General features: G+C 37.7%; 4 protein-coding genes across 11 annotated transcripts in view; 3 read left to right on the forward strand and 1 right to left on the reverse strand.

Annotated features, from left to right (window-relative positions):
- The first annotated feature begins 5,253 nt into the window (after window positions 1–5,253).
- Window positions 5,254–20,323, forward strand: slc25a23b (solute carrier family 25 member 23b). Of its 2 annotated transcripts, none has more exons than XM_056453778.1 (10): window positions 5,254–5,998; window positions 8,061–8,184; window positions 9,745–9,832; window positions 10,002–10,113; window positions 10,220–10,378; window positions 10,474–10,620; window positions 11,832–11,945; window positions 14,533–14,700; window positions 16,925–17,075; window positions 17,206–20,323. In XM_056453778.1, the coding sequence occupies exons 1-10, from the start codon at window positions 5,798–5,800 to the stop codon at window positions 17,385–17,387; spliced, it is 1,446 nt and encodes a 481-aa protein (XP_056309753.1). In that variant the 5' UTR covers window positions 5,254–5,797; the 3' UTR covers window positions 17,388–20,323. The 2 variants fall into 2 exon arrangements, with proteins under 2 accessions (XP_056309753.1, XP_056309755.1); XM_056453780.1 differs by lacking the exon at window positions 5,254–5,998 and adding an exon at window positions 6,143–6,229.
- Window positions 20,324–20,676: 353 nt separating this feature from the next.
- Window positions 20,677–32,195, forward strand: znf207a (zinc finger protein 207, a). Of its 2 annotated transcripts, XM_056453781.1 has the most exons (11): window positions 20,677–20,782; window positions 23,080–23,206; window positions 23,388–23,526; window positions 23,627–23,803; window positions 25,618–25,693; window positions 25,808–25,878; window positions 25,958–26,103; window positions 26,612–26,692; window positions 30,047–30,265; window positions 30,557–30,713; window positions 31,482–32,195. In XM_056453781.1, the coding sequence occupies exons 1-11, from the start codon at window positions 20,742–20,744 to the stop codon at window positions 31,640–31,642; spliced, it is 1,395 nt and encodes a 464-aa protein (XP_056309756.1). In that variant the 5' UTR covers window positions 20,677–20,741; the 3' UTR covers window positions 31,643–32,195. The 2 variants fall into 2 exon arrangements, with proteins under 2 accessions (XP_056309756.1, XP_056309757.1); XM_056453782.1 differs by lacking the exon at window positions 26,612–26,692.
- Window positions 32,196–36,863: 4,668 nt separating this feature from the next.
- LOC130219233 (V-set and immunoglobulin domain-containing protein 1-like) lies at window positions 36,864–41,139 on the forward strand. Its single transcript, XM_056451553.1, has 4 exons — window positions 36,864–36,917; window positions 37,531–37,866; window positions 40,076–40,179; window positions 40,282–41,139. The coding sequence occupies exons 1-4, from the start codon at window positions 36,872–36,874 to the stop codon at window positions 40,396–40,398; spliced, it is 603 nt and encodes a 200-aa protein (XP_056307528.1). The 5' UTR covers window positions 36,864–36,871; the 3' UTR covers window positions 40,399–41,139.
- Window positions 41,140–44,477: 3,338 nt separating this feature from the next.
- Window positions 44,478–71,734, reverse strand: part of tnrc6c1 (trinucleotide repeat containing adaptor 6C1) — an 80,850-nt gene continuing 53,593 nt past the window's right edge. For 2 of the 6 annotated variants that reach the window (XM_056453783.1, XM_056453787.1), the window contains 19 exons: window positions 61,981–64,353; window positions 60,738–60,932; window positions 60,303–60,466; window positions 60,117–60,194; window positions 59,864–59,921; window positions 59,639–59,787; window positions 59,389–59,520; window positions 59,079–59,222; window positions 58,866–58,985; window positions 58,637–58,720; window positions 57,046–57,292; window positions 56,462–56,626; window positions 56,159–56,347; window positions 55,616–55,765; window positions 55,272–55,373; window positions 54,559–54,774; window positions 51,479–51,552; window positions 51,245–51,384; window positions 44,478–51,159 (listed from right to left, as the gene is read on the reverse strand). In XM_056453783.1, the coding sequence (XP_056309758.1) occupies window positions 50,781–51,159; window positions 51,245–51,384; window positions 51,479–51,552; window positions 54,559–54,774; window positions 55,272–55,373; window positions 55,616–55,765; window positions 56,159–56,347; window positions 56,462–56,626; window positions 57,046–57,292; window positions 58,637–58,720; window positions 58,866–58,985; window positions 59,079–59,222; window positions 59,389–59,520; window positions 59,639–59,787; window positions 59,864–59,921; window positions 60,117–60,194; window positions 60,303–60,466; window positions 60,738–60,932; window positions 61,981–64,353 (5,159 nt within the window). In that variant the 3' untranslated portion in view covers window positions 44,478–50,780. Of the gene's footprint in view, window positions 51,160–51,244; window positions 51,385–51,478; window positions 51,553–54,558; window positions 54,775–55,271; window positions 55,374–55,615; window positions 55,766–56,158; window positions 56,348–56,461; window positions 56,627–57,045; window positions 57,293–58,636; window positions 58,721–58,865; window positions 58,986–59,078; window positions 59,223–59,388; window positions 59,521–59,638; window positions 59,788–59,863; window positions 59,922–60,116; window positions 60,195–60,302; window positions 60,467–60,737; window positions 60,933–61,980; window positions 64,354–65,790; window positions 65,947–71,734 lie in introns of those variants that run through there. The other 4 variants (XM_056453788.1, XM_056453784.1, XM_056453786.1 and 1 more) reach the window with 4 other exon arrangements.

Below are 71,734 nucleotides of genomic sequence, written 5' to 3' on the forward strand. Positions count from 1 at the left end.
GGGATCTGTTAAAACATACGCAATACGCAACATACGACATACGCAAATAACAAACTGGCCAGTTCGTTTAACATTCCTCCTTCAGAATTTGTCCTTTGGAATAATTCACACATAATATTCAAACATAATAATAATAACCCAACAGAAGATTCATCTCGGTCTTAAAGCATTCTTTGATTGGTTAATTTCACAATTTATGATAGCAAGTCAAACATGGGATAAATGAGCTCATTTAGAGGAACAATTCTGAACCTTTGTCAGAGCGAGGTGGGTCTTTTGAACCCCCCTGGCTACGGGCCTGTAAAGTAACTACAATTGAGGAATAATATCGGCATGTCTATAACTTGAGGTTGCACTTTGATTGAGTTGTTGGATCCCCCTTGTGGACTTTTAAGTAATAGCGCAGACTATTTTTCATGTGTAAAATTTACTGATTGTGGATCATTATCTCTTTAGTTTGTTTTTAATCAATATGTCTAATATAGAGGCATTATGATGTAGATAAGAGGCATGCAAAGCTGCCATTATTGTCATTTCAACCTGTTTTGAATGTGGCCGGGGATTGTACATGAATTGTGGCAGTCACACATTTTTGAACAAACAGCTTCAGGTTTTATCTGCCTTAACTTTCAGATCATTTTAAGCACCATTTAACGTGCTATTATTTTCATTTATTTTTCAAACCATTGGGTGGCTGTAGAAGTATCATTTGGTCAGAACTTTTAGAACAGTAAAAATGTTTTAGTTTTTTGTAGAAACAGTGTAAAATAAGTGTTTTATTGAGCAGCAAATCTGAATATTAGAAGAATTTCTGAAAGATTGTGTGACTGGAGTAAAGATGCTAAAATTCAGCTTTGAAATCATTCATTCATTCATTTATTTTCGTTTTGGCTTAGTCTCTTTATTAATCAGGAGTCGCTACAGCAGAATGAATCACTAACTTATCCAGCATGCGTTTAACACAGCGGATGCCCTTTCAGCCACAACCCAGCACTGGGAAACACTCATACACTATTGCATTCACACACACACTACGGCCAGTTTAATTCAATTCACCTATAGCGCATGTCTTTGGACTGTGGGGGAAACCAGAGCACCCAGAGAAAACCCCCACCAACATGGGGAGAACATGCAAACTCCAACTGAGCCAGCTAAGGGTCGAACAGGCGACTTTCTTGCTGTGAGGCGACAGCGCTACCCATTGCGCCATCGTGTCTCCTCAGCTTTGAAATCACATAAACAAAATTACAAATTAAAATATATTTAAATAGAAATCAGTCATTTAATATGGTTGAGCAGAAAAGACTTCTTTAACAAACAAACAACAACAACAAAATCATTATAAATCTTACTCACTCACTATCCTTCTGCTTATAGTGCTCACATTAAAAACCTTACAGATCGTAAAACTTTAGTGTGTTTCTAGTGTATATGTAGTATCTCATTTGTTTTGATTTTAGGTATTATGAGAATGTTGTCTGGGTCCTTGAAATGAAGGGTTTTACTAAAATCCACTGAACTCAGAAGAGGGGAATCCACCCTATTACTGAATCCTCACACTAGCACTACACTTTTTATTGCAGAGATTCTTTACTGACCTCAGATAAAGAAACTTTAGGATCCGTGGAACCTTTAAATTGTATAATATAAGGTTGTTTGACAAAAGGTTGTTTATCAAAACCCTTCACAAGAAAATTAATGGTTCTTTAAAGAAAGATTCCTTTGGGGACCTAAACCTGCTTCCTGTGTTGTTGTTGTGAAAATCCACTTTTGGAACGCTAACAAAATGAGACACACTTCTGACTATTCAAGCATTCAGACATTACTCTCAGCTTCATTAAACTGTTAAACATTAACATAATTACATGTAAAAAATATCAATTATGTAAATGAATTGCCCATTCTAGGAAATGTGTCAAATATTATCCCTGTACTATATTAGTAAACATTAACTACAATCTTGTGTTTGCTAAGCAGGGATTGAGCTGGAAGCAAGTTCATTATAGCTGTATTGATAAGATTCATAAATTGACTATGAATGATTAACACACACTCATGAATAGTGATCTGCTCAGTGTTTGTTCAGTCTGTGTGTGTGTGTATGTGTGTCTGCTCACAGGTGGTGATTTTCAGTACCAGTGGAGGTTGCCCTGGATACATGCTAAAAGAACAGACTAAATAATCTTTGCATACTAGTCTGCGAAGCACTATGAGACTCTAAATTTAATTTCCCTGGTTTATTGAAGTGTGGAGCGTTATGTCCGGTCAATAATAGCCTATAGTGCGGCTTAGATGGCAGTGATAGTGCAACTATGACAAATCAAAAAAATGAGAGGAGTTTGAAGTCCTTCAGAAGGTTTTGTGTGGGAGTCGGGAGTGTGATTGTGAAAAATTGTTTTTCAGAAACCTCTGTGTGGGCTGTGCCAGAAATGACCGTCTGAGCTTCTGGGATTGCTCTTGAAATTTACCTTTGTACTTTCACCACAATAAACTAGAGATTTGCAAATGAGAGCTTTGTATGGCTCAGAAACCTGTGGCACAAAAACACCCCCTCCCTTTTGTTTAGGACTAAAGCACTGCTGCTTGTGACAGATTCACAGCTCCTGCCAACCATTTGAACTTCACTTCTGCTGCATGATGTTTTTAACCAGTAGGCTGTATTTAGGAGTTGTCTATTGTTGTCTAGAGGCTTTAACTATAACGCAAATTAAGAGAGCTACAGTACAAACAGCGCTATTGACTGTTTGCCATTCCCACAGCTCTCTTAATTAGGGCAAGATTTAAGACCCCTTTCTCCATTATGTGTCAATGGCAATTTGAACTAGTGTAAAGCTAAATATTTGTTCACTCTTCACTTTATTATATCTGCTGAACTGCTTGTTCAGACAATCTGCTGAAGCATCAGGATGGGCAAGAAAAGTGATTTTCAAGAGTTCACACTTAGCTGATGATTGACAATAAAGTGCGTTTGACAAGCTGTCCCAGGAGAGAGAGAGCCCTGAGCTCAGAGTACCCTCCTGTTTGAGTGAGAGGGGAGTTTGGGCTCAGGTAGGTCTTGAGAACTCCCTTGCTTGTTATGATAAATGAGTTAGGAATTGCTTTGAGAGATCGCTGACTGAGAGTTTGTCTACGATTAGTCAGTTTACTTATGCTGCATGTCTTTGGATGGTGGGAAGAAACTGAGGAAAACCCACGCAAGCTTGAACATGCAGACTCCCCACAGAAATGCATACTGGCCTGGTAAGGATTTGAACCAGTGACATTCTTGATGTGAGGCAACAGTGCTAACCACTGGGTCGCCTTATCTGGAAAAATGAGGAGGAGTTTGGGTTGAAGAGGGGATTCTTCAAGACGAAGATGACTGAGGTGAGAAACTGGTTATTTATAGTGATTTAGGACTCATCTGATTGGCACATCATGTTAGCTGATGCAGGACCAGCCACGATCAATCATAAGCACATGCTCCTCTGGAACTAAGTGCCTAAGTGACTTTAAACATGGACTGATTGTTACAAACATGTTCTTAGTTTTTCAAGAAAAATGCTGATCTACTGGGACTTCTATGCAAAGCCATCCATGCATAAATGCTTGTCCTGAAGCAGATGAGCTGCAGCTGAAATCACACTGGAGAAACTCCTGTCAGCTATAAGAACAACAAACTGACACTACAACTGGCACAAGCTCACAAAAACTGGACAACAGAAGGTTGGAAAAAAAGTTTTCTGGTCTGATGCGTCTACGCCCCTGCTGCAACATTTGGATGTCGGAGTCAGAATTTTGCATAAAGAACATAAAAGCAAGGCTCCAGCTTTGCATCAAGGTTTAGGCTGCTGCTGGTGGTTTAATTGTGCCAGGAATATTTCCTTCACTCACTTTGGGAGCCTTAGTACCAATTCAACATTGTTGCTGACCATGTCCATCCCATTATGGCTACATTATGCCCATGGTTACCAGTAGGATAATATGCTGTACTCAAATAAACTGTTTACCCAGCAAGCATTTTTTTTTTTTTAAATGATGTCTAATAGACGTCTAAACATAGTTATCTTGGCTAAAACAAAGCTGAATTTGAGCTGTCAGTGAAAATCTAACAGACGTCCAAGAATAGGCCAAAACTAGACTAGTCATCAAATAAACAGAAATGAATGACGACACATATAAAGTCTGTCTAATCTGTCTATTTGACGACTAGTCTAGTTTTGGCCTATTCTTAGATGTCTATTAGATTTTCACTGACAGCCCAAATTTAGCCTTGTTTTAGCCGAGCCGTCTACATTTAGATGTCTATTAGACGTCTATTAAACAAAATTGTTTGCTGGATTTCTTGAACATGTAAAAGGGTATATTATAATCTATGCATTCCACAGTAACCACATGTCAATCCAGTACAGCACCTTTGGGATGTGCTGGAATAGGAAATACACATCACAACAAGTGCAGCCAACAAATCAGCCCAACTTTGTGACTATTATGGCAAAATCTCAAAGTAATGCTCTTCTGTGATATTTGCAATTCTGCGTCCAACCTATTAGAATAGTGCATCTATATGTTTGAGTTTGACCTTAAAATCTACACAAGCCGTCTTTATCGTCATAACAAAATCCTTCACTGGGTTCCTTCTAATCTTGCAAGTGTTGAGTCAGTAGTTTCCATTCATCTCTCCATCAATACAGAGTGTGCGTCACCTGCATACTAAGCTCGCTCTATTCTGCAAACTGTCTGTGCATGTAGACTGTTAGAAATCCATCGAAGAGCTGTTATAATAATTCATTTTATGGTAAATAATGCAATAGCGTTTTTGAGTGATTTGTCATTTATCTCGCCATGAGAATTATAAACATTATGGGAATTGTTCTGATGGATGGGATCAGTAACACATGAGCGGTTTAAAAGTGTTTACAGAACAAGCCACAAAACTAGGAAAATACAAATGAATAATCAGAGCGCGTTATTGATCTCTTCAAACAGGTTACTATAGCAACACGCTAAAGCGCTTTCTTTTACCATCAGCAGTGCAAAATGAAGCTTATTTTATTACCATATACTTTATGATTTTATTAGAGCTCCGTTGGCTACATCAGAAATATATTTCAACGTCTTCTTTACCGTTTTCTCTGCGATCTTAAAAAAGTTGAATTTGCTATACACCAGACAGGTGGAATCCAGTGAATAATCTGCACATTGCGTAGGCAATCAATGACATACATCGCTCCTGGAGGCGCTCGGGACACTCAGCCCTTCCACTATTTACGCCTGTGCATCAGCAGCAGCGGCGTTAATTCTGCACATCACGGAGAAGAGCGATAAAATTAGCAAAAACGAGTTGTCGCTGCGCCGATCTCTCCGTCGCGCCGCGATGCTGTAACCGGTGCGGACATGCTCTTGCTCTTGATGAATCCGAGCCCAGAACAGGACGTTCGCGAGTTTAGATGGACGTGGGTTTGAGAGAACGATGAAACAGATACGGGGATTATTTTTATTCTAGCCAGAGGGGCAGAAGGTTTAATACTTTCTCGGATTAACTCTGCCGTAATCGGAGCAGGCTGCAGTGGAGCAACACGGTACTGATACAGTGCGCCCGTTCCAACACCGCGTCCTTTTGGAATGACACTGACGGGACCCTGACAGGTGACTGAGGCTGTACATTACAGCTGATCTTTTAAAGTCCTCAAAGCAGTGTTTGCCGATGAAGCAGATGTGAATGAGTGGTCAGATGCAGTTGCTTTACCTCACGCGGCTCTGAGAGCTCTGCTTCTGGAGAACACATTTGCTCAATATTCACCGAGAACTGCTTCATATGGGCGAGGAGGGAACGCGGTTCCCTTCGTGTTGGACATGGGCTCGCTGTCAAGATAACGGCGTGTCGGATCCAGAGCGGGAGAAACGATGGGCCGAGCTGTTTGACCAGTTGGACCTAAATAAAGACGGGAGGATCGATGTGAATGAACTGCGCACCGGATTAACCCAATGGGGGATCGTTCGTGGTGAAGTGGACGAGGTGGGTCGTTCGTGACACCTTTACCTCTAAACCTGTTAATTTCTGGGAGCTGATCTGTAAATTGTGGTGAATTGCAAACATCCGAGACCTCGGCACTTTGCTTTTATAGGGACTTTGTGAACTTTATGTAAACTGCGTGTTTCCCCCGTTTATGTTTAGCAGAAGTGAAAGTTAACCGTTAGAAAAGACTCTTCGACCGAGGACAAATGATCCCGTGTAATTAATTCAAGAGTAAGACTTTCCACACTGCAATATTGACAAACCTTAAGACTAACTTCGTTTCTTGTGTAGGACAGACTGGGAAGTGTTTTATAGATTAACCCAGTGGTTTTTAAGCAGGGGATTGGAGAAGCAGGGGATTTTAATGTGCCCTCCTTAAATAATTTTGGTTTGATCTATCCCAATTTTTAGCTTTAAAATCAGAAATTGCATTTACACTACGTGGCATAAATAATATATTTTTATTTAATATGCAATATTTAGATTGGCAAAATATGTTTTCATAAATATAATTTTTTTTCATTTATATTTATTTATTTACTAGATGTTTTTTTATACAAAGCAAATTACTAATGAGGGATACAACAAGCAATTTATCATAAAAGACTTATAATCATGAGAATTGCCATGTTTCTGCCATGGTTAGTCTTTTTAGATACAGTATTTTTATCAACAGTACTCAATTATAACAAATCATAAATAAAACATGGATTCTTAAACCTAAAAACAATAAATTGAATTAAACTTCATTAATTAAATTAAATGAGGAACATGGCCATTTAAACAGCCTCAGGCCTTCAAGTCAATTTGTAAATCGGATAGTTTGTTAAATTTAGTCTACATCAACACTTATTGGTATCTAAGGAAATACATTAGTAAAATAAATTACTGCACAACATTTACAATGTTCTGTATGCTGTTCAGTAGTATTAATTTTTTGGGAGATCTAACAGAGAACTTTCATTAGATTCATTTACATGGTTTAGTACCTTAAAGAATAAGTTAAGTTTAAAGCACACAACACAAAACTACACTGGGCTACAGATGTTGAACAACATGGGTTACAACACTCACTATAGTGTCTTGACTTCACATATGGAGCAACTGCAGAAATAAATCTACACCAGCAGCAGCTTAGCTGCTTGAGTTCAGTGACTGTAGAGGACGTGCTCTAAGCACTGACAAAATGTTCAGTATACAAATGTTTTTTATCCACTATGGTCTGTATAGTTGTATTTCCTGACTGATTTACCCTAACCCTGACTGAAGCCATTTTTACAAGACTGAAATATTCATTCATTCATTCATTCATTCATTTTCTTTTCAGCTTAGTCCCTTTATTAATCTGGGGTTGCCACAGCGGAACAAACCGTCAACTTATCAAGCATATGCTTTACGCTGTGCATGCCCTTCCAGCTGCAACCCATCACTGGGAAACATCCATACACACTCATTCACACACACATACACTATGGACAATTTAGCCTACCCAATTCACGTATACCACATGTTTTTGGACTTGTGGGGAAAATTGGAGCACCCGGAGGAAACCCACACCAACACGGGGAGAACATGCAAACTCCACACAGAAACACCGACTGATGTTTTACTACCATTTACCTCATATTTCAAGTTGCCATGTTTAAATTTTCACTCATTAATATCCCTGTTCATGCGAAAATGACTTACAAAGGAGTTTCAGAGGAAACAGCTAAGGCTACAAATAAAGTAGATGAAATCATACGAGTGCCATTAAGAAATTAACTTGGAGACTCCAAGTTTTTTGGGGCAGAGCAACAATATGTGCCAGTAGTGTGTCTGTGCTGTTGGGTTTACTGTGTGACTGTGTTAGTCATGTGCTTTGATGCAAGAGGAGAGATTAGCTGTAGTTCACAATGTGTTGGTGATTGGAACCGGCTTTTCATAGGGATTTTGCCTCTGTAAGTCTAGAGCAGTGCCTCCTTTATCTCCTTTTGTTTTCTCCTCTTTCTGAAGTTCACATAGATAGCTTCATCAAACTTTCACATGGTTGCCCTTAAACTTGCACTCCTCCACCCCTCAGATTGTACGTGTGAGCGACACCAATCATGACGGCCAGCTGGACTTTGAGGAGTTTACGCAGTATCTGCGCACACACGAGAAGGAGCTCCGACTCATGTTCAGCAGCCTGGACCACAACAACGATGGTCGGCATTAACCTTTTACATTAAATTATAATTACCACACAGTATGTGAACTACAACCAGTGAATTGTAGTCACAATTCACAGTTATAATTCAGTGAAATTATTCCACTTTGCATGATTGATTTTAAAGTGTGTTAATAGCTTCTTATACTGTAAGTACATGTAGGTGTACGTACTGCAGAATATAAATAAGTGCAATTGTAAGCGTAAAACTTTTATTCAGCAAGGAAACATTAAATTGATCAAAAGGGACAGAACAAGGACTAGCTAATTGCATTAGCATGTGAGACTGGAATCTGGAGTGATGTGTGCTGATTTTATTATAAAGGTATACATTACATTTATATATTTTTTTAATTATGAAAGATCAAAACTGGAGAATAAACACTTTATTTATTTATTTATTTATTTATTTATTTATTTATTTATTCCCAGAAATAATTCAATATTCATTGTTCAATATTTTAAGGTGTTATACTTGTGGCTATACTAGGGCTGCATGATATTGGAAAAAAACTGACATTGCTGTATTTTATTTTTTACATTTTGTTTTACATTTTTACATGAGATACATATTGCAATAACATAAATAGCTCTATTTGAGAAGAAGTTATAGTTTGGCATTGCTTGGGATGATTTTGTAGGGCAGGTCATTTGCATAAATTGTAACAAACCAATCACAAGCATTGATAATAAAATAGAGCAAAGATACAAATGATATAAACAATTGAATCCAATTCAATTCAATTCATGTTTAGTTACATAGCGCTTTTACAACGTGAATTGTGTCAAAGCAGCTTAACATAGAAGTTCTTGTAAATTGAAACTGTCAGTCCAGTTTTGAGAGTTGAAGTTCAGTTTAGTTCAGTTCAGTGTAGTTCAATTTTCACTGCTGAAAGTTCAAATACTAAAAAGCAATTCCATCGATCCGCAGCTCCACAAGTCCCAATCCAAGCAATCCAGCAGTGACAGTGGCGAGGAAAAAAAAAACTTCACCAATTGATGAAGTGAAGGAAAAAACCTTGAGAGAAACCAGGCTCAACAGTGCTTTATGTTTTCTTGGGAGTCTAGCAGTATTCAGGTGCACAAATTGAATAATCAAATGTAAAATAACACTATATTTTTCAGCCTAAATATACACAATTACAATTAATCTTTCTTACAATCTTAAGTTACAATCAGTACAATTCCGTGTGCCTGAATGCTTTAAAGTGGCTTGACATGCTTACAAAGTCACATGCCTTAAAAACGTTTTGGTAACTTTATGGTTACACTTTGAAATCCAGGTCAACTATAATCCTGACTCCACATTGCAGATTCCCTTACTGTTTGTTATATTGATACTGAAACAATATACTGAAACCTAGGCTATACCATGCCAGCAGAACCACTTTTTACAAAATAACCAAGGCACTTAAATAAAAGGCCATTACTTTGTGGACAACAATTTGATCACAATGAGTACAGCACTGATTGTAAAGAACATTATCTCCTTCTGAATGTTAGTATTTCTACTGTTGTCAGTGTATAGAATTAGTAATGAAGTGTTTTATAACCTCAGGTCACATAGACGTTCCAGAGATTCAGCTCTCCTTGCGCAGCCTTGGAGTGAATGTATCCATAGAGCAGGCCTCCAGAATCCTGCAAAGGTAAGAGCGCTTCAGCTATTCACAAAACTTTGTGCATGCATGTTTGTAAAGCTTAATCAATGGCACATTTGCCTTCCACTCTGGTGGCCTCATGTGTTGAGTCACACGTGGTTTCGTTGAATGCTGAAAAATCTTTGTTAATTTTTTTTATATTTCATTTGTCTGTTAGCATAGACAGGGATGGCACTATGACCATTGACTGGATTGAGTGGCGGGACCACTTTCTGTTTAACCCCTTGCACAACATGGAGGACATCGCCCACTACTGGAAACACTCTCTGGTTCACATCCAGCTCTTTTCAGAATTAGATTGTAGGCTTGATATTCACAGATATTTTTGATAGTAAGCTTCAACTGTCATTTGATTCTACGATGTACGCGTTTCAGATGTTGGACATTGGAGAGCAGCTGACAGTGCCTGATGAGTTTTCAGAGAAGGAGCGGCGGTCAGGTGTGGTGTGGAGACAGCTGGTGGCCGGAGCAATGGCAGGAGCCGTGTCACGAACAGGAACTGCCCCTTTGGACCGTCTGAAAGTTTTCCTTCAGGTTCAGTCAACTCTTAAAAGTCTTAGAATCATCTTTTTTTATCAATTTATTTGTCTCGTAATGAAATGAGTGTGATCTTAGTGGGTTTTCAACAGGTTCATGGCACCAGTGGTGTGAGTTTGTTTAGTGGATTGCAAGGAATGGTGCGGGAGGGAGGATTGAGGTCCCTTTGGAGAGGCAACGGAATTAATGTCCTCAAAATTGCCCCGGAGTCAGCTATCAAATTCATGGCTTATGAACAGGTAATGTATATTGTAACTACACGTTAAATGTTACAGCTTTCACTTAGACATCGCTAGTAAATCTCACAAATAATTAAAGGGTTAGTTCACCCCAAAATAAAAGTTCTATTATCAATTACTCCCACTCCTGAGACAATTGTTTATCTTCAAAACAAGTTATTTTAGATGAAATCTGAGAGCTCTCTCAACCTTCAAAACAACAAAGTTTCAGAGATGTTAAAAGTTTAACTTTATTAAGGAAGATAAAGACTACTAACCAAAATGGAAGAAGATTAATGAATAGACGAAAGCAGGGCAGAAATGAGGCCTGTTCATCAAGGATCTACCGCAGGATCTAATCTCACTATATTTGTTAAATGTGATTTTTTGGCTGAGAGCAAAGATAAGTTAGGGTAATATCTTTTTTTTTAGATTTATTTTTGGCCATTTTGCCTTTATTAGATAGGACAGTATTTAGGACAGGAAGCGAAGTTGGAGAGAGAGAGTGGGGTAGGGAAATGTCCTCGAGCTGGGATTTGAACTTGTGACACCCTGACATGCTACTGCACCATATGTCGACGCGCTAACCACAAGGCTATTGTGCTGACAAGTTGGGTTAATATCTTAATTAATGTAACAGCATACACTGATTCTGCACACTTCTCACATTTATTTCCTATAATATAAACTTATTGTACATTTTACTTTTATAATTGCCGTTATTGATTATTAAACTGATATTCAGCAAGGAGAGAGGGTATGTTTCGTATTTTCAATAAAAATTAAAAGAGGTAGTTATGTTATAGGCTCCGTTTTGTTATCAATATGCATACAGTGTGTAGGCTAATTAATATTGAGGAAAATCAGAGAGGCGAATGTCTGCAGCCATGCCTCCATTTTCAGATGTCTCTGTTTTTCACCATCCACGCTGATGAAGCAGCAGCATTTTAGAATGAAAACGGCCTCTTCAGCGTTTCCAAAATGCTGGGGTAGTGTGGACTGATGGCGTAACCGTAACAAAACTTATGCGTTTTCAAACTAAAATGTATTAGTGTAAACAGGGCCTGAGACATGCATTTATAGCCCCTCCCAAAAGGCATTCCATGTGACCAGAAGTTATAGTATTTGATGAAAGATTATGAGGGCAACTACATTTTTACAAAATAATGAAGTGCACAGATAGAGATTATTTGTCCTGTGTAGTAAATGTGGCTCGAAATGTTTTTGTGCAGATCAAATGGCTGATCAGAGGCCGTAAGGAGGGAGGTACTCTGAGGGTTCAAGAACGCTTCATTGCTGGCTCTCTGGCTGGAGCTACAGCTCAGACCATCATCTACCCCATGGAGGTGAGAGACATAAAGAGACTTTCACTTTTCAGCTCTAGATGGAATATAACCACAATATTTCACTCCTACTCTAAACTAATGACTGCCATTCTTAAAACCCTTTGGGAAATTAATAAGGAAATGCTTGGGAAATTAGCTCTTCCGTGTTGGCCTACAAACGCACCTAAGAACAGCTCTGTGAAAAACTTCTACTTAGCATCATCTTTATTATAAGCACTTCTACAGATATTCTTAAATAAATGAAATATAAATGTATACAGGCATTTATGGATTTAAACATTGATATCTGTACTTATACTAACGTTTAAGAATATATTCATTCATTCATTCATTTTCTTTTTGGCTCAGTCCCTTTATTAATCTGGGGTCGCCACAGCGGAATGAACCGCCAACTTATCCAGCACATGTTTTACACAGCGAATGCCCTTCCAGCTGCAACACATCACTGGGAAACATTCATACACACTCACTCAAACACATACCCAATTCACCTAAACCACATGTTTTTGGACTTGTGGGGGAAACCGGAGCACCTGGAGGAAACCCACACGAACACAGGAAGAACATGCAAACTCCACACATAAATGCCATATGACCCAGCCGAGGCTCGAACCAGCGACTGTGAGGCGATTGTGCTACCCACTGCACCACCATATATATATAGAGAGAAATATATATATTTCTAGTACATACAATTCATTAAAGAATCATGATAATAATAATTGTTTTCTCAAAAATGCTGTTATTAACACTGATATTAAAAAGAAATATTTCTTGAATAGCAAATCAGCAGATTATAATGCTGACAATTCACCTTTAAGTCATAGGAATAAATTATATTAAAAATATATCAAAATACTATTAACGAGTATTATCAGTTATTTAACGAGATTGTAATAAAACTTCACAATTTTACCTTTTTTTTTTTTACAGTTTTTCTGATTAAATATAAGCAGGCGTGATTCTATCGTTACAATCAAAATCATTAAAAATCATACAAACCCCAAACTATTGTGTCAGTGTAGATATAATACAGTACAATATAAAAAAACATTCAAAGTGCTTCATGATTCTTCAAATAATATTTTTTTGAAAAAAAATTCTACAGGAAATAATTTGAGTTTAAAATTTTTAATGATTAGAGTAATTATAAATGGATATTAATTTTTATTATTATTATTATTATTATTATTATTATTATAACTTTTATTTTACCAGGAAAAGCACATTGAGATTAAAAATCTCTTTTACAAGAGCATCCTGGCCAAGATTAGGCAGTATACAGTTAACATGGGTTTAACAAACAAATAACAGGTCCCATCATTCATCCATCAAAACACACATATAATGACAGTTAAAAACCCTTCAGAACATCCACAGCTCAATATTTCAAACTCAAAATCATTTAAAGTCTTTTTCAAAGAATGTAGTGAAACCAACTCTTTAAACTGCTACTTTGTTTGGAGGTTATTTCATGCAAAAGGTGCTGCATATTTAAAAGCCTTTTCCCATTTCAGTAAACTTCCTGAGACCTGAAGGCTATAGTTAGAGACAAATTGCATATTGGACAAAAGTAGATGAAGACACTTAATACATTGAGCAAAACAATAAATATAAAAAATTACACTGTTTCAAATATAAAAGGATAGTTAACCCAAAAATAAAAATGTACTCACTATGTTCTTGGCCTTAAGTGGTTCCTAACATTTATGAGCTTCCTTCTTCTGTTGAAAACAAAATAAAATATTTTGAAAAGGCTGAAAGCTGACAACCATTGATTTTCATAGTAGGAAAAACAAATATTATGGAAGTCAATCTTACAGGTTTTTAGCATTCTTCAAAATATCTTCATTTGTGTTCAACTTTAGAAAGAAAGTTACAGGTTAGGAACAAGTAAAGTGGTGAGTAAATGATGACAGAATTTTACAGTTTGGGTTAACTACCCCTTTACCCCCTCTACCCATGTGTTTGACACGATTGTAGTCAAATCACATTAGTCCAAAAACAGATCAACACTCATTTTTGCCTTAGGACAAATTTGAGGAACGGTTTTGATCCACTTCAAATCTTGATATACTATTATAAAATCTGAATATTTGGATTATTAAATGAAATCAACATCAAACCTGGAACATTGCCTTAATGGTCTGACTCGCATATATCTGGCTGTAAAGGTATCTGTTATCTTAAGTAGTGTATAGTGTTCACAGATATCACACAGCAGAGAATCATGTAACAGACGAAGCTGTTAAACAAAGTTGTTCCTAATTTGTTTGCTTGTTAATTCATGCTATTCTAAATGCTCAAAGAGCTGAAAATGAGCCGGGCCTGACTGTCAAAAACAGCTTCGATGTTCTACTCCTGGTAGGCTTCAATGCAGAAAACAAGCTTCTTTTCTGTCTTCGAATATTTATTTAATGAGCAGATCAGCATCAGATTTTTAGAAGTCAAACACTTCATTTATTTATTTAAAGCCCTTGATTAGAAATGCTGAACAGAGCTGCTGATACTTACAGTTACCTTGCTGTGACTTCTAAACTTTCTCTATATCTTTTGTATTTCTACTCTGTTCCTTTCTGTTTCTCAGGTGTTGAAGACCCGTCTGACCCTTCGCAAGACTGGACAGTATTCTGGCATGGCAGACTGTGCCAAGCAGATACTGCGTAAAGAAGGAGTACGTGCGTTCTATAAGGGCTATGTGCCCAACACACTTGGCATCATCCCGTATGCTGGCATTGATCTGGCTGTCTATGAGGTATGGCGCTGTGTGTGTGTGTGTGTGATTGTGTGCTTTAACACGTTTAAGTGTTTGCGAATGCCTGCTGCTATTGACAAGCTCTGGGAATTCATCAGTCTCAGTTGCTATGGTTTGTTAAACGATGTTATGTAGTTACGTTGCTGTGTTCTGTAGTCTCTTCCCAACAACTCACAGATTATTTTTCAGCTGAACTCTATTAACCCCTTGTCATTCTTTACTTGGTGCCAAAAAACATATTTTGTTTAGCCAAGCATGCATTAAACTGATTAAAAGTGTCAGTAAAAGAGTTCATGGCCAGATTTACTAAACAGGGAATGTTAGCTTAAGTGCAATCTCATAAAAGCACAGATGTGAGTGTAAAGTTGTTTCTGCTGACAATGTATACTTTAAAAAAACAGAGACACATGGCAATGAGATTTTGTTTTCAGATTAAAAAAATCGAAATACTCTCCTCCTGTGAATAAAAAAGCTATCAGCTAAAGCTATGTTTACATGTACACCAATAATCTGATTTTAATGCGATTAGGACAATACACAGATTAAGAGTCTACCATGTAAACAGCGATTTTTGATTAATTTAATCAGGTTAAGGTCATAATCGAACTAAACAGAAATCAGATTAAGACATGTGGAGTGTGCCGATTTTAGTCGCATTATTGAAGTGCAGTACAGACATGTAAACAATTAAACTATTACTGCCGTGTAGGATTTTCACTGCATTTTGCGACAGGATAGTCTATACACACACGGCTGTCTGGCACTATTCTCTGCAACTACCGAGTCAGTGGAGGACGACAGACACCTGCATCATGAAATGCGGAGGTTTTCTCTCCCATTCGTTGTGCCGTATGAAATTCCATTAAAACTACACTTTTCCAGCAGTTCATACTCACATCCAATATCTTGTTTGTCACAGGGGGCATGAATGAAATGCTCCTGAATGAAAGTAAAAGTGCCAAACTACAGTTAAAGTTGACAAATTACAAATGAGACACCCGAAATTATATTAAACTACAGAGGAAATGTAGAAAGTGATGACATTAATCGAATTATGTCCTAAAAACATTTAATCATCGGGATCATAAAAGGAACAATCAAAAAGTAACTCATGTAAACACCTTAATTATATTATTGTCTTATTCGGATTAAAGCAACTAATTTGTTGCATTACTGATGTCCATGTAAACATAGTCAATGATAATTTTGAATTGTGTGTCTTTAGTGAAAATGGACAGTATTTTAAGTTTTATTTAAATGTTTATTTAAATATCAAGCAGCACAAATCAGCATATTATTATTAGTTTGTTAATTAGTTTTTATTAGTGAATTTTTTATTAGTAAATTAGTTATTATTACTTTAATTTGTTTGTTAGATTATGTGACACTGAAGACTTAAATAACGGCTGCTTAAATTGATTGGAATAAATAATAATAATATCATAATAGAAAATAGTTCCATTCAATTGTAATTTTATTTCACAACAATACTGTTGTTTTAGGGAATTTAGTCAGAATTATTAGCCCCCCTTTGAATTTTTTTTTCTTTTTAAGTATTTCCCAAATTATGTTTAACAGAGCAAGGAATTTTTCACAGTATGTCTGATAATATTATTTCTTCCGGAGAAAGTCATATTTGTTTTATTTCGGCTAGAATAAAAGCAGTTATTAATTTTTTAAACCCAATTTTAAGGACAAACTTATTAGCCCCTTTAAGCTATATATTTTTTCGAGCGTCTACAGAACAAACCATCGTTACACAATGACTTGCCTAATTACCCTAACCTGCCTAGATAACCTTATTAACCTAGTTAAGCCTTAAAATGTCACTTTAAGCTGTATAGAAGTGTCTTGAAAAATATCTAATAAAATATAATTTACTGTCATCATGGCAAAGATAAAAGAAATCAGTTACTGAAAATGAGTTGTTAAAACTATTATGTTTAGAATGTGTTGAAAAAATCTTCTCTCCATCGAACAGAAATAATAAAATAAACAGGGGAGCTAATAATTCAGGGGAGCTAATAATTCAGGGGGGCTAATAATTCTGACTTCAACTGTATATTGAGTGATTTCAGAAAAGTATTTTACAACTTAATTTGAACAGAATAAATTATTAGACTTCAATGTTACATAATGAAATTATATACATATAATTATATACATTAAACATATATTTTATGTAAATATATTTAAAAGTATATCCATAACCCTGTTCTCTCAGACTCTGAAGAACGCTTGGCTCCAGCGGTACTGCATGGGCTCGGCCGATCCTGGAGTTCTGGTGCTGCTGGGATGCGGTACTGTGTCCAGCACATGTGGACAGCTGGCTAGTTACCCGCTGGCTTTAATCCGCACACGCATGCAGGCTCAGGGTGAGCCAGATTTAATTCATACATATAATTCTCTAGTCATGTTACTCCACTTCCCTTGCATTTCTTTATGAGACCAAATATGTACGCAAGCATGATAATATACTTTAATTCCTCCCTTTGGTCTTGACAGCCTCAGCAGAAGGCGCTCCTCAGCTGTCGATGGTTGGCCAGTTCAAGCACATTGTGTCCCATGAGGGCGTTCCAGGACTGTACCGTGGCATCGCCCCCAATTTCCTCAAAGTCATTCCTGCTGTGAGCATCTCTTACGTGGTTTATGAGCATATGAAGAAAGCACTGGGAGTGGGATCTTAAACGAAGACACAATCAGAGTCAAAGAGAAGAACCCGTAGTGAAAGAGGACAATGTAACTTCTGTACCTCATAATAACGAGCCTTAGGTAGGCAATTAAGACCTCTAGAGGCCAGGATAAGAACGATGTAGTCAGTGAATGACCTAAAAATCTACTCCACATTGTACACAATCACATTCCCATGACAATTCAGACTTTAGCAGAACGGGAAGAAAGTTTTAGGCTGAGGGAGTCATTAAAGGATTAGTTCACCGCTACAATGAAAATTAATTTACTCATCTTCATGTCATTCCAGACTTTTGATAATTGTCTGAACACAAATGAAGATGTTTTTAACAAACATGAAAGATTTTACTACCCTTTTAGCACTGAATATTATTAAAAAAGAAATTTGGTTTGTTTTAATACAAGTCTTCTGAAGAGATGTGATCATTCGTTCATTGTCTTTTCGGCTTAGTCCCTTTACTAATCAGGGGTCACCAAAGCCAAATGAACCACCAACTTATCCAGCATATGTTTTATTGAGGGGATGCCCTTCCAGCCACAACCCAACACTGGGAAACACCCATACACTCTTTCACACACTACGAACAATTTAGCTTATTCAATTCACCTATATCGCAACTGACCCAGCCGAGGCTCGAACCAGCGACCTTTTTGCTGTGAGGCAATTGTGCTACTCACTGCGCCACCGTGACGCCCTCAGATGTGATCATATTATATGAATTTGTTTTTATTCTCATATTAACAATGATCAGCAAAGATAAACAGACAATCAGTGTGGGAACAAACCTTGTTGGCTCATGCAGAAGCTTAACTCTGCCATGTGACACTAAAGTATGCATCTCATTGGCTCTTGTGCGTCAAGCAAAAATGATTGTTGAGCTTCCCTTGCCAAATTTGAATGCTGTAATTAATGTTCACTACACCAGTTCACATGAGTATTGCTTTTATGAACGTTTAGTTGAAATGTTCTTTAAAATCTCTCAGATTTCATACAAAAATATCTTCATTTGTGTTGTGAACATGAGATTTTGGAATCACATGAGTAAATGATGACTGAATTTTCATGTCTGGCAGAACTATCCCTTTAACAGCAATGGGAGGTAGAACAAAGTGTATCTCTATGACTGGCAGCTTGGAGATCTCAGGTTTATTGTACACTATTTATCTGCTGTTTCACATAAACAACTTCTTATCTGTAAAGGGGAACGCCCAAACTACGGTATGTTTTTTAAGGAATGCTGTTGACATTAATAAACGTGGTAAACTAATGGGTAATGAAATATATTTAATATGATGAGGAGAAATAGTGAGCCTATTGCCTGTATTTTTAAGATGGTTAGTTTTAGACTTTCTCAAATGACAACCAAAGTTTCTTTCCTCAATTGTACCAAAATGTTGAAGAAGGTGTTTTAATGTACAGTGGAGCAATGGATATTTGAAATATTCTCTTCTGACTGGTATTTCATAAAAGTTATGAAGGAATGATAAATTATCAGGCATGTTTGAGCAGGGATTTACACTGTGGTATGACTTGTGTATTTTGTAAAGGCCATTGAGAGCTAAGCATGTTGTATGCTACACTTTTATGATCAAACGATTTGCACTCTTAAGATGATTGTGGAATTTATATTCTAATCTGATTCATGATGTTCTTTAATAACATATGCTGCTTTGCTACCTTCTTACAATTTTAACCTCTTCTGATGTTTCAGTCCTCGTTGTAAAGATGTAGAGTGAAATTCAGGATTTAGTGTTAAAATTATAAGTAATTGATAAAATTGCTGCCTTGAACAAATGAAGTACGAACAAGGGCATTCGAATGGGAGTTTACAAGTGAAGTTTTGCATTAGATTTGGATGCTTTGTTTTTTTTTCATGTATGTGCTGTGCATGGTGAATGCTAAAACATGTGGCTCAAAGTGTATTTATAAATCAAAGGGCTTTTGGTAGTGCATGCTGTCAATGATGCTAGTGGTGTCACAATTTGCATGTTTTATGTGTTTTTCCATATCAAAAACATGCACAATACTGTGGCTGACAGGAAATGTGTGTTTACTCAACATGATTAATGTTACCCAACAGCAAATCAACGGATGACTCAAAATCACAGGTTACAATTGGCATTGCTGTTGATTCATATCACATGCTATTTTTATAGACAAATATCCATTCATACTTCTGAATGACTATATTTAATATGTAACTGGCTATATATGTAATGCAGATTTTGCTGAATATGAATATTTAAGTGCTTGCCTCTTTCATTTTTGACTATGACATGGTTTTGGGTATGACTACCATTTGAATGTATATTTAAAATAGCTTACAAAATAATTACCTCTGGAGATTGTAGGCTATTTAGAAACTGCCCTGCTGAAAAATCCAGCTTAAACCAGTCTAGGATGGTTGGCTGGTTTTAGCTGGTCGACCAGAGGAGTTTTGGCCCGGTCAGGCTGGAAAATGGCCAGCTAAAACCAGCTTGACCAGCCTAGCCAGGCTGGGAGCCCAGCCAATACCAGCTATGCCCAGCGTATACCAGGCTGCTCAAGTTGGTTGTAGCTGGTTTTAGCTGGCCATTTTCCAGCCTGACCAGCTATGACCAGACTGGAAATGGCTGGAAACCAGCCTGGAAATGGCCAAAACCCCTCTTAAAAAATCAGGCTGGTTTAAGCTGTTTTTTTTTTTTCTTCAGGGTGACTTAACCTACTGTATATTCTGTTTGTTTAGCTTGAATACATCACATCAGAAGTAGTGTGCCTTGACATGCTGTATACACTTTAACAGATGTGCATGGTGTTTTTATTGAGCTCATCTGAAAATGATTGCCTGCTTTCTTTATGTATAAGTGATAAAAAATGATTGGGAGGGTATGAACAATAAGAATGTAGACTGTTTGTCTTGGAAAAAGAAAAATATTAATAAAAAAATCAAACAATAGCTTAATTAAATCGGTTTAATTGTCTCTTACCATTTTTATTTCCTCTTTATTCCCTGCTTTATGACGTTTAAGTACAAGTAGCCTATATAAAATATTTTCTCATAAACGTTCTTTTATTCAGTCAGAATGAGTCTAATAAAATATAACAATGAGTATCAGACACACACCCGCAGTTATCTTATTCTTATAATAATTATTATTATAGACTTCTTCATTTTTTCCTAATTAATCGTTAAAGCGAGCACCAGTATATTGAAGTTGTGGATCTCCTATCCAGTTGGTGGCGGTATTATTCCTGATAAGTAGTCAATGCGTTCAAATCTTACCGTCACTTCCTTTTTACTCCATTTTATTTCGGCTAATGTTTTGATCGGTTCGAGCGTGGTGTTGCTGCAAACGCTGGTGAATAAATCATGGGGAGAAAAAAGAAGAAGCAGATGAAGCCCTGGTGTTGGTATCCTTCTTTAAAAATATCGCGCAGCTGTTTTTCATTTTTGTGTTTGTTTATTAGTACGAGTGAGCTCACTTCCTGTTTGCGGCCAACGCATTGTTCGCATGTGTCACTGAAACAAGGCCGTGTCTTCATACATCAAAATTGGCTTCAAATTGGCTTTCTGTTTGAATTCTGAACCCTCGGCAGTGGAAGCGGTCATTTACCCTAGCAAACGACAAGAAATGAGTAAAATAGGAGGTTTAGGTTAGTCGTAAATGTAATAAAGCACGCTCAACCTGTCATTGTCATCGAGGCGAAGTCTATCGATGTTAGATGACTAAATGGTATTTTGTGTAATTGTTACTTATTGATGTGTAACGCTTTTACCCACTTTGTTAGAACAGATTCTTAACCAAGGTGTTCTGAGTCTATATTAAATAAAACATTCAGCGATCTCCGCATGTAAATGATTGAAGCACTCCTGCTGGCTATGCTTCACACCTGTGCCGATATTCAATAATACAATATATCGTGATAACGAGCATGAATATGATATTGTGATCGTGGAACCTTCAAAAATACCGTGACTAATTTTGTGTAATTGCAACTTTTAGAACTAATGTATCAATGAAAACTATGTGTAAAGCTTTATTATTTAGGTCATGTTAATTTCTTTGTTTAATAGCCTATTATGTAACTTCAATCTAAAAGTTGTAACTTTTCTAATATCTAATAACTTGATTTTTTTCTAAACTAACATACTTTATTTTGTAGTGGTTTCTCACTGTTGATGTTATTTAAAGATGCAGCATAGATATTTACAATAGATGTCGCTTACCCTGTTGTTTTCTATTGGAAGGAATGCGTCAATGGAGCCACCATTTTTATATAGGTAGCGCTTCTTTGAAATGAATGGGAACCAAGCTGCAGTGGAGGACTGTGGCCATCCAGAGTCAGAGATATATACACAGATCTATGATCGGGAGTTTTCTTGGTGGTCATTATGCAAATTTCCTGAAATCATGAACGCACTCATTAAAGATGACCGTAGACAACCCACTACGTTATATCATGTCATTAGCCATTTAGAAAACTTTTTAGTGCTTTATAATACTACAATTCAGAACCAAAATACTGTATTATATCCAGCACGTTTTCAGTTGTGTAGTTAACAAAAAAACTTGTCATAATGTGCAATATTTCACACATGCAAGGATTGCCAGTCTCACTCTCTCATGCAATTTGTCCTAAAGCAACTAAGCTTTGTACTTAGCCGGCGATGTGCAGCAATTACACTTATTACTAAGCCATACATGCATGCTATTTCAGACCGAATGTTGAAAGTAGCATGGTAAACAATATAGCCTAAGGAGTTCAACAATGAACCAATGTGAATATAAAACCAACTTCACCCCAGTTAAGCAGACTAGCCGGAATAGCGCTATTTACTTATGTTTGGTTGTTAAACTAAATATAAATCTACATTATCGATGCTGTAAAAGGTCCCTTATGAAATTGAAAATGAATTGTCTCATCGATCTTTCGCTGGAAGATTTCAGTGGCTGAACAACACTTCAGTGCATATAACCCATTTGTAAAACAACACAATCTACATCAGCTTTGCGTGACTAAAATAGTTTTAAAACATAACATTAGCTGTCTAACTAAAATACTTCAGCCATGGTGTCATTTTTCAGCGTGCAAAAGTAACTCCAATATTGATTCAGGTTTTTTGATTCATCATTTGTTTTTACTGCTGTCACTCTCTCGTGTGCACGTGAACGTGTCTACATGCAAACGGCGAGATCTGCATGAACGGCTGCAGATGTACAAATCTACATTTGTGGACAGTCTGGGCTACTTATCAGAATGATGGGAATTGTCGGTCGAATAATATTTAATTGGATGAACATTTTTTGATCTTTTGCCTTACCCAGAATATAAAATGAATATAAATGCATTTAGATCATTTACTTTAATCATTACTATTGGAATGTAAGAGACTTTCAACCTGCACACCAAAAAATTTTTCTGAAGACAATCACCTACTGCACCTGAATTAACTGACATTTACTAATGAGAGCTAGTTTAATGTTTTACCTGTTGTATATTAAAATCTTTTTGCAATGTCATAATTAGATTGAATAACATGTAATTGTTTACTCTGAAAGTTACATACAATAAATGTAGTACACCAAAATGAAATTCTTTGTTATTATAGCTGTTAAAGTACCTGTAATGAGCGCTTTTTGTGTACATTTCTGTTTTTATTTGGTCAAATCTTGTTTTTGTTTATTCAACTTTGACTGCAAACTCAGGTACTGTAACAGGGATTTTGATGATGAAAAGATTCTCATTCAGCATCAGAAGGCCAAGCATTTTAAATGTCACATATGTCACAAGAAGTTATACACGGGTCCTGGTCTGGCCATCCATTGTATGCAGGTGTGTAGTTTGGATTTTGTAATTTATTTATATATATATATATATATATATATATATATATATATATATATATATATATATATATATATATATATATATATATATATATATATATATATATATATATATCTCCAATGTTATTTACATTAAACAATTCTTTATTTTGGTTTGTTTAACGAAGGTTCACAAAGAAACTATTGATGGTGTCCCTAATGCGATACCTGGAAGGACTGACATAGAGCTGGAGATCTATGGAATGGAGGGTATTCCAGAGAAAGACATGCAGGAGAGGAGACGTGTACTTGAACAAAAAACACATGGTATCACATTTCACTTTTTTTTTATTCATTTATTTTTTCACTGCCAAAGAGAACCCTTTAGTAACAATTGTTTACCATTTTCTTACTTTTTTGGCTACAGATCAGAAGAGAAAACAGAACCAGGATGACTCTGATGAAGATGATGATGATGAAGAGCCTGGACCCTCTTTTCAACAGCCAACAGCAGCCGTTCAGCCTCAGGCAGCCTACGCCCCTATGACCCAGCCAGGAATGGCCCCTGTCCCAGCACCAGGGATGCCACCTGGAAGCTACTCAGGTGTGCATTTTAATTTCTCAAAGAACTCAATTTGTGCTGTTGTGCAGAGTATTAGAGATGCAGTTATTTAACTGATTATCAATAAATTGTTATCATTATTGTGCAACTTACTTGAGGTAATATGCTTTGAGAAACAAAATGGGGTTTGCTGTCCAGGGTTGTTGCGCTGCACAGCATTTTTTAGGTTGTAAATGAACTGAAATGGATTAGCTTATCATCAAACTTAACTGGTACATTTAGCTTATAAAAATGTATTATATATGCATTATATAAGTATTGAAATTATATCCCCGTGAGGCATGGGAGACCGATGAAGCAGGCTAATAGCTAAATGTCAAAAAACCATTAACTTGGACATTCAGTGGTAAACTCTGACCCTTTCGCATTCTCCAGATTTTCCTCTTGCACATTATCCTGTACAAATTTGAGAGGAAAATATCACACTTGAAGTAATAAGCTCAGCGCTTCCCACAGGTTTGAAATATACTTGCGGTGGTAGCCAGCTTGAAACTAACTATACCATAAAACTATGGTATACCATCTGTGACAAACAAAAACATAATTAATTTTAACAGTAATTTTATTCATTACAACTCCGTTTTTCACTGTTTCTTTTCAATAAGTTAAATAAAAAAATAAAAAAAACGTGCCCCAGTAGAGCTTTATGTCTAGCAACGCCCCTGGCTATCACACAGTTTAAATACACTTCTTTGTACCCAAATTTACACATAAACACACCTCCATTAGCTTCTCCACTCATGGGATTTCAAATCTCTCAGGTGCTCACCACCAATAGAATTTCAGGTTTTTTGGGGATCCTATCCATGACCAGTTAAGGTCTTTCCTTCCCACTTCAAATGTGGTGATTCAGCCAAAAAACAATGCTCAACAATATATCTGGTTCAAGTGCCCTTATGGCTTTGCTTCCATAAATCTACTTCCATTGTGACATTTCATCCTGCTCTCCTAATTTCTCTTCTCATCCCTGACTACAAGGTGACTTTTTTTATTTACCAAAGCACACATAAATGATAATAATGCCACAGGTATGGGTAATAATACAATAGATAATAATAGTAATAATTATAATAATAATAATAATAATAATGATAATACTGAAACCACTCAAATAAGCAAATAAATGAGAATAATAAATTCATCAGAAATTCATCAAGACACAATGAAATCCCCATCACTATCAGCTGTGAAGCAAGTGGAAAGTAGTCTTTAATAAAAGAGTAATGCAAAAACACATACGAGCTTTAGAAAGCAAAAGTTGAATCCTGGACATTTTAGGAGATTTAGAAACCTGGGTTGGATGAACTTTTGAAGTCCTTAAAAAGTCCTCTGTGGGTCTGCAGAGCAAGACTGTCTGTGGGAGTGCTGACAGGTCTATCGCACACAGAACGAAACAAGCAATAATAATAGTAAATAAATGTGTCACTAAAAATACCTGGACGGCCCGCCAAAGTATATTCTTATGTGTGTGAAGCACTGAAGCTACAGTATATATGCTCATCTATCAGTGACCAGTGTGAGCTTTTCGACATATTATATATTAGTTATCAAATCATTTATTTATTAAATGTCAGTTCTAATACCTTATTAGTTGTTGAATTTTTACAGTACTACAAGCTTTTTGTTTTTTTAGTAAAAGCATTTTTCTTTAGGGTGAAGATGTTTGCATTTTGAGTGTCAGTTGTACGCTTTTTATTCCAATGAAATTGTTCAACTGAAATTGACACATCTAGCATTATTAATGCTTTTGGGGAATCAATGAACTGTTTATTTAAATTAAATGGCTTCTCTCTAAGGAATGCCTCCAATGATGCCTGGTGTTCCTCCAATGATGCCAGGCATGCCCCCTGTCATGCCAGGAATGCCTCCAGGGTAAGCATTAATAAAGTTTGAATGATTTACTCTTTTGTGTATTAAGTCTATACTGGAAACCTGTTTCTTGCTTTACCAGTTGAGCTTTCCTTTACTGTAATGTTTATTTAATAGCATGATGCCAATGAGTGGAATGATGCCTCCAGCACATGGGATGCCCCCAATGATGCCAGGCATGCCACCAGGTACAATAACCTTTACTTAAATTGTTATGTATTTAAGGGTTGTATGTACTTTATTTATTTTTTTGCTTGTTTTGCTCAGGTATACCTCCTCCTATGGGCCATCACCCCGGCATACCTCACATGGCTCAGGCTCCTCCTGCTGCCGTCCGGCCTGCTGTACCTGCCACCACAGTATCCACACCACAAACAAGTGTTTCCAAGCCACTGTTTCCCAGTGCAGGACAGGTATGTTCTCCCATGGTTTTCCTTACCTGAAATGTACTATGAATTATATTTCGAAGTAGCATGCAGTTAAACATCAAGCTAACAAAACATGTGCACACATTTGACTTGCTGTTTCACTTTCACTTTAAATGAATTTGCTTAGGCTTGATCTTTATCAGTAATACAAATAAGAATTGTTTCTACAGAATACCACTATGTATGGTTTTGTTTGTTTTCATGGTTGTTTGTTATAAAACTGTTGAGTGTATTTAAAAATAGTTGTTCTGATGCATATACGAATGAATTTTTATTGTTATTTTAAAAGGACAGTTTATCCTTTAAGTTGGACCAGTGAAAACACTGACAGATCAGGATAAAAAAAAATCATCTAAAGCTCTTGAACTATTTCAGGGCTTGTAGCATGAGAGTGTGATTTTAAATTAGACTTGTTAATGGTATTTGAGGTGAGCATCAGTCATGTCCAGAATCAAACAGGGTCTTTATTGTGTGCTCTCTCTCCACGCTGCAGATGGGGACTCGAGCTCCAAGCACAAGCTCAGCCTCCTCCAGTCTGGACACCTTGTCAGCATCCTCTAAACCGCTGTCCCAAGTATGCAGTAGCTTGCTGACTCGGTGAAAGAGCTGCTTTATAAAACTATTGATGGCATGTAACAGCAGACAGACCTCAGACATCCTCCTTGAATAATTGATTCTTGAGGACGTCTGAAGTGCTTTAGAATAGACAAATAAGTTTTATAGAGGCTGCAAAGTGATAGACTCATTTTTCCATTTTGCTGATTTTGTGTTTTGTAAAATAGCACTTGTAAAAAGTGTGTGTGTGTGTGAATACAGTGGCCCCAAAAATTATTTGGACACTTCAGAGGGAGTAAGTAATGTGCATTTATGTAGTGCATTTATCATGTAGGGCAGTTTGATTATGGGAAAAATCATAATCTTGGTTAATTTTGGTCATAATTGTAATCAGGATGATTCGCCCTCCTGTGAATTATATATATTTTTTTAATATATTTTTCCCAAATGAAGTTTAACAGAGCAAGGAATTTTTCACAGTGTTTCCTGTAATATTTTTTCTTCTGGAGAAAGGCTTATTTGTTTTATTTTGGCTAGAATAAAAGCAGATTTAAATATTTTAAAACCTATTTTAAGGTCAATATTTTTAGCCCCCTTAAGCAATATATATTTTAATTGTCTGCAGAAAAAACTACTGTTATACAATGACTTGCCTAATTACCCTAGTTAAGCCTTTGATTTGCACTTTAACCTGAATACTAGTACCTTGAAAATTATGTATTAAAATATTATGTACTGTCTTCATAGCAAAGATAAAATAAATCAGTTATTAGAAATGGGTTATTAAATCTATTATGTTTAGAAATGTTTCTGTTCTGTTAAACAGAAATTGAAGGGGGAAGGGTAGCTAATAATTCAGGAGGGCTAATATTTCTGACTTCAACTGTATATATACAGTTATTTTCCTCCCTGTAAATAAGAATGGGGAAATAAATACAATAGAATAAAAATAGTAAAAAAACTTTAGTTATAGCTACAAAAGTCCTTCAGTCAAGAGCAGTAAGGGATTTTCTCCTTTTGTTGTTTGATTAATAATGATAATCACAGTCGGCAGCAGAAATAATACGCACTGTCACTTTAAGAGCAGTACAGTTCTGATTTATGGTTTCACTTTTGCTTGTTTTTTTATTCTCCACTCGTTTGTTTATTACATAAATGAGGGGTATTATGAATAATCACTAAACGCTGTGTTGACACAAATTTGCATGTATTTGACCATTAAAGCACTCGCATTAAGATGACTTTAGATGTGTGTGCTCTGCTCGTCTCTGAGGCTAATCACACACACACAAAAGCATGCAATCTCTTGCTTGCTTTTAAAAACATGAATAATTTGAATGTACATCATTGAATGATGCGCATCCCATGCTGCAAAAGTTACATTATTGTACGTACTTTGTCATTTTCACGTGAAACTGAGTTTGTACAACTGAAAAGGGAGCGGTATATGATGCAATAATCGTTTTATCTCGATTAATGTTTTTCATAATCGTTAGAAGCCGAAATTGAAACAGAATTTTTGATTAACTGCACAGCCCTATTATCATGTACGGCTATATATCCAAAGTGCTTTACAATTATATGTGGGGATCTCCTCACATCACAACCAGTGTGCAGCATCCACTTGATCCTGATCCAAATTTTATAACCAGAAAGGATATAATACTTTATTTTGGCCAACAAGGTGTTTTATACTTTTAACACGTATAGTTAATGATACACTGGTATTAAAACGGTGGCCAATACTTATAAGACTATCATTTATTAATGTTGTAGACCTTTTTCTTCGTTGCTGCATGGAGGGAAACATAGCTACCAGCGTCTTTCGGTAGGATGCTGAGAACTTCCATTTACAGTGTTTACAGCTGTTAAATCCTGATCTGAAATTTTATGTCAACCGTTTTGAGTGGCTTATGGAGTGTTCTTGTGATCCACAACATTGATTTTTTGAAAGGTGTGTGTTAAAGGCGTTATACTTCTGTCAGATGCGTTTCAAGCACGAAATACATGCTGAAATACAGTGTCAGTGTTCCCAACCTGTCAGCTGTTAAATGCACACAGACACGCAATAGATCACTGCGTTATAGAGCAAACCATATTACTGGCATGAAATTTAACAGGCATGTAATGAAGTCATGCAATTTCTCTGCTGGCTGATTTGCATGTTGATTCTAATTGGGAGCCATTTAGGTTTCATTTAGTTAGGTTGTATTGTGTAGTATTTGCCAGGGTATTTTTCCGGTAGTGTTTTTGTGTCATTTCAAAATGATGCTTTATTTTGGCAATGTGTTAGTGGGACAGTACAAGTGTGTGTGTTAAACAATTTGGTGAATTACATTTGTTTGGGTTGGTTATATATTTGAAAAAAAGGAGAAAATGATCCCTTTAGTGACGATCCATTTCAATGGCACAAGATGCTGTCTGACGGTAATGTTAAATGACTCGCAAATGTTGTTTTTCATTCCTGTTACATCACATTATTGAAATGATCAGTCCAGGAGGTGGTGCTGATCAACAGCAGAATTAGTTTAAAGATGATACAAGCAAGTATAATAGATTAAAACTATCATTTCAAAGCTGTCCAAATGTGACTGTTTATACGCATCAAGCTGCCGACCGGAAGTACTTAACGTCCTCCTTACTCGTACACACAAAGCATAATGGGTAATTTTGCATTCTAAGAAAAAGGTCTATATAGCTAATGTAATGTTTTGAAATTGAGATTCACATATTGTCTGAACGCCGAGTAAATGAGCTTTCTCTGTTGATGTATACATTGTTAGGATAGGACAGTATTTGGTCAAGATAACTTTGAAAATCTGGAATCTGAGGGTTCACAGAAATCTATCAGAGGAAATCAATTATATCGCTGTCTGTTTGAAGTGTGAATGCACATTACTCGTCAAATTTATTTGGATGTATTTACATTCGTCGGAAATATGCAAAATTTGGAACCTATTTACTTCAATATTCCACTGATTTTTGGCATCAGTAAATTGGTCATTTTGACCCATGCAATGCATTTAAGATCATTGCCAAAATGAAATGCAGCAAAAGACAGCATAAGGTTTTGTGGTTCAGGGTGACATAAATATTTTAAATGAGAGCTAGATGACAGAACCTACATAATATGCACAATTCTTCTACATAATTCTAATATCAGTCAATAAGTGATCTGATGCCGATTACATTTTTGCTTGGACAGTTTCGTCTAGACCGTTATTAAAATGTTTTTGCCTTAAATAATGTTTGTACTTTTTGGGACCACTGCATTCATTTATTTTCATGTTTTGCGTCTGTTAACTGTAGTGCCTAAATGCAGCATTGTGTTGAGTCAGTGAATGTATCTCATCTTCTCCTGGTCTCTCCGCAGGTCCAGCCAGCTGTTTCTGGTGTAGCGGCGAGCTCCTCTGCACCCTCTGCTGCTCCTAAACCTACATTCCCAGCCTACACCCAGTCCTCTGCCACTGCTGCACCCAGCACCAGTAACACTGTGACCAAACCCGGCACCCCAGTCACAAGTAAACCTGCAACCCTCACCACCAATAGTGCAACCAGTAAGTTGATCCACCCCGATGAAGATATATCACTGGTAAGTGAACCTGTACTTTTAAGCTTTGCAGAAATAACTGATCCTCTTTGGAAACATCTATTGCTTGTGTTTGATAATTTCATTATTCTAGACTGCTCCAAACTTGACTTAGTTTGTTCAGTGGTACATGTATTTATGATTTTTTTTTTTGTCTATACGGTGGGAGTTAGCACATGGCTCAAGTGTTGTTTTTATGCTTTCACTATGTTGTCTTTAGTATTACACAGAATATAAGAAGCAATAAAAGTTCATATTCATGTCTTGATGTACTTTATGTTATGTATGTTACAGGAGGAGTTGAGAGCACAGCTGCCTCGCTACCAGTTTAAAATCCCCAGTGCAGGACAGGTCCACGTTAGTTCACCACCAGTTGCACCAGGAGGTGGTGTGTTGCCCCCTCAGCAGGGCATTCCTGCACAGCAGCCGGGTGTTAGGCATCCCATACAAGGTGGAGTGTATCTGAGTGCTCATGGACTTTTGGATGCTCAAAAAATCAAATCAAATGTCTTGCTACTATCTGCCATTCTCTGGTCTGTCATGCAGATGCGTCTACTTAAATTATCTTTAAGTTCACTGTGTTGTTGTAGATGAAGCATGATTTGGATTATAGACGGGTATCATTTAGATTTTGTTGATCTTGATACTGATTCCAAAACTGCTCACTGCATCTTATCGATATTATTTTCTATAATTTAATGCAAAAAGATTTTAATAATTTAGAAAATTAAGTTTATCAATGCCTGTAAGCAAACAGGAGACATCAGTAACTAAATACAGCACATCACTTGAATTGGATGGCATGTTTCATTAGTAAACTAAATGTGTCATTGTTGTATTATTACAGTAATGTCATGTTTCAGCTGTGTATTTAACAATGGTGCTTCTGGTGTTGTCAATCCCTCTTTTTATATATGTGCAAGTGTAGTTTACCAATAGCATTCACCAAAGAGACTTGTTCAACTTTTTGTATTGTACTGTAATACTAGGTACCCTTAGGAAAAGGTTCCAAAAAGTGTAATGACACAGTTCACTATTTTGGTGCTAATGAAAGTGGAAACGGAAAATGAATACATGCTGTACTGTGCTGCCATTACAAAGCTCATCCTTTACAAATGTTGATATGTGCTAGTGTGGAATCATAATGCAGCAACTACAAACTTTCTTATTGGTTTGAATGTCTGCTTTAAATGCAACTAATCCATTTCTTCTCATGCAGGTCCATACGGTGCTCCGCCACAGGCAGTGCCTGGGTATGTCCCGGGTGGGATGCCACCATATGGCCAAGCTCCACCAATGGTTCCTCCTTACCAGGCGGCTCCCCCTCGGCCAGCCATTGGCATGAGGCCTCCTGTAATGTCTCCCGGAGGCCGCTATTGAAGCGTCACCGCTGGTCTTCATTAGGTTTGCCGATTCAAGCATTTTACCATCTAGTGGCGTGCTTTACTATCCAGATCAGTAACCGTAACCCTCCTTCTTGCAATGAGGAATCAAACTGTGTAACGCATGGGACATTCTGATTTTACCCAGTCTTTTATTTTTAGACCTACCCTTTGTTGCAGATCATACAGTTTGGCTTTTTTTCCCATGTTTTGTTTAGGTTTTTAGAAGTGAAGTGTAGTAAATATGGTTCGTATTAATTTGAAGCGGCTGGAGTTTCGTACAGCACCTTTATCAAGATCAAGGCAAGTCACTGTAAATATACTACTGTACTAAAAGTGTGAAGCCTTCGCAGCACCCATAGGTGCTGTTGGGCGTCCTGTCCCCAGCTTTGCTTGGTGAGGGCTTCAGATAGCTGTCACTGTTGACTTTATTTTTCTATGTCTGCTTGTCTACATTTACAGTGTTCCCTCTGTAGGGCCAATAACAAGGACTCCTGTGAATGATATCTGTATTGTTCCACTTTGAATTGTAATAAACGATTGAAATCTAACGGCTGTTTTTTCATGAGCAAGTAAAGGCCAGTCCCACAAGGTTTGTACTACAGATGATTCACGTGATGGCTGTTATTTATATGAAGATGGTGTGTTGGAATGTGTTGATGAATGTGATGAGAGCTGAAGCGATTGCTTCCACCTATTATGTTCCTACCAGTTCTTTCATATTGAAGTTTAAGGGGTCATATAATCAGGAATCTTTTATCTTTTGAGAAAAACTTTGTGCCATTTTGATGGAACTTTTAGAACTCAACAACAAAAGCAGTCCTAAAAAAACGGTCTATTATACCTGAACAAAAGGCAAAACTATCACTATAACTCTGACTTAAGTTCATCCAGTCAGATGTTACAATTTGAGCAGCACTATTTTTAAAATGCTGCAACAAAGTAAATGAGAAAAAACCAAACTGTGACTGTTTTGGTGAAAAGAAATTGTTTCAGAAGTAAATAAGACCCCTTTCATCTCTTTATGCAAGAACATATATGGTTCGCTTATAGAAACCAAGATAAACAACCATTCAGTTAGCCGTCTTCCTTAAAATTGAAAGACTCAAGTTACCCTTGTGATCCACAGAACTGTTTATATGCAGACCAAAGGCCCGTTCACACCAATGACCATTACGCTTAAGACATAAATCATTTAGCTAAGTTTACATCACAGCTGTAAGCGTAATGGCACACAGTAACCATATTGTGCATCGGTGTAATGCCAAGTTGCCATTATCATTCTACTTCTCAATCCTGGTGTGAATTGGCCTTTAAAGCGCTTGGTTCACTCAAAAATGAGAATGTATTTACTATTTACTGCCCCTTCACTTGTTCCAAAGCTGTTTGAGTTTCTTCTGTTGAACACCTAAAGATGTTTTGCTGAAAACCTGTAACCATTGACTTTGATAGTATTTATTTGAATTCCATGAAAGTCGTTGTTTACAAGTTTCCAGCTTTCTTCAAAATATATTTTGCGTTTAACAGAAGAAAGAAACTCACAAAGGTTTGGAACTACTTCAGGGTAAGTAGTAAATCCATTTTCATTTTTGGGTAAATATTCTTTTTAAAGGGCTAGTTCACTCAAAGATGAAAATTTACTCCGTTCACTGACCCTCAGGTGGTCTTTTTTTAATGTTGAACACAAAAGATATTTTGATGAATGCTAGAAATTGGTTGCTACTGATGTCCAGAGTAAGAACAACAACAACAGTCAGTAGCTGCAGGATTTCAACATTCTTCAAAATGTCTTCCATTATGAGTGTTATTTTTTGGGTGAACGATTCCTTTAAGAATGTGGTTTTCAGGAAGAGACAGACAGGTTAGGTGACTGTAGTTCCCTGTGGTTGTTGTCCTAAACTGAGGATTTCTCTTCTCCTTGTAGCGATGCCATGGGACTGGCTGAGGCAGAGTCTCAGTGTTGCCCTGCCCAGGCTGAGGCAAGTCTCGTATTTTCTCTCTTTACTTTCTGTATTCAGGGGGCTTCACAGCCATTTGGCTGTTGGATATTAATGTCCCCAAACTTGGAGCAAGTTTGGCGATGCCCTCGGTTTTATTAATATCAAGGGAAGTCTTTTAACTAACTCTTAGTTTTAGCTGTGACTATTGTACTCTAACGTGCTTCAAAGGTTTGGGGTCAGTAAGATAATTTTTTATTCATTAATCACACATTAAATTAATGCAAAGACAATAAATTTTGTATAATTACAAAAGATTTCTATTTCAAAATATTGCTTTGTTTTTGAATTTCCACAAAAGTCTGTAAAACTGTATTCAACCTTGATAAATGTAGGACGGTTCAGCCAAAAATGAAAATCTGCTCATTTTCCATCAGGCCATTCTAAATCTAGCTGATCTTTTTATTCTCACATAGAACATTACAAGTTTTAGCTTAATGATTTGAGTCTTCGGCACTTTAAGAGTCCAAAGCAAATTTTAAAAATGACATGTTTTCATTTATCTCAAGTGGTTTCAAACAGTTTAGGTTTTTTTCTTCTGCTGAACACAAAATTTAAAGCCTGTGAATACTGACAGGGTACAGGTTTTTGGCATTCTTCAAAATATCTGTTCAACATAAATAAGAAACTCCACTGTTTAAAACAAGTTAAATGGTGAGTAAATGACATACTCATTTTTGGGTGAACAATCCCTTTAATTTACAAGTCAGCATATTAGAGATAAAGACTGGAGTAAAGATGCTGACAGTATACCAATTCATAAACTAAGCTTTACGTCATAAAAATAATGCATTCAAACAAAAACTAAATATTATTAAATGGTAATATTTAACAGTATTTCGATCTGTTTTGTTAATCTCATAAATGCAAACAAAATCCTCTGAGTAAACATTACTCTGTTTAAATAGTATTTGCTCCCTTTCTTAATTGAGTTAGTTACTCAAGTTAATGAGACAGTGAAAGGATAAGTTAGCTGATGATTGAGCACTGATGATGAACACCTGCTGTTAATAAACAAACAAACACAGAACTACAACTGACTTCAGTCACAGCCTTAAGCTGCGGTCACACTTGACTTTTCTTCCCATAGACTTCCATTCATATGCACGCGAATACGTCAGACCGGAAACGCGGGGTCATGCGTTAAGTTTCGCAGGTTGCTGCAGTGCAAAGTTCAAGCTTGGTGAACTCTGACCTGCGAAATCGCATCACTTGGCTGCGTGAGACCAATTGAGGATTAAAACACAACCTCTCTGGACAAAAATTTTAAATATTGAGCAATCGCTCGCTTTTTTAAATGTCTAATTATCTTGTTTAATCCCGCCCCTTTTCGCAGCGCCGTACGACAGAATTTCGCACACACAAAGCCCGGTGTAACCGTAGCTTCAGATGAAATCAGCTGGAACATACATTCAATCTCTCAATCTCATTAAGCAACTCCACAAACAGCAGCTTTACGCATTATTTAAAAAGAGACCAAATACCCTCTGAACTGAGGACATTTTACTCTGAGGATTTTGCTGTGAAATTTCTTACCGAGTCATTAAAAAAAGCTTACTAACCCAACACTTTTGAACAGTAGTGTATGTTAAAGCAAATGTTATTTTGCACCACATCTGTCAGCATGCTGTCGATTACCACAGTTGATGATTTTGAACTCTCTCAGTTTGTCAGAAACACCAGGAGCTGAATGTACAGTAATTACCATTGGCATGAAACCGCAACATAATTAGCAGTCATGCTAATTATTTTGCCTTAGTAAATGCTAATAATATTTGGTTTCTATCAGAGGTCAGTGTAATCAGAGGTATCTAAACCTCTCCGCAAAAATGTTTTTCATAAAACAGTAGCAGATATTTGTCCACCAAGTTTTTAATATTGTTCCCCTCATTCCCAGTTAATCGAGACGCCACAGATTCTGTCCATGAGCATTGTTTAAATCCAGAACATTGAATTAAATCCTTGTGGTAAGCTATAGTGTGCTATTTGATCAAATGTAGTGGTTTTATGAGGCTATAATGTTTGTGCGCAGTGGCTCACTGTTTGTTTAACTGATTCACAAGCTTTCCCGCTGGTTTTGGAGAAGGTTAACACATGTTTGACAATAATAATGTGTATTATGGATCTTTCTTCACAGTTTGCTTTAATATTAGTTTGCAGAACTGCTCCGAGGATTGATTTAGCATCTAGCCAACCATATGAATCAGGTAGTTTTGTGTTTTGTAAAGTACTGTCTGTGAGTTGTTTGTGTTTATTTTATCTGTCCGGTGACCATTGGTTCTTGTTTAAGGAAAATGTAACCCAGGATCCTCTTTACAGGTTAAACTGAGTAAGTACAATTATTGTGGATTTGTAAATCTCGCTGTTTTACACTCTTAAAAATAATGCTTTCAAAATATTTTTAGTGATGCCGGAGAACCATAGGTGATTTTTGTTTCCAAAATGAACCTTTCAGGTACTACTATTACTAATATGCACTGAAAAAAGTGTTGCATGCAAAACAGTTGCAAACTATTTATTTGTGTTGAATTTAAACAAACAAATTAAATTTAATAATGTTCAACTTAATTTGTTTGTTTAAATTCATCCCAAATAAATTGTTTAGAACCACTTAACGTAAAAAAAATTGAGTAAATCCAAGGAATCATCTTTGAATCATTTTTTTTCAGTGTGCGATGAACACTTTAATGATCTGTGAATTGAAAGGTTATGTGGATTCTAAAGGTTCTTCATGGAACCAACAATGTCAGTAAAAGAAACCTTACTTTTAAGAGTGTAGAGCTTCAGTAATTATTCCTTTTACTTTCTTGCAAGGAAGTATCTGTATCTTCTGTATTTGTTTTTTATTTTTTATTTAACTGATTAATTTCCCTTTGTCCTGTTCTATGGCAATAAAAGCTAAGATGAAACTGAATGAGCTTTGTGTGTCTGTTTTTTTTTTAATTAACATTTGTATAAATTTGCTGATACATCTTTTATTTTAAAAAAAATTTTAAGGCAAAAAATGTCAGTTCTGGAAATAAACTTTTATTAAAAAAAATTTGGGCTTGCAAATGTTAGAAACATTTACTGTGTAAAGGAGTACGTACAGCACAGGATTTTGTCATAACAATACTAAAACACAGGAAATTAAGCAGACTTTCGTTGTCTGTGTTTGGGTGGAGCTCTGCTGAAAAGAGACTCTAGAGGTGATCCTTGAAGTATTTTTAGCGACGTTTAATAAGCGCACCATGCGAGTCTGCTATTTATTCTGGATATGTTTGGCAGAAACTTTAGGTATGTTACCAGTGGATAAACAAATGTTTGTGTGTTGTGTAAATAGCAGTTTATTACTGTTAAAATAAAATTTTGTGTTAATTCAATGTGATTTACACAGACCTTATTTATAGAGTTAGAGTCTCTGATGTGTGACGATAGTTTTAAAAAAGTCTAGCACTTTGGTTTTTTGGAGATTATTTTGTGTAATTTCTACAGGTGGCATAACTTTTAAGAAATCGTCAAAGTGAAGTTTATATCATTCTGATCATTTCATTTTCCTCTGAACTGTCATAAATGGTCCTCGGTAGCAGCGAGTGACTTTAACATCAGGTTGATAATCATTATAATTTCGTACTCAAAGATAAAGACCATTTTGTAGTGATGCAGAAAAAAAAATGTTGGTCTAAACTAATCTTTCAGTGAACAAGTCTTAAAAGAACCAATACACACAATGACATATTGTCTACAGCATTTTATCTGCGCACGCTATAAATCCTGGGTTGTTTAAATCCAATGTTGGGTAGAAAATTAAAAGATGTCTTTGAATATAATTGAAAAAATATTTAATCCATGTTGCTTGAATCAATTTCTTTCTTTTTTTTTTGTTTGTTATTTTTATGATGATTTATAGCGTATCAGCGTTTCCGTTACATCCAAAGGCTTGAGGGGGAATCTGTGGACATATTTTGTGATGCACAAGCAAGTTCAGCACTCCCATTAAATCTGTATTTACAACGAAGGTTTGCTCATTCAGAAAGTGTGTTAAACATCTCTGTAGATGGAAGCGCAAGAGCAGATGCAGGGACTGAAGGACGAATCAAGATTTCTGGACAGTCACGCACAGTTACCGTGACCATTTCTCATTTAAAACACACAGACACAGGACTGTATATCTGTGATTTCTCTGGAAAAGTATCAGGTCAGCTTTCAACGAATACAGTCGTCTTTCTGCATGTGCACACATCAGGTGAGTATTTGACAGTTGTTCCCAAACATACTGGTTACTTATTAATTTGATGAGGTATATTAATGGCCGCCCAAGTATATTTATTATACATATTTTTTGGATCCTCCCAATATAACCAATCATCCGCGATTAAGTAGTGGAAAATCTCCTCTTGTTTACTCGTTTCGTTCTGTGTGTGCGCGAGACCTGTCATCACTCCTCCAGAGTCTCAGATGCTCTGCTGACCCACAGAGATGCGCCTTTTTGTGACTTAAAAACTTCTAAATCTCCTAAAATGTCCGGGATGCAACTTTTGCTTTTGCATTACTCTTTTATTAAAGACTACTTTCCGCTTGCTTCACAGCTGACAGTGCGCACTGCCGTCAGACAGAGAAAAAGTCAGTAATATATTCTTTAATCTAAACAATTCAGAAAAAAAAAACTTTACTATACTTGGGGGATGAAATGACTGGTCTGAACTGATCTGCAGAATATATTTACACCATAAGTGGTTAATCAATGCATTTGCCCTGTTTAAATAAACCAAGTTTTAATCTATTGAGATTGTGTCTATGTTCCTATTTCTGACATTTATTTCTCTTTTGCTGATTATTTTATTAATTTGATAATGTCGGTATATCATATAGGCTGTTTTATATACATATCTAAGCTTGCTTTGAACTTGAAAGAGAGAGAAGCAGATTTGACCTGTCAGTGGGTGCACATGGCTCCTGAATAGCGTGAGAAACAGGTTTTTTTTTTTTTTACTTATAAAATTACTGTTAGTATTGTGACACTGTAATACATTGTTTCTTTTCAATTAGTAAAAATTAAATTATGTTTTGTTTGTCGCATAAAGTTAACTACTTATGGGATGTGAGTAAATGGTGTGCTTCAAACCGGCTACCACTGCAAGTATATTTCAAACCCGTGGGAAGCTCTATATATAATCAGGTCAAATCTACTTTTCTCTCTCTTTTAAGTTTAAAGCAAACTTGAATGCTAAAGCATTTTAGATATGTATAGAAAATAGCCTATATGTAATATAAGTCCCAAAAAGGCATGTCTCTGTGGGTCTGCAGATCATGTGAGACTGTGGGAGTGTTGAGAGGTCTCGCACACAGAACGAAATGAGTAAACGAGAGAAGATTTTCCACTACTTAATCATTTGAGGATGTTTGGTTATTCTGGGCGGGTACAAAAAAAAAAAAAAGTGTAAAAGGATGTTAATAATTTTTGTATTGTTTTTTTTAGGTCGACAATTTTAACGTGTCCAGAGACAGCTGAGAAATAGCCTTCTGGCTATTTCTTTTGCATTTGCAGCAATGCTAATTAATGTACACTGTCCCTGCCAAATAAACAAATAAATAAGTAAATAAATAGTAAAAAAAAAAACGTGTCACTACTTGGGCGGCTGTAAATATACCTATAGGCGGGCCGCCCAAGTAAAGTCTATGTGTGGGAAGCACTGATATATGTTTATATTTATTTTTTTATTTTATTTTTTGCAAAATGACTGGTTGTGTAAGTTGATCCCATGTGCAGAATTGCAAACAAACCTGTCAGAACTGAAAGATGTAAACCCGAATTTTTCAAGAAAACTAATCTGAAGCATAAGATGTAAACTCATAGATGTAAAAACGTTGGATTTACAAGTAAAACATGTGAAATGTCAACAGCCTCAAACGTAAACTACGAGAAAAACCATTTTAGCGCGAAAACAACTTAGCATTTCAATATGGCCACCATAAGTTACAATTTCAAAAAAGTTGCAATTCTTAAGAGCAAGTGAACAGTGAGATTTTAACTCATCATTTCTAGATTTTCTCTCATAATTACTTGCAAAAGGAAAAAATCTAAATAAAGTTTACTTGTGCGGAAAAAATGTCAGAAATTCAAGATGTCAGAACCAAAAGAAGTTTGACTTGCAAAATGTGAACTAAGAAGTGCAATGACAAAAATTCAAGATCGATTCAATTATGAGGGAAAAAGACAGAATTAATCTGATTTGTAAGGTCTAAACTTGTAATTGTAATGAAAAAGAATACATTTTTTAAAATCAGCACTATAAGGGAAAAGATGATGTTAACCGAATAAAGTCAAAATTCATTTATATCTTACACTTATGACTTTTTCCCGATTAAATAAAAAAGCTAAAAAATGAATTGCGATTACACAACATGAAAAACGAAAAAAAAAGCATCTGACCACATATTATTGTCTGCCTCAGGCGAGTCGTGCTCCTGCAGAAGGTTTTCTCTCCTCATCTACACTCTTTCAGCAGGAGTGTGTCTGATTGTACTCACAGTCGTCGCTGTCATCATGATGCATTATGTAAGTTTCCCCAAACACACTTAGATACAAATTGTTACATATGAAATGCAATTGAGTGTCATTCTAATGTTAAAATACTCCACTTTTAAAAACTCTTTTCAGAAAAAACCTTATGCTCAAACAGCGCCTCCAATTTATGAAGACATGTCAAGTGTGCAAGGAAAAGGACGCAGTGCAAACAGTCAGCAGGGGCCTCGTTTATATATAATTACAGATTAACCGTCCTAAATATGTTTGAAAGGGGTCCTATTGTGTTTTTTATGGTAAAATTATGGGGAAAAACAGCAGCGTGAGATGTAAACTCAGAAATGCAAAGAGGATTTTTTTTTTTGGAGGTCGAGTAGAAAAATGTCAGCTGCATCTGTTAAACTTTTAGCATTTCAAGATGGCCACTATAAACTCGCAATTATGAGCCATTAAGTTTTAATTCCCAAGAAAAATTCAAGTTGTTAAAAATATTGGAATACTGAGGAAAAAAATCCAAGAAGGCAGAACCACATGAGGAAAAAAATTGACTTGAGAAAAAATTACCTTGGAATTTATCATCCTAAATATGCTTGAAAGGGCTCATATTCTGCTTTTTCACTTTTATAATGTTAGTCGGATACATATGCCGGAATAGTTGGCGGTTCATTCCACCCTGGCGACCCCTGATAAATAAGGGACTAAGCCAAAGGAAAATGAATGAATGAACGTTTGTAGTGTGTTTTTTTAAGTATCTCTTTTCAAGAACTGAGTGAAAGCTGTTTTCTAAGATTTGTGATGTCACAAATCAGCTCAAATCACACCTATGGAAATTCGAATAGTTAGGTGAGTTTAGAGAGGGCCAAAACCAGATGTCTCGCTCTATCTGTGCTTGTTCAGTGTAATCCTCTTGACCATTATTGTCAGCTCAGATTTTATTGTGAAATATTTAATTTCCAACTTCTCAAATATGTGTAAGAAAGCATATTTCATGGTTTAAACATCTTAATAATGATTATAGTAGTTGATATGATGGCCAATCATGTTCGCTTGCTATGTAGTGAAAAGATTAGTGATGCTGGATTTACAACTCATAAACCTCTCCCTGAATACAGGAAAGTAAGCGGCTGTTTAACATGGGAGAAGATAAAAGGAAACATTCTACTAACAAACAGTGTGTCTAGTGAAGAACACACATGTGTAAAATGTTTATCAATGTCATTTCCTTAGACATCAGTGTGTATTTTACAAATTATAAATGTTTTGTTTATGTTATAGTAAATGTGTCTGCAAGCCAAAAATAGCGTACACCTCAAGTTTCAGTCATTGGAAAGAGACAGAACTTGTTGCATGGCAGAAACGAAACACGATTTAGGTGTTCACCAATCAAAATGGACTGGACACCAATCGCAACACATTTTCGGAAGACAAGCCTTTATCAAACATAGAAAATAAAATTAAGCCTTTTGTGCCAGGCTGGGGAGAAAGGTATTTTATTGTGGAAACTAATGTGTTGTTTTTAATCCACCAAGCATTAGAGCAAGTTCTAGTACACCCTCAAACTAAATCAAGGATTTATCAAAGAGCACAATAGGACCCCTTTAATATCATCTCTCATTTTTTTTACGTTAAGTGGTTGTAAACAATTTATTTGGGCTGAATTAAAAAAAACAAATTAAGTTGAACATTATTAAATGTTTAAATTCAACACAAATAAATTGTTTGCAACGGTTTTGCATGCAACACTTTTTTCAGTGTACCGGAGTAGTTTTTTTTTTTCTTTTTTAGTGTTAAGACATATAAAATTGTTTGGGTTACTTATATAGGTGTACATATTTTATTTTTATTTTTTGTGTGACCACTGTTACAAAGGACTGAAATCTATAAAGAAGTTATAGTCAGATATTGCAGAAAAAAGGACATTGATGTTTTAAAGAATAGTGCTGGAGATTTAGCTACCCTTCAATGTTCTCATATTTATGAAAAACATTTGAAGTTCTAAAGCAGCTGTGTCCTGAAAAGGACGTGATAGTGTCATTAGAAACTGAATTGGAAATGTCTTTATTTTAATATAGTCAGTCGTGAACTGAGGTGGGCCGGTCTATAAGGCTTGAAACTCCAAGGCTGAAAAGGAGTCCCACTCCGGCCCTGCCCTTAGATTAAAACATATTTTGATTATGCTTATTTATTTCATTATATACCGTTTTATGATGTTCTAGCGCATTTTTTATGCAAAGACAATGTTTATGAATATGAACGTTTCCATGGTTTAAGCATAAACTTTGCATGCTTTATAAATGAGGCCCAAGATCTGTCCACCACTGTCTGATCTGTCTGAAACATTGCTCCCAGCTGGACAAAGACAAACTCAAATAAGGAGACTATCCTGGAGAATCTCTCTGGATCCATCTAAAGCACAAATCATCAGGTAAAGGAAGAGTCATGGACCACTGCTCATATTGTGAAATTCTGATTCATTTACAGTTCTGCTATTTATTAAAAATGATATGGTTTAAGGGCCTCTGTAATTATGAAATGATGTCAGATTGAAGTAATTTTTAAATTTACCCTCGCATCCAACTGTTTCTGTTTGTCTGTGTGTTGGAGACATAACATGCTCTTTTGCATGAACAGACAATGAGGCCAAAAGGTGATTCATACATCTGTCTATCGTATCTATATTTTGTTGTATAATGTATATCAAATGTAGTGCTCTTGTCCATTTATTTATTTTAAATGACATTACATATAATTAGATAACACTGAATCTAATGCTTACTGATTTTGCCTTGTTGTATGGGCCAAGATGTTTAGTAATTATGATGTATGTACTTGAAAAGGAACTGTAACAAAAAAAAAAACCAAACAAAAAACAAAAAAACACCAGTAACCTGTTGAACCCGCTATCAGCAGTAGTGATATTTGTGCATTGCAAAAATTGAACTTGTTGATGAATGTGTTAGTTTTTTGTTTCTATTACACATGCAACCACAAGTAAATTGTTGGGTATGTTTATCCACAAATAAGCATACCCAATGGTTACCTCTTATGCACTGCTTCTTCTGAGTAACTGGCTATTGCTTTGAAAAAGTAGTGTTGAAAATAATAGCAACGTGCTGTTTAAAGAGCAAATCTATTTATTCTGTCTGTTACAACTCTGTCTTCCCTTTTCTTCCCTTTTGGTGGCCTGGCAGTTTGACGTCACAGTTAATTAGTTAATTTATGGGTGGAGGATGTATATATTTAATTTTTTTGTGAAGAACGGCACTTCCTCTGGTGGACCGTTATTCCCCAGAGAGGTCATTTTGTTCCAACTCTTTTGTTTCGCCGTCTTATGTTTTTGTGTTGCATTTTGTTGAGAGAATTTCAGTTGATTTCTTATTTATTTCAAATCCCTAGACAGTTTGTTATGCTTGTTATTCCCTTTAATAAATGTTTATTTCATTATATACTTTTTTGTGTATCTGATCCTTTTTATGGTACGGTCAGAAGCGAGCTGTCCGTAACATGTCAAAAAACCAGCAAGTATCATTAATTGTTCAGCAATGTAAAAAGGTTTGAGGTAATGGACTGTCCAGCACAATCACCTGACCTCAACCCAATTAAAAATTTGCAATATTCAAAAAAATGTGGGACAGTTTGTTCTTTTTGGGCTGAAATACATGTTTCTGGGAGTCAGAAGTTGGTTGACTTGATGCAGCACTGATGAAAAAACAATTGCAACTAAATACTAGTTCAGTATTACACTGAAGTTTGAATTTTTTTTTCTTTTCAAACACTTTTACCTGCCTCTTGAAAAAAAAAGAATCTTTTATACTGAAGTATATAATTGAATGTATAATGATTCCACCATATGTGAAATATAGAAATAAAAGCTATTTAAAAGCATTTGTTATCATCATTCAATATGTCACTACTATTTATTCAAAAACAACTGTATAATCTGTATAAGGCTATAAACATGAGAAGGAGGAGGGAATGCTGGACTACCATTACTCAAGTCTGTGTGGGAAAGTATCTGTGTGGTTCCACACATAACCTTAAAATGGAAATAATTTTACAACTGCCCTAGAGCTAAACCGTTGGGTGTAATAATTTGGAATCAATTCAGCTGAATTTCGGGTCTGGTGGGATCACTTTTAGCTTAACTTGGCACATACCATTAATTCGGATTAGTCCATTAGCAAAAAAAAATAATAATAATAATACATTTACTGTAGTACCATGGCTGCAGCAGGTGCAATGCTATTATAATGCCCCTAAATATAGTCTCAAGGTAACAGTAACATCATTGCAACACAACATGTTGACCAGCAATGACCAAACCCAATTCCTTACAGCCAAGAACAAAAATGCAATTTATTAATTTGAAAGAAGCTCCATAGTTCAAAACATTTTTTTTCGGTGCATGTCAACAATCACATTCTATGAGGAAAGAGTAAAGAGAGAGAAATAAACATTAAAAGCCACTGACTTCTTAAAACCTCAGTACATACATTTTCCTTAACATTTAAAATCAAAAGGCAAAGCAACCCAATTTCTCCATCCGCACTCATTCAGTATAACACACACTCGCGCTCATTCACACGAAAGAACAACCTTGAAAGTCATGGGCTACAAAAAAACCCCCACAGTGCTTCAGAATGAGACGTTCATTGGTTTAGGAATACACAGCATGGCGATGTACTGTATGTAAGAAACATGGGAAATAAGATGGGGTCGGTGGGGGAGGGAGACGACAGAGCAAAATGAGCACAATAAAAGAACACACAGAAAAGAAACAAAATTCCCTCTAATCCCAATGAGAGATGGGTCACAGAGGCTTTAAGAACCCCCCCCCCCCTCCCTTGTGCATAGATCATGATCCTTATGAACCAGCTTGTTTCGTTTATCTCTTTAAATCGATCAGATTGATACAGAACCCCTGCCCCAAACCCCTCGCGTTCGATTCTCATTATGCAATACCCGCCAACAAGAGACAGAATGACAAAGAGGAAAGAAATAGTAATGCACAATGGTCCTGATTTCAACAGGAAGGGACCTCATGTTAAGAAAATACAATAAAGATTCGAACATACAGCACTTGTATGTTCTTTCACCGTCATTTGAACAATCAAAATCATTGATCATTTTGTTTAAAATGTAAAGCAATTTCAATATATAGATTTATATATAAAGCACTCCATTTTTTAAAGTTCATTAAGAGTTCATTATTTGGTAAATATGTAACTGCTACGGATTTAGAAACAAAGGTATTTTTCTTCTTCTGAAATCCATAACCTTCAGTGCTTCTGTTTTTTTTCCTTTTCTTTTTTTCCTGTTATCCTCTTTCTCTAAAAACAAACATTAAATGGCGTGGAGTAGGTACTCTGGAACCTTTGCCTTCCTGAGACATGATCCACTTTTTTGTGTGTGCAAGATAGTGAACAATTACGTCTTCTTTTCTCTTTTTTCAAAAAAAGGATTTTTTTTTTTTTTTGCTTTCCAAAAAAAAGTACAGGCTTTGATATTCTAGGAACCTAACATTGCCAACATAACAAAACAAAACAAAAACACAAACATGACAACACTGATCAATCCCAGAGTTCTGCAAGTAGCACAATAATCTTCATTCTGTAAAGTGTTTTTGTTATTCAGTTGATGGAAGTTTGTCCTTTAGATTTTTTTTTCTTCACACTACAATCCCATCGCAAAATTTCATTCCTTGAACTTCAGAAAAAACATGAAATGCTTGTAAACTGTTGGTGGCCTTGCACATAGATAGTGAGCAAAGAACTAAAACAGAAACCAACATTAAATGACAACGACGACAGAAATAATAATAAGCAAACCAGAAAGGTAGGCACCTCTGAAATGAGTCTTGTAAGAAACTCTTCTCCAGATGTCTATCCAGCTCATCACGGCGTAACATGGGGAGTCCCTCTACATCGATCTATGGCCACAGTTCTTCGAAAAGATTTTTCCCCACATTTTATATTTATATACTTCTTCTTTTCTTTTTTTTTTTGTTAGTATTTTGCTTTTTTTTTTCTCTTCTGTTTATAATCTGAAAACAAAAATGGTGCAATACTCAAAATAATCCATTTCTTTATCATGGATTATTCCACAATAAAAGCCACTATAAGGTAGATAATCGTATTACAGATAAAAAAACACACTTGTTATTTTTCTCAATAAGTCCTTGAGTAAACATTAACACATGAATTGTCACCTTGTCCCCTTAGTACTTTAATATGCTGTACGATTAGCTGAATGAGGGGAAGCAGACACTCAGTGCAACTCTAATAACAAAGCTAATAACAAATACAATAACAATACACATCTGAATATATTTCTGACTAGCCAACAAAAGAAAGACAAAAAGTCTAAGAAGCTTAAAATAAACCATAAAAGGCGCAAACAAATCCACTGTTATCACTAGCATACGTTGGTTCGAGTCCACTCAGACGATCGCATTCATCCGTCATACAGTACACGCAATCTTGTGCAAACACTCACATACAACCGATGTCGTTTTGCATTTTTTTTTTTCGTATTTGTTTTTTTGTACATTTTTTTCATCATTTTTTTAATAAGGTTTTGTTGTTGTTCAGTTTGAACCCATGTTATCAAAAAGCTTGGAAGTGTATGAATGACAAAACTATTACAAAAAATCTTCACATTACATTATTGGCGCTTCTTTTGATTCAAGTATTTGTGTGTTTTTTTTTTTCATTTGTATAATTTTGATATGTTTTTGCGTCTTATCTTCTAGGTAAATTCATGAAGAGAAGGAAACGGGGGGCTTTAAAAACAAAGTAAAAACAAAAAGAAAAGAACCAGTTACATATACATACACAGGATTTCAGATGTACATGTATATCAACCAGCATGTGCATATTCTAGCCACGGCCCTAAGAAAGAGGATTTGTGTTTCTTAGAGCTCATCATATTTTGTACGATCTACACAAAGTTGCATCTGAGTCGTTCTCATGGAGCTGGGGTACATTAGTCCTATAGATAAGACCTAGTATGCCCACAATGGAGGACTGGGCACTTGTTAGCTAGCCAGCTAGTCAGCCAGGCATTCCTCTGGATTTTAAACATGTTTTGGACGTTTTTTTTGTTTTTTTTTCAATCTGTGGTCTCGAGTACAGCTTAGAGAAAGGCAGTTAAAAATATATATGTATATATATATATATCTTCAAAAACAGGCAATAGTGATTGTTGCTAGTGTCACTCGAGTGTGAAGTTAAAAACAAAACAAATGAAAGAGAAAAGAAAAATCTTCCAGAAAGGAGATTCCCCCCTTTATAAGACTTGGTATCAACTGGTGTGTGCCCCAGGTCTCCTGATACAATAGGTCCAAGTGGACCTGGACCTGTTAAACGACGAAAAATAAAAAAGAATCTGCACCGTTTCGGGACAGAATTTAATACCATCAATACAGCAACCCCAGAGTCATCTGTCCGCCACATTGGGGCGTCAAAAGGCTTGCAGAGAGAAGCACTTCAGTCAAAAGTGTACTACAGAATTAAAGTTTCCTTTTGTAACAACAATAATCACAACGAGACATAAACCTTTTTTGGTTTAAAAAAAAGATGTACCCAAATGCGAACCATCTACAGTGCACCTAAACATTCTGGATTCCCTGTTTAATTCTCAGCAGTCCTCCCAGGCCTACATATTTGATACCTGGGACAAGGTGCTACCCGTCTGTTTGGTGCCAAGCTGCATTCTACCTCTCCGTCTCCATGTGCTCTTTACAAATCAAATTTCAAGAAATAAGGAGTCCCGCTCGAATAGATTCACATCTCAGTTAAGTCAACGATAAGACTAGGTACATTACAAGGGACTTCCTGTGAATCTTCTCCAAGTCCACTCGGCCACATATTTAGCATATTGAAAGATAATGCAATAACACACATTTGCGCCCTTCTCATAATGATACAACAGTTTGGGGTTCTCTGAGGCTGCCCTGAGACTGCGTGTACATAATGTAAGAGATCATTCAGAGAGTAAACAGTGAGGGCCTGGTCATCTGTTCAAACGAAGCGGGCCGCTTTCTTACTTTAGGCCACGCTGGAAGAAGCTGCCTTCTCACAATGAACTGGTGGGCTGCAGAGTGGGCTTGGAGAGAACTACAGACTGAAGCTGAAGGCCGTGAACTGCACCTCTCGGCCTGTCTTTTGCATAGAAGTGGAGAGCCGAGTCTCCATTATCGTTTTGCGTTTATTACTGTGAGAAGAGGCGACCAGGTAAAGTAGTGTACTCTGCCTGCCCTTTGTCGAAAGCACCAGTGTGAGTGTGTGGCCTGGCAGGACTGCGGCAGAAAGAAAGTGCAGAGGAGAGGCAGAAGACAAACTGAGCACCGTCAAACTACTCTTCTTTGCGTTCAGTCTTTGAAAAAACAACCCATTTCCGTCACTACGAGTGATTTCATATCAATCGCCAACGCCGATTGTCGGCGTTTACACTGAGGTGTGCCTCTTAGTCAGAGTGTTTCTGCATATGCGCAGTAAGAGGGGCTGGTGAGAGCAGCTACCATAGAGACCACTGCATTGACACACACACACACACACACACACACACATACACACACACACATACACACACACACAAACTGAAAAACAAAAAAGCGCAAAATGATGATTTAACATCAACAACAACAGCAACGAAGATAACAACAGCAATGTTGACCGAACAAACAAAAGTCAAATAAAAAGAACACTGGCAATTCCAGAAGGGAAAAACCCAAAATAGTACATAAAACAAACCTGTCCACTTCCAGCTAAAGTGATCTTTGCATGAGAGGGAGAAAAAGAGTCTATGAGAGTGAAGTTGAGACGAGGTCGAGTGCTGGCGCAGTAGTAGTACGTACTGATTGGCCAGGTCTGATGGAGCCACTGCTCCGGCCCAGGTGGGTCCGTTCTGGCATCTGGTGTGCCGGCCTGGCACAGCGGGTCAAAAGTCAGAGCGTGGGCACCCGAGGTGCCACAGCAGATAGGCACTCAATGGCCACACTTATCATACAGGTAGGCAGGGCCGCCAGGGCAGGGGGCCCCACAGAATCCATTAGAAACATTACACGTCTAGCATCTCCAGACAAAAAGGCTAATGATTTTGGAGTACTGTAACAGTGATATTTACTTTGATATATATCATCTCCAAGAAAAAAAACGTGAGCGTTCAGTCTTGTTGTGGTGTTTCTTTCCTCATCAGACATCCTTTGCTACCATTTTCGAAATGTCTGATTTCAAAGTCGAGAGACCGTGGAAAGAAGATGACAAAGAAGAAGAAAAGAAACGGCAAAACCCGTTCAAAGTTCAAAAAGGAGCATGGAGGAGAAGTTCGGTAGATTGCTTTTCATCGTTGCTTTTTGTCAGTTTCACACATCCATGTGTAATTTGTTGGCATTGAAGTCGGAGCTTGATGCTCTTGCTAAGTGCTATGAAGAAACCACGCCTTCTTCCTTCCATACCTTTGTACCAAATACAACAACAACAAAAAAAATGCACTTTGTCTACTGGGTTACAAGAAAACACCTCTTATTTGGTTTGAAGCCCCTGTTGCCCCTGTAGTCACACATTGTCCTTAAGTGTGTGTAGAGGAAGTGCTTGTGAATGTTTCATCACTATTGGGCTTACACACTGAGAGAGTCCTCTTCTGTTCAGTCCCACGCTTGGTGGACACGGCAGGAGACAAGTCTTTGATTTCCCCCGTCCCCAGGCAAGCTCCTACCGGTTGCCGGCAAAAAAGCACTGCGTACAAATGGACGGAAGAGTCTGTGGCATATATTGCACGTCAGACAAACAACAATGAGGGCTTATATTTTTTGATAGAATGAGGTTGCTTAGGAAAATGAAAGAGAGAAAAGCAGTTTGTCTGTACAGTTTTTCATGAGCAGTGGTTTGTGTAGTCCTCAACGTGTTCTCTCAGCTCAAGAATAAATGTGCAGAGCGGTCAGATACCTGTCCATCCTTTCCAGAGTAACAAGGACAGGATGGCAACCGAGGGAAACAGGAAGGACAAATGTGTGAATGAGATCAAACCCATTGACAGTCCTGGCTCAGAAATGAGAAAATGTGCAATTCTCAAAATGAGTTTCTTCAGAGTTCGAGTGGAGCGGGACTGATCAGCAGTTAAGGCTAAAGTTTAGTGCTGTTAATTAATCCAAACAATCCAAATGACAACTGAAAAAAAGCCATGGATCCAGTCCAAAACACAGGGAGTGGGGAGCGTTGGTTTGGAATGACACGTTTCTTCTGGGACAGGCTGATATGCTGTGATTGGACTGACAGGATGTGCTCGTGCCAGAGGAATTCAAAAAAATGGCAGCTTGTCTCATCAGTTTATAGTAAAATACACTTTCACACTGGTTTCAGTTATTAAAGGTTCACTTCTCTTTTAGTCCCTATTCTTCGTAAGAAGTCTGTAGAATACTGCAACCCAAGCCAAATGAACACCAATGAAAAGACGCAAAACAAAAACAAAAGAAAAGGAAGAAGGTCAGCAGCCTTTATGCAAGTGTGGCCTCAGCCTCCTGTCTCTTGGTTTTCACAGTTCCACTGACGCTGATTATCGCCAAATGATTTGCTTGGTTTTTGCTCGTGAAGTTTCATATTTCGCTGCCGTAGGGGGTCGAGCGCTTGGCACTCTCACATGGACTCTCCGCTCAGCAGGTCTCCAGGAAGCAGCGTATTGATTGGGGTGGGGCTGCCGACAACTCGGCCATCCTCAGCGCTGGGTGGCCCCCACAGGCTGGAGTACTGCGGTACACCCCCCCACAGCAGCTCGTTGCTCGCCTTTCCGCCAGACCCCGTCCCGGCCCCTCCTCCTCCTCCCAGACTACCGCTATTCCAGTGGCCGATGGGGTGCGTGGCCGCCGTCCCTCCGCCTCCCAGCCGCGTTTGATTGGTGCCAGGGTTGGCCTGCCAGCTGGTGGTGGGTGTAAGGGACTGACCCTGTGCAAAGAAGCGGTTCACCTCCTCTTCTCCAGCAAACTCTGCCAGTATAGTGGTGTTTCCCAGAACACACCTAAAAACAAAGCATTTAAAAATCATATCGAGATCATACAGCTGAGAACAACTGCTTAAAAACAATGAAGGAAAGATTGACGCACATGTGTAGGGATTTCTGGGCTTTGGCAGCCTCCTCTTTAGAACTGTAGCGGACCACAGCATTGCCCTGTGTCAGGTTGAGATGGAATGTAATGAGCGGGCCGTGCTGCATGCACAGTGTCCGGAGTGTTGAACCATCGATCTAAACATCACAGAAGAGAACGAGCAGAAATATAACTTTGTACACGATTAACCAAGAATGAAGATAATGAACTTAACAGTAGCCTTAATGATACCTGAGGTGTGAGGTTTCTCAAAACCAACCAGCTAGTGCTCCTGCTGGAGCTGTCTGTACTCCACGTGGTACCTACTTGGATAGAGAAAGAATGCTTAAAACATTTATACCACAGTAACACACCAAATCCTTCATAAAAAAAGTTGAACTTTAAAGCACTCGACAGCTGTTAGATACCCAGAACTTTAGGTCCAATCCCAATCCTACTACTTAGCCCTTCCCCTTACCCCTACCCCTCGTTTTGCGCATTCACGTGAAGGGGTAGGGGTGTACCAATTCTCTTTAGCTTGGAGGGATTAAAAGGAAGGGGTAGATACCCCTTCAAACTGAGATTTTTCAGGACCACGCTCGAAACCAAGGGGTAAGAAAAGTTCCCAGAATACACCTGCTACAACGGCTGCGTAGCTGTAGCCGGAAGTAAGTAGATCCTCAAATAGTTTTTTTTGTCATTATTACGAATTTTTACAACAAACAAGTATATGTTTCAATACATTCATAACCACGTTCATGTTTCACCATCATGCTTTAAAAAAAAGCGCTAAAATAAAAAAATGTTAAATTTTGCAATCTATAATCTATAATAATAACTCCTGTATAGCAGTCCTACAACATTCACTCAATGACACTGGAATACCCTGTCAGAAAAGTCTAGTGGCTGGGAATGAGCTTTTTACAGTGTCTGCTATAATGTTAATGCTGTTTTTGTGTGTATACATTGATGAATATGCCCACTGTGTTAATGTGCAGTATAGTTACAATCTTATTTCCACATTAGATCATTATGTAACATGATATATGCCCTCAGTGGTTTCCTGAAGATAGAAAACAAAACAAAAACTGGAAAAACTACAGCAGTCGCGATCGTCCATCTCATATGAAGTAAGAGCTCACGATGACATATGATGACGTGTGCAGGTGTTGTAGTGGTGACCCATTTCTTAGGGGTAAATTTTGAAGTCCTTCCCCTTCGCACTCTGTTTCATGTGCCAAGGGAAAGGGGTAGGGGTACAAAAATAGAATTGAGATTGGGCCTTAATACGGTTTCACCCTTATTTTTCTTGATGCTTAGGAACTACTGGTTACTGTTCACTTTTATAGCAAGGAAAAAAAGCAGCATTGTGTTTGATGTAGGGAGTACTGGTTAACGTTAATGCTCTATGATTGATGTTGAATAGTCATGCTGCACAGATCATGTGATTTTTGACATGAACAACATGGCAGCATTACACATAAGGACTGGTCAGGGACCTGCTGGGTAATTTCAGCAAAATTTCAGTGTCAGCAAGTTAGATCGCCCAATGCATATACCATAAAGCAGATGCTAGCCATCTCATTCATGCTGGAAAGGTAATGATATTTGTTGTCTTCTGCAAAGGATTGACACTGGAACATTTTGTGAATAAACTGCAACACACAGGTGAGACAAATTTTATAGCTTGTGTATCATTCAAGGCAAGATTAGACAATCGTTCTGAACTTGTAGAGTGCCTGAGTATGTGAATGCCAGTTTCTCTATAGCGGACTAGACAGAAATGTGCTATTTATTTAATTACTTCCAGTTATTCAATAAAATAAATATCAGAAAGAGCTCCAAAATAACATCCAAATCTGCATTATAAAAGCGCTACAGAAATAAACCTAAATTGAACTGAATCGTTTACATTACACTTTGCATTACATTCAAAAGAGTTCCTTTATCAGCACCACCATGCAAAATAGTTTACTTGCTGGCTGGACTGGATCAGCACAAAATGGAATGGTTAAGCAAAGAGAACAGTCCGAATTTGGTGTTTTGCAAGTAATGTTGTTAAGAAAGGGCGTCACAGTGGTACAGTGGGTAGCGCTGTCGCCTCACAGCAAGAAGATTGCTGGTTCGAGCCCCGGCTGGGTCAGTTGGCATTTCTGTGTATTTTACTATAAACTGATGAGACAAGCTGTCCTTTTTTGAATTCCTCTGGCACGAGCACATCCTGTCAGTCCAATCACAGCATATCAGCCTGTCCCAGAAGAAATGTGTCATTCCAAACCAACGCTCCCCACTCCCTGTGTTTGTGGAGTTTGCATGTTCTCCCCGTGTTCGCGTGGGTTTGCTCCAGGTGCTCCGGTTTCCCCCACAGACCAAAGACATGCGATACAGGTGAACTGAATAAGCTAAATTGGCCATAGTGTATGTGTGTGAATGCAAGAGTGTATGGGTGTTTCCCAGTGTTGGGTTGCAGCTGGAGGGGCATCCGCTGCGTAAAACATATGCTGGATAAGTTGGCGGTTCTTTCTGCTGTGGCGACCCCTGATAAATAAAGGGACTAAGCTGAAAGAAAATGAATGTATGTTGTTAAGAAATCAGTTGATATGTATTAGTGTTCTATGAGCTGACAATGGTATGCAATAGGCATTACTTTTGCACTCAAAATATTTGTAATGTTACATTCTTGGTGGAATGTGCAGTGCTCAATGTGTTGACTGCATTCATTCTGCACTAAGATTAGTCAGTGTTATTGTTGCATTGCTAGTGAATCATGCAGTGTGTTGACTGTGCATTTATTTCGCACTAAAATGAGTCGGTGCTAATGTTGCATTGTTTTTGCTAGGAGTAATAAGCTGTCTGACAGCATTTTGCAAAACAATGTTGATGATGTCACCAATCGCTAGTCAACGTTGATCAGACTTTAATCACATAAAAGTAAAAAAACGAATCTTAAGTCATTTAGCCCCTAGTTTGGAGAGACATGAGAGATAAAGTAAAGCATTTGAATTGTTGAATTGTTTAAAATACCATTTTCAAATGGCAAGAAGTCTAGTAAACAACTGCGCTTCAGTTAAATGTCAGTGAAGTATGATCAAGCAACAGTGTGGAAATGTTGACTAGTGTATGTGAGACCACAAAACACCACGTTTGCTACGCCATCAGAGCGCGTGATCACAAGCGCTCAAACCGTCCTAATCCTCACCTCATCACACCCACAAAGAACAGTCAACTGAACATTCAACTGCTGTTTAGATACGCCTGCATGTTTGCCTAAGAATAGCTGCACAAGCATATATCCGGCCAGCAATTAAACTGCAGCTTTCACACATACACACCTGAGGAGTAGGAGCTGCTCCAGCCAGCTACCAGGCCAAGAGCGTTTCCGCCCCATGTGGACGAGGGCTTGGTGTTGGTCAGGCCTGGAGGTGGTCGTGTGGGAGCTGTCGTGTTGCGGGGCCCTTGTGGGACTTTCCAAAGCTCATGAGATAGAGAAGCCTGGGTGTGCGAGATGGGCCCCGGGGACCAAGTGGACTTCATGTCAGACAGCTTGCCTGTATAGCAGAGATGTGAATGCGTCAAAAAAGCAAGAAACAGGAAACACAAAGAATGCTAACAGACATGACTTCCTCTGCACCTCAGAATTAGACATAGTAAACTGGTGAAAGGTAAATTCACTGCCGTTATAGCCACTGAGGCGCCACCACAAACAGGAAAGAGAGGCTCCAGGTCAATATGTGACATTAGATTTCATGCCTCACAAAAAAAGAACGTCCGCTCACCACTTCCACCTCACAAAAATAACATATAGTCAGTGACCATGCCGCACAAAGGGACAGAGCGTGACTAACACCACTGAGGGGATGTACAGATGAATGTAGGTGGGACAGAGCTCTCTATGGGGGAAAGGGCCACACTGGAGTCAGATGCACTAGATAAACAGGAGTTTGACCACTGTTTGGGACCCCATGCTAGGTTGAACACCAAGCGGTAAGAAAAGAGTGAGATGAGGAGTGTTTTGAGGGCAGGAAGGGGATTCTGGGAGTTGTACCTGTGCTGTCTGCCTCGGGAGAGGACAGACTGAAAGAGCTAGTGACTGGCCAATCGCTGGAGGGAGGCAGAGCCTCGCCCTGTGAGGAAGTTGGGGTGGAACCTACGACGTGTCCCAAGCAGGCAAGAATTCAAAGTGGAAATCAGCAAAATAATGCATGTAGAAAAAAATGTGGTTTGTGAAAATAAAAAACAATATTACAATACAAAGGCCCTTTCAGAAAATCTAAAATGATTAAACTGTGATGCCACAAGATTTATTTCGGCTTTTGTGACTACAGTGTCACAGGAAGACTTTTGAAAAAAGTTAGATTTTTGAAGGGGAAAAATGGTTGATCCTCTTACCTCCACTCCTGTCCCTCAGCAGGTAGCGGTTCACATCCTGAATGTTGGTGTTGATGGTGGGCCCACTGGGAACACTCCCTGGAGTCACATTTGGGTCTGTCTCTGGGTCAATATTCTGCAGTCCTTTCCATGGCACTCCTGGACAAAACTCTGAGGGATATTATTAAAAACAGATTAATATATGAGACATTACACTCGGTATTTGGACACATTTAACAATGTGTGATTGTCTTTGTTATTAAATAGAAATCTTCCAAACTAGAGATTCTCAAACTTTCTCAGCAGCCAAAAATGTAAAATATGTACTAATAACTCCAGCAATTTTCAATTAATATTACAAGAATTTATAAATAATTCAATACTTATGGTTATCAGTCACCTGGTACTTTATATATATATATATATATATATATATATATATATATATATATATATATATATATATATATATATATATATATATGTTTAACCCAGTGTAATAAGATTAAGCTATTTTGCCAAGTATCTAAAATTCTCTAACTTCTGACATAACACTTAATTCACCTGGAGGCCAGTTAACATTGGTCCCATTGGAGATCTTGTCATTGGCATTCTTTCCCTGGCCCCAGCTATCGTGAGGGGCCAGGGGGCTGGCAGGAGAATCTGAGCTGGAAATCAGATTGTATGGACTGTAGGAGTCATCCAGTGGTGGCTTACTAGGGGGACCCAAACTTGGGCCTGCAGAGATGGCACCTGTATAAAATAGGTAAAAATGACAGAGAATACAAGGAATTTCATCAGTATAAGGTCTGCTATTGAATACTATGGTATAACAGGTTTACTTATAACAAAAAAAACGCAGTGTACCATGCTTGTTGAAGTTGGGCTCCATTGGGGAGGAGTTGCCAGAGAGGTTGTCCATGGAGTTTGGGTGTGTCCACTGTGACAGGCGTGACTGAGGCTGAGGAGAATCCTTAATGGACAGGCCACCCACTTCCATGCAGTTTACATTCATGTTAGGGTTTAATCCAGCTACAGAAAGCACATTAGCAAGCATTGAGAGAGGTTAAATTAGCTTCTGAACAACTGAATTTGGCAAGTAAGATAAAATACCAAAACTTTTATGACCAAGTAAAGCTTTCACACATTAAATACATTTAATACATGCAATGAGCACAAACACAAAAGTAAAATATGACACAATAAGAGGGCAGTGTCTTGACAAAAACCCAATGCAAATGGTCATGCATTAATACTAGACTGACACTACTGTAATGTTTTAATCATCTTAAACAAAAAACATTTTAGGAAGAGGGTTTCAATGACTGAATTTGAGAAATACATAGAACAAGAAATCATAAAATAACTCCACAAGCAAATGTACATGACTTTTACAGGGTTTAAAAAACATTGACTGAACAGAAAACACAATAAAAGGATTTGTAACTTACAAATAGGATAGGGTGAGAAGGAGTTTGGAGAAGACTGCGGCTCTTTGGTCTGAAGGTCGGAAACAGAGAGGCTGGAGGCCTGGGGGTGGGATGGAAATGTGTCCAGAGCTGATTTGCCTGCACTGGGATGCAGGCCCGGGTGTGAGGGGGGTGGCTGCTGCTGCTGTTGTTTCATCAGCAGAGCCTGAGCCAGCTGCCGCTGGTGCTGTTGGATCTGTTGCTGCATGTTATTGATTGTACGTGCAACCTGCAAGATAATATGCTTGTGAGCAGACTACACTACACAGCTTTAGAAAAGTTAAGATTTAAAAGTGATATTGACAAAATAAGACAGAATCACAGGATTCCCCATTAAGCTAAATATTAAGTTGCCTGATATTTCACTGACTAAAAAAGCTGATGAACGCATGAATGTAATCTAATGAATGTAAAAACAGGCTGCTGTTGTGCTCATACATTACCGATATTATATTAAAACATTATATGTTATAATAAAACTATAATATTAGGATGGCTTTGGTAAGTAAATAATTTAGCATGACATTAATACCCACTGTAAGAACAACAATAGATCTTTTACCCTAACATTTTTCAAAACAAAAATCTGAAGTACTTGCTGTTTGTGTGGCTGTGAATTGCTCCATCTCCCATGTTTGAAAGCTAGATAGCAGTTTACAAACATTATATTTAGCTTTTCTGTCAACTACTTTATAGTACATTTGGGAGCCAAAACTCTTAAAATGTATATTACCTGACAGGTTTAGCTTAGCTAACATGTACAGTCTGGTGACTGGATTTGACTTAAGTGGCTACAAGTTGATTACCAATGTGCAAAGAATCAGAATCAGAATCAGAAAGAGCTTTATTGCCAGGTATGTTCACACATACGAGGAATTTGTTTTCGTGACAGAGCTTCTACAGTGCAACAGGATAACAGAGACAGGACAAAAAACAGATAATAAATATATTTAAAAAAATAGAAGTAAGTAGTGAGTGCAAATATACAGATTGACAAGTGTATGTACGTGTTTATTACTACATACAACATTATATGTGCAGCTGTTATGTGCAAATTGGCATGTAAATGTGTGGTTAAATAAGTGTATATGTGTATAAAATGAATATAATATAGCTGAAAAAAAGAAAAAGATATATATAGATAGTGATGTAAATGTTATTTATTTATTTATTTCTTACTTTGTTTATACTTCTTTTGTGCATGTTTGTCACACTTTGTTTAATTTAATTTTCGATCAATTAAAAAAAAAAATCAGATGATTGAAAAAAATGAGTAAGGGGCAAACCCCTTTTCACACCACTATATGTGTGTATTTATTATATTATACATTACATTACATTACAGAATATTATATTATATTAAACTATATTATATTATACTATATTAAACTATATTATATTATATTATATTATATTATATTATATTATATTATATTACATTATATTATATTATATTATATTATATTCAATGTCTGGATTGGACCTTTAAAAAACACAATATTCCAAAAACTCCATGACAGTGGGAACCCTAGGAATCTACATTAAGAGCTTCTTCACTAATAGGACGACTTACTTGCTGCTCTTGCTGTCGGATGGGGCCAGAAACACTGCGCTGTGCCTGCAACATCTGCTGCTGAATTTGTAAACGCTGGTACGCCTGCAAAACCAAAGTGGCATATTTACATTACAATAACAAATTAAGAGTTAAATGCAAGATTGCATAGTGGCACATAAAAAAACAATATCTTAGTTTAATTACAGATGACAGTATTAACAATATGTCCAAAAAGACTGGAACTCACCAGTTGCAGCTGATAAAGTTGGTTCAACAGGGTCATATGCTGAGGGTTTATTGGTGAGGTTAAAAGTGCAGGGTTGAGACCAATGTTTTTTGCTGCAAACTGTAAAAGCTGTGCTTGAACCTGTCAGAGATGGGGGAGATGCGATATTAATACCTAGTGAGCCCAGCGTACAAAACAGTACAAAACCACTTGTCTCCAAGCCTGTTTGCACACCTGAGGGCTGAGAAACTGAGGCACTTGAGCGCGTAGACTAGGCTGGGACGAGTTGAGAGGTGGCACTGACGGCTGGGGAGGAGGCTGCTGCTGCAGGGCCCGGGCTTGTGCTGCTCCGCTACTACCAAACACTCCACTCTGCATCTGCACAAACACACACAATCCATCTCATTGGGAATCTGACTTCACAAAGGCATGCAGAAATATGACGTTTGAATATTTTCAGATTGAAATCAAATTGAAAAGATGAAATATACACACACTGATAAAACAACAGTTATAAAAACTGAGCATGGATCCTCAGACTCACCTGTCTGTTGTTCAAGTTTTGCATGGCAACTCCTAGGCTCTGGCCAGGGAGTGCAGCACTACCCATTGGGAGCTTCAGGCTCGGAGAAGGCATAAACGGTGAGGTTTGGGCATCATCTGCTAGCCCAGCATCCTAAAGAGGAAAGAACAAAAAACTAAATATCAAAGACAAACAAAACGCACTGCATTGCAAAGTCTTTTAGATGCAAAAACCATGAGCTGATTTTGTTTTTTTTATAAGTAGGATATACCTTGTCCAGGAAAGGGGGTCGATCTGAGGAGGATTCTTTGGAAATGACTGAAGGCCTACAGCCCATTGGTTTATTGACTAGGCCGTTGTTGTAGTCAGACATTCCCATCCCCCTTTTATCTAGTTCCGTCTTCTTCTCCAACAGGGCGCCTACAACACAACAAACACAATATTCTAGTAAAAACGTTCTTAAAGGAATTAAAGATTTTGAAGGTATAAAACATACTCATGGCCTGATCCAAGTTCATGTTGTTGCTCTTAAGAGCCTCTTCTGCAGGGTCTCTCTACAAAGGCAAAATAGACACCAATCTGAATAAATATTTGTAACAAGATTAATTAAAAAAAGTGAATACTTTTGTAATTGGCCACATGAAAATTGTGCACAATTAGCCAGTCAGTATCGCAAAATATATTTTAGGGACAACAGTCAAACATGCAGATGGAGAAATGCTTCTTAATGAAATATAAGCAGTACTCACGGGGAAGCCCATGTCAGTCAACTGCTTGATAAGACGATTCATTATCCAGGTATCATCCTGTTTGTTTGTGACTTTTCCCTTAAAAAATAGAGAGAGGTGAGCTCTATCTGAAGCATGTACTGTATTGTGATGGACTCCAGCATAAATCTATTATATAAATATAACAATCACATAATGTTGTTTTACCTTTGGTGGGCCCTTTTTCGGTGGGTTGCCCCAGGAGTTGCAGGAGGAGTTGCTCTCCTGAGATGCAGTGTTGTTCCACATGTCACCCTCATCCTGCTCCCATTGCCCTGCAGACATGCCCATGTCATCACCACCTCCCCAACTATCTTGCATAGATTTGGGGGCTGGAGGAAAAAAGTTGTTTCTTAATTAGCCAGGGTAACAAACAAAAGAAACTGACCTTTTTGCTTAATTTAAATAACCTGTACAATCCTGCAGTCTATTTTTACAACAACAGGGGGCCCTGTTGTTACACATTCAAAGCTCTGATAACTAGCACCTGACCAACACTGATGTCATCCACCACTCAAATGCAACAGCATTATTATTGCATGTGATTCCTTTAAATCTTGTAAAACAATTTAAAGCAATAGGAATAATAAAACTTAAACTAACCAGGTTTGCTGGGGGCAGATCCAGGGGGTCCATTGCCTCGGCCATAGACCTCAGGGCCATTATCACCCCAGCTGCCACAGCTACCTGGGGGTTTGCCCCATGCTGAAGTGCCATTGTCCACACTTGCAGCAGGGGCTGCTGGCTCTCCCCATGAGGGCTCAGGTTTTGAATGGGCATTTGTCATCTCTCCCCATCCTGCATAAGAAAACGGCAAACTTCAGGACAAACTCAGGGTTTTCTCTACTCTTTTCTACATAGCTAAACAATAACGAGACAGGTGTCGTGCAATACATAGATCTGGGGGGCATGACCAAAAGCATATCATCATATTCTGGCATTTTTACAGTATACCTAGGTATTTTTAATTATATGACTACACCTTTATATAGACCATTTCAATGTGGTCATGTCATTGGCCATTGAACATTTCCAAAATAATCAAATTTCATAACTGTAAAAAGAGGCAATTCAATCATAACTTGATGTTAAAACAGCTGTCATAACATTATTCATTAATATGTGGCTCTTTTTGGGTTCTCGAAAGCTTACAAAATTAAAAATGAAAACAGGAAACACGTTGGGACCATTGTTTTTGTTTACATCTCTTAAAATGATCTTTAGATTTATGACAACTCATTTTATTGCTTTGAGCACACAGAATATGAAAACACTAATGTCAAACCTGTACAATGTTTATAGTTTTAATCAAATCAATTCAAAAACTTACAATTTAGTTAATATTTTGAAATGCAATCAAATTGAACTTAAACTGGTATACTTGCACAGTTTTCCATTTTTTACAATATTTCCTCGACAAATTACATCATAATTCTAACAACTGTAATCCAAATTGGAATAAAAAAAAGATCCTCTGTCTTAAATGGAATAGTATGCTGCAATATTAAATGTCTGTTTAGTTCTTGGCACAGGGGACATTTGAGGATGCCATCTTAAACACAGCTTTGGCAAAAGGAGTGCAAATCTACACAGAAACAGCAGAGGGCGCCGGGCTTGTTCCAAGTATCCTGCTGAGGCCTACTGATACTCCCCACAGATGGCAGCCCAACTCTAATTACACACTTCATCCTGGCTTAAATAATATGTTGAACTTCACTCATAGACAGAATGCAAACACTATTACTATAGCATTACTCCCGTTTTAATTATGACAAAATAATCTAAAGTATAACAAATAACTAGTGAACTAGTTTAATATAAAAGAGTAAAGAGTTGTGTTTCTTACCTGGATTCATAAGGGTTGTTCTATTGTGAGGTGGCCCTGTTTGATGTGGGCCAGCGTTATCAGGAGAAATGTGATTATTGTTTGAGTTTGGCCCTCCATGGTTGTGGGATTGTATGGAAGGCTGATTATGATGGGAATGATGATGATGGTTGTTGGGTACATTGTTGGCATTGCTAGGTCCTGGTTTGCCTTGCATTCCAGGGTTATTCCTGTCCCAGAGATTGACTGTTTTGTTGTAAGTGCTTGGGTCACCCCAAACTGAGGTACCATCATCGATCTCCATCTTACGGCGGATGGAGGGTGGAGAGGGCTCCTCCCATCCAGTGGGATCTCCAGTATGGTCAGGTTTAACACCTCCACCATTTCCTCCATTCCATCCGGAGCAACTCTGCTTTACAGAGGTAGGACCTCCCCAAGAACCCATGCTTCCACCGGTGCTATTGCCATTGGTGCCCTCCTGAGGCTTATTATTCCATCCTTGTGGTGGCACACTGGGGCGTTGTGCTTCTCCCCAGTTTCCTCCTACTCCAGCAGAAGGCTTGGTCCATCCCCTGGATCCCTCGTTCAAGCCTGTACCCTCTCCCTGCCAGGTAGAGCTGGAGGGACCATTTTTCTTTCCATCTCCAGGTTCACCCCATTCTCCTCCAGAACCACTTTCTCCACCAGGTCCATTACCCCACCCGTGAGACTTAGGCCCCTCAACCCAGCACTGTTGTTTGGCTTTAGCGTGACTGTCCTCCCAGGTCGGAGACTTCTCTTCTGAACCCCAAGTCTGACCACTTTTCTGCAAGTTGCCTCCTGGGCCTCCAGCTGGGGTGCTGCCCCAATCTCCAGGACTAATTGAAGGTTTCTTGCTGCTGGTTGTATCTGCCCAACCAGAGCCAGGCTGGGGTGATGACATTGCTGTGCCCCATCCAGGTGCAGCTACAGTACTAGGGCAGGGGCCTTCACTCTTGCCCCCAGAGTCAGGTCTGGATGTAGTGCCTGAGTTTGGGTTGGCACTGCCAGAATTAGATGTTGGTCCTACATTGGCTGCATTTGAAGACGAGCCCCAGGTCTCAGTTCCAATGTCATTCTTGCGGTTGGAGCGAGCAGCTTCTTCGGTTTCCCAAGCAGTGTGCTGCCGCACAGGTGTTTGTCCCCAGCCTGTGTTGCACAGAACCCGAGGATCCATATCCTGGGCAGGCAGAATAGGAGAAGTCTCATCTCTTGATGAGTGATCCCTCCTGCGAGGATGGCATTCCATGCTGTCACTACTTCCCTCACTAGCTGGGGCAGTGGGCCCACGGACCCAAGAATTTAGCTGCTGTTCTTGGGTGGGAGAGCCTGAAGAATTCCATCCTTTGGCATCAATGTTGGAATGCTTACCCCAGTCACCAGATGAGGCAGCTTGTCCCCAGCCAGAAGTGCCCGAGGCCCCTCCTTGTACCCAGTGCCCTGAGTCCCAATCAGAGTCTTTTGAGCCACCACCAGACTTGGCATCTCCATTACCCCAAATAGGTTCTCTATCCCCGTTGACCTGCGAGGATCCTCCTTGGGATTGAGCAAATGAGCCCATGCCTGGAGGTCCAACCCCCCAGTTTGACAGGCTGTGACCAGGACTTCTGGGCTCCTGCTTAGTGTGATTTGGTCCATCAGTGTTAAGGTTCTGAGGTTCAGAGCTGAAAGACACATTCGTGGATGGGGTGGAGTGTGGCTCTGAGGAGTCACTGGGCACAATACTACCCCATGTGGTACTGCCATTGCCACTGCCACCATTACTTGCAGAGTTTCCATTGGGACCACCTATACTGCCACTGTTGCTAGAGCCCTGGCTGGGCAGAGTGCCCGGTGGGCTACAGAGATTAGGAGGAGGGTTGCTACCCCCTGAGCTGCCGCCACCCATGCCAGACCCTTCATGACCTAGAACTGGCCAGGCAGAGGGGTTGGCGTTAGGGTTTAAGTTCAAGTTAAAGTTAGAGGAGCCCCAACCCCTGGCTCCCACTGATGTGCTGGAGACTTCATTCTTCCCTTCTCCACTGGCAGGAGATTGGCCAGAGCCCCAGCCTCGGCTGGCCCCACCCTGACTAGAGAGCAGACCTCCTGAGTGGCTGGCATTGGCTTTGCTTGGGTGATTGGCAGAGAAATGGCCTTGCTGGCCAGCTCCTGTGGCCATGCTCATGCTGCTGATGTCACTGATACTTTCAGTGTCCAAAGGGCATCCTGCAGGAACGTGGCTTTCTTTGCATGAAATTGAAGGCCAAGCCTCCGTATCGCGCTCGTCAATAATCAGTGGATCCCAGCTGCCGCAGCTGTTAGTAGAGGCTGTAGTGGCACTGCGACTGGGGGGTATATTCTCATAATGCGCTGCCAGGCCACTTTGCGGGGGCAGCTCTACAGAAGGAAAAGGAGAAAAAGAAAGTATTTAATACAATGCAATGCATGTAATGCATATCATTTTCATTTATTTATTAAGTGACTCAAAACAAGGGACTTTTATATTGTATTCTAATTGTATTTGTAGTACTAAAATAATAAAACAAATAAATAAATAAATCATACAAATATAGATGCAAATATAGTATTACACATACACAAAATTCCACAATTAGAAAAAAAAAATGCTAAAAAAAAACTGCAAAAAAATGGATTCCGCATTATAGCTGTGGTTACAAAAGACAAAATATATGATTCATACACACACACACACACACACACACACACACACGCACACACACACGCACACATATATACATATATATATATATATATATATATATATATATATATATATATATATATATATATATATATATTTATATATATACATATATACATACATACATATATACATACATATATATATATATTTATATATATACATACATACATACATACATACATACATACATACATTATATATATATATATATATATATATATATATATATATATATATATATATATATATATATATATATATATATATATATATATATATATATATAAATAACATATGCACTAGTAACGGTATGTACAGGTTCACATGCATGTCCTAGCCTGGAGTCATCATCATCATCATCATCATCATCATCATCAACCACAAGCATCTCCCTCTGCTGGACTGACAGATTACAATCGCAGACTTCTCATTCAAAGAAAATGTTCATTCTAAATTTGACACATTGATAACCAATTTGAATGCAGTGCAAATGCCCACATATGGATACCAGGATCCTGTTGTGTTAATTAGTTGGCAAACGCTGCCCAGCCTCCTGGCACTTGCTCAACTCTTGTTGTTGTTTTTGTGTGGCTTTGCATGCGCAGGAAAGACTCAGTCTGTGTCAGATCTGAGCAAAGCAGCAGCCCTCATGCACACCAGGCATTCTGTCAACCACAGCAAAAAACAAAACAAAAAACCCTTTGAACCAAAGATAAGAAAAAGGGGGGGAGTGTATGAAAGATAGTCTTTTTCCAACACAAATGTTGTCCTTCTGAAGAGTCACTGCGTAGTAAAGGACGCCATTTTATCAAATCTGAACTGAAGCCAAAAAAGCTTAGAGCTGCCGTCAAGATCTTACAGTGTCTAGCGAAAGAAGGCTTATCAGATAAGTGCAGCAAACCTCTACCCCGTAATAATCTCTAACAAGCAATGCAATAGCTTCAGGGATTTGCATTTTATTTGCAGTTATTTGAATGCTATGCTTCCAAATCAAACAGCAGCAGTACAGAAGAGAGCAAAGCAAAGCAAAGGAAATGCCTGTTATCAGTGCGCGGAAGACCGTACTATGAGGATGGAGGGGGTGGGGTCGGAGAGAAGTGGAAAAGTACCTGAAGAGAGATGTCGCCCGACCATCCTGAGAGAAGCCCTAAGCTGTGTGCAGAGCGCTGGCCATCCCTGTTACAATATGTCTGCTGCTCGCGAGGCTTCTGAGGCTCATATTTGAAATGCTGCCAAGTAGCTGCAGCTCAGTACACGAGCGACCGCCCCATTCGTCCCACTCGGCTTCGGCAGTATCCGATCTCTGTTCCCTCACCCAGGCTTTATTTATATCTACCTCTATTCCTGATTCGGAGAGAAGACTCTCTCTTGTGAGGGAGGGGAATGGGGTTGCATGGGAGTTGAAGGTTAAAGCCAAGAGCATTCCGTTGTGCCATTAGGACGGAGGAAAAACAAAACAAAAAGAGGGAATCCTTTTCTTGTCACCCCTCTCTTCTTTCATGCTTTCAAACTGTCACAAAACATTTAGCTGAGACCATTCAGGCTGCAATTAGCACCGCTGCTCACAATAGAGAGAGCTGAATAGATGCACAAAAGCGAGCCAGCCTCAGAGCATAGGCTGCACTGCCAGGACTGTAAACACAGAAACATACACACAGCTCCTGGTACACTGGTTGATTTTACCTAGTGTTCCTGTAATATTAAATGTACAGTGGGTGTGTGAAGTGGTAGCTTGTTGTCCCCAAGTTTACATGAAAATAACACTTCAAAGTATGAATAGGAAACAGGATAAACGCACCAAATAAAGCTCACATAGAGGCAGGGAGGTAGCCAAAGGCTAAATGTCTATGCAGAGTGTGCCCATGCTCTAATGATGCAGAGGAGAAAGACAACCGGAAAGCATGCATGCTGAGGGGAAAAAGGGATGGCTTCAGTACTGGAGATAGAAATTCGCAAAACAAGATGAACACTTCCAGAAGCACACTAGCTCCTGGCATCAAGGAGGGCATTGTTTACAAATGATCCCAGAGCCTCCCATGTACACAATACACCAAAGTCCGAAGAGAACAGACTCTTATTATACTCCAACTCAATGTTAGTTTTTTTCTAGCCAGAAATACAATGATGTAATAAAAGCCTCATTATTGATTATTCCCTTGTCTGCAAATCACCCTTTACAAAAACTCAAACAAGTAAATCTAAATGTGTTTGCTTTCACAAGCAAAACACTAAAGGGTTTATTTTCTTTGTGCCTATTATTATTATTATATTGAGAGTGCCACAGTACTCTCTCCAGACAGCACGATGCACCTGAGGAAGAGGAAAGGATGCACTTTACTATGGCTGCACAAAAAAATTGTGATCTCAATTTAACCACCCACACGATCTTAGTCCAGTATTTCTACGATTCAGCCAATTATATTTTCAAGAAGCATAAAGGCAGTCGCACATGTCTTCACATCGTTTTATATACATTGCCCAGCAACACGGACACCTCCAAATGGTGTTGAAAGTGTCACATATTGTATTCATAAGGTATAATTCAACCAAAAATGTCGTTTCTGTAATCATGTAATGACATAATCGCGGCCGCAGATTACATGTGAGCTGACTGTAAGCTGTTTGTTTACTACTGAGAGGACGCGCGCGTCGTAGAACTATGTCTACTTTAGTTTACAGAACCTTGATAGGTTGTGATTAACAATTAATAAAGTTAAATAACGTTAGGTTTGTAGCATAGATTGATCTCTTAAGGCTGATTTATACTTCTGCGTCAAGCGCACACATATGCTCTGGCGCAACCTTCGTACCATCGCATAGCCCTCGTCGTGGCCGTCACGCACCTCTCAAAAAATGTAGCTACACGTCACAACGATGTTTAGCGCAAGCTCTGCGATTGATCGGCTTCGTAGCACTGACGAGTGTGGGCGGGACCAAGAGTCGCACTAACTCGTTGGAGTGAGCGTTTACAAGCGTCGAGTGCCGTTAAAGAGCTTCAGATGGAAAGTTTTGTTTTGTATTTACCTAATGATTAAAGTTGTTGCACGTCCGGTGGTCTCCACCTCAAAATGAGCGAGTTTGAGCCCCTTCTACATTAAGGTAGCAATCAGAAAAAACAGAACACCAGCGAAGAAACTCAACACAGAGGAACATAAAAACCTACTGCCAGCTAGCCTTTCGGAAGTGTTATTGCAGAGCAACACAAACAGCATGCAGAAGTATAAATGTACGGCAACGTGCAAGGCATGCGCCGTGGGTCACGTCGATCACTCGACGCACAAGTATAAACCAGGCTGTAGAAGTATGATTTGCATCTATGTTTTTTTTTCTCTGAAAGTGATGGTAGCCATGACATGAGTGCACTCAGCAGAAAAAGTGAAACCAAAATTGTGCAATCTGATGCAATCATTTTACTGTGCATTAATTAACTGGTTTATTAAAGTCCACCATTCCAAATCTATACAAAATTCAGTAGTTAAACCAACAGTAGACCAACACTTAGGGCTAATATTGTTGTTTTATCATATGTTCGGTATATAATAATAATATTAATAGTCTACTCATATTAACCTTTATTTTATATCTAAAGAATCGTGAGAAAATCGTGATCTTTATTTTAAGCAAAAAAAATCGTGATTCTCATTTTGGCCTGAATCCTGCAGCCCTAGACTTTACTATCTTGCAACCAGACAAGCAATGGACAATTTTTTGCACAATGAATATTAAACATCTATCAAATATGCAGCTGTACGACTTGAACAGAATGAGTTCAGAAAGAAATCTGAAATACATGCTTGTCAACATAAAAAAACATCCTTTAAAACAAAGATGTCATTTATTGCTATGATTAGAGGTCTTTCAATGTTACTGCTAAATCTTTTAAGAAATACACAATTTATAGTTGAGGAAAAGTTTGCCGTTTCCTTAAAAAAATAAATAAATAAATAAAAATAATAATTTTCCCTCAATTCATAATTACACAAAACTTTGTACTATGGTAAAAAAAATGAAAGAGATATTCAGTTGATTTCAGTTATATTAATACACTTTGCATTTTTTGAAAATTCGGATTCAATTTTATATTTTCAATTTAAATTTTAGTAATCTTGGTTTTAACTACAGTTAAAACACTTATCTTCTTCACTTTAGTTGAATTTATGTTTATTTAACATTTAGAAATTTATTTAATTACAGCATACCTTTAATAAAATAGCACATAAAATGTACATTTAAAATGTATTTTCTTTTATCGATTTAGCATGTTACGAAAACAAGATACAGTGCTCAGCATATATACGTACAGCCCTCAAAAATCTATCTTTTTAATTCATATTTTAATAGGAAGCTATACAATATTATATTTGTGCATATACATTACATTATACATTATAATATATACATATACATTAGTCAGTACTGAAGCCAAATCTCGAGCTTATCTAACAAAATAACTTACGATAACAGTAAAAAACTAGTAAACTCAAATTTATATGTTATAGAAAAATATTGAATACAAATTTAAAAAGAGGAAAAATCAAAAGTAGCAAAAAAATGTGAAAAATTACTTTCAATTTTTAAATATGTTTGGTGACTAAAATATTATTTTAATAAATATATCTGTTTAATAAATCTGTTTTGTTTCAATGCACAAAAATACATTGCCTATATTCACTGAGAAATCGAGAAAAATATTCATTTTCAAAATGGGGTGTACTCAATTATGCTGAGCACTGTATGTTGCTGGTTATTAGGAATAAATCTCCAGTTTTGAAACACTGCATTCTGTTCTTTCCACTGCATTTACATTGTTCCAACTATAAGAAAAAATATCCTGTGTTTCTGGAAACATAAGCTGTGACCCAAAGTACAGCACCATATGCTGCCTTATGATTTTTTGCCCTGTGCTTGTATGCATCCATGTACAAATAAACAGCAGTGGAACATTGAGGTGAAGAATAGGGGGCTTTGCTGACATAGCCATTTGTCAGTTGCAAAGATACTTGGTGGGAGTGTAGGGGGAGGAAGCAGCGTGCACGTGGGTCTTATGCAACATCCATCACTCTTGATGTACAAAACCATGCTTGTGCTCATCCATGGCAGCATATGACATCAGAACAGGCAAGAGCTAGAAAAGTACCAGAACTAGACAGCAGGGGGCGACTTGAACAGATAATAACAGAACTAAGGCATGACAACAAGGACTTAACTAGTCAGCCAGTAAAACAGTATAAACAGAGTAGGTTATTGTTTTAAGATTTCTGACAAATCACTATTTCAGAGTTTGAATGCGCATTTGTTCTTTGTAAACCCATGAAAAGGAAAGCTAGCCATTTTATCTTGAAGCAAAGCAGTCTAATCTTATCTTTAGCTCCTGATTTCATTACTTTTGGAAAGGTGAGAGTTTCCATGCATCTGTATATGAGGAAATCCTCATTATCATTCCTAAAGCTGGACTCTCTCTGCTCAACTTCACTTCCTGGTCACAACATTGTTGGCATTGGTAGGATGCATGTATGTGTGTGGGTGTGACAGGAAAAGAGAATGAGAGAAAGTTTGTGTGGCTGGGACCGGTGCCAGCACTCAGGTCTGTTTGGTGGCTTATTGGGGGAAGAGAACACAGGACTCTCTGAGGCAAACAGGCCTATAATGAGCTGATAATTCCCCAGCAAAGCAGCGCTGCAAGTTGTTAAGTACTCTTCAGAACCGCACTGAACAACCTAAACCCAAAAATATATACCAAGGCTTAAAGGTGCAATAGGAGATCTTGAAAAATGCTAATGTTAGCCTAATAGCACTAAAACTCTAAGTGAAGCCTCTTGAATGAATATGCACTAGGGTTGTTGCTAGTTTGGATATGGTTGCTATAATTAGTGTTTTTTTAGGCCTGTGACTGTGTGGGGGTTTTAAAAGTATTCAGACACAAGAAAATGTATCATTTGTAACTTTAAAAAATTAATAATGATTAATTGAATTGTTTATAAAACAAAGACTATGCAGTATTTTACATTTGATTATTCCATTCCTGTATACCTGAATACATTTAGACCTTTTGGAAAACAATAAAATGCTGTTTATTTAATTAGCATACTTTTATTATTATTATTATTTTCTCTCTGCTTTTAGATTATTTATTGTATTTTATGCACTTCCCTACAGAATCTTCCCAATCAATCTAAAAATATAGATTCTTTACAATCAGTTATTCAACTCATCTATTCATAACGCAATATATATCGCAGAATAAAAAAAAATATCGCAATGTGAATTTTTTTTTTTTTATATTTTGCAGCCCTAATGTGCACTAGACACCATCACTGCAATACATCACATAACATTCACCAGAGAGAAAACTAATAGTACAGTTACTAATTACAATACCAAACTTTTAAAAAGTAGAGTGAAGTTTGCCTGCCATTCTCTGTCTGAACAGTGTCTGTGAATGTGCAGAGTAAAGTAAAGTGTAATCCTTTCTGCGTAAACAGGGTGCGCAGATGTATGCTACTACATATTTTGGTTCATATTGAATATTTTGATTGGATAAACTTGGTCCTACACCTTCCACAGAATATTAAAATGCATATAAATTCATTTAAACCACATCATTGAATATTTGCTAACAGGATGTGAAGAGACTTTCAACTAGCATACCAAAAATGGTTCTTGAAGCATAGGGCTGGGCGATTAATCGAAATCGACATTCAGAACCTATAATTGATCAATTTTCCAGGTTGATTTTTTCAATTACTTTCCTTACCATCTGTGGAGTTACATGACCCCGCACTGTTTTATGCTTCTGCGCCCACTTTGCAGGCACATCTGATCTCAGGTCAAGCTGCACTACAAGTTGCACTACACTGATGATGATTGGAAGCTACACCAGAGATACCTTGAGATGGCATATTTTCCATTAATTTAGAATGATTATTTACATTAAAATATTATTTTACAGAAGATGTAAGAAATGCAGTAAAAATATTATTTACAGGATATACAATATTTTATTTAGAAGAAATACTGCTTATTTTCTACTTTCAATATGAACTGATTTATTTT

This window comes from Danio aesculapii, chromosome 3 (genome assembly GCF_903798145.1).
Source record: "Danio aesculapii chromosome 3, fDanAes4.1, whole genome shotgun sequence".
Classification (NCBI taxonomy): Eukaryota; Metazoa; Chordata; class Actinopteri; order Cypriniformes; family Danionidae; genus Danio; species Danio aesculapii.

What these genes read in the sequence shown, in the direction of transcription:
- LOC130219233 (XM_056451553.1), top strand. Translation starts at nt 36,872, where the DNA reads ATGCGAGTCTGCTATTTATTCTGGATATGTTTGGCAGAAACTTTAG. An exon ending in TCTGCATGTGCACACATCAG is followed by an intron (nt 37,867 to 40,075) that starts GTGAGTATTTGA and finishes TGTCTGCCTCAG; the next exon opens with GCGAGTCGTGCTCCTGCAGA. An exon ending in CTGTCATCATGATGCATTAT is followed by an intron (nt 40,180 to 40,281) that starts GTAAGTTTCCCC and finishes AACTCTTTTCAG; the next exon opens with AAAAAACCTTATGCTCAAAC.
- znf207a (XM_056453781.1), top strand. Translation starts at nt 20,742, where the DNA reads ATGGGGAGAAAAAAGAAGAAGCAGATGAAGCCCTGGTGTTG. An exon ending in CAGATGAAGCCCTGGTGTTG is followed by an intron (nt 20,783 to 23,079) that starts GTATCCTTCTTT and finishes CTGCAAACTCAG; the next exon opens with GTACTGTAACAGGGATTTTG. An exon ending in ATGCCAGGAATGCCTCCAGG is followed by an intron (nt 25,694 to 25,807) that starts GTAAGCATTAAT and finishes TTTATTTAATAG; the next exon opens with CATGATGCCAATGAGTGGAA.
- slc25a23b (XM_056453778.1), top strand. Translation starts at nt 5,798, where the DNA reads ATGGGCGAGGAGGGAACGCGGTTCCCTTCGTGTTGGACATGGGCTCGC. An exon ending in ACTACTGGAAACACTCTCTG is followed by an intron (nt 10,114 to 10,219) that starts GTTCACATCCAG and finishes TACGCGTTTCAG; the next exon opens with ATGTTGGACATTGGAGAGCA. An exon ending in AATTCATGGCTTATGAACAG is followed by an intron (nt 10,621 to 11,831) that starts GTAATGTATATT and finishes GTTTTTGTGCAG; the next exon opens with ATCAAATGGCTGATCAGAGG.